This window comes from Mustela erminea, chromosome 9 (assembly GCF_009829155.1).
Source record: "Mustela erminea isolate mMusErm1 chromosome 9, mMusErm1.Pri, whole genome shotgun sequence".
Classification (NCBI taxonomy): domain Eukaryota; kingdom Metazoa; phylum Chordata; class Mammalia; order Carnivora; family Mustelidae; genus Mustela; species Mustela erminea.
The window spans coordinates 60,385,941-60,458,029 of record NC_045622.1 but is presented as its reverse complement, the minus strand read 5'-3'; the positions used below and the strand labels follow the sequence as shown (position 1 = coordinate 60,458,029).

The following is a 72,089-nucleotide window of genomic DNA, read 5'->3' as shown; positions in this document are numbered from 1 at the left end:
CCAAGCTAATAAAATACAATTTTAATATTACCTGCTCTCTATCCTCATTCCTCACTGCTATAGATAAGAAAACATGTTTTTGCATTAGACCGTCTTCAATTCTTTACACCCATATTTTTCTTTTCATATGAGTATTGTTTTCTCCATTTTGTTTTTGCTACCCAAAGTCAAGGAAATAAAGTCACAGCTCAGTATCTATGGAAAATAATCAAGACAATTTCACAATGATTTGGAGGACCACCAGGGAAGGACAGGAAAGAAGCAAGAGGAATCTGGTCATTGATCTAATGGTGGAGAACAATTTTCTAACTATACTCTCATTCCTCCTTGTCATGGGAGTGATTCATTTCCAACTTCCACCACTACTGAATAAGGATTCCCAGTTAGACAGAGAAATAATACAGATGATCATAATCATAATAACGTTATCCTGAAGTTTAATGCCATATTTGGATGCACACTTTTAAGGAGAACACCCAATGCCACACAATATTTCTGCCTTCAGGTTGTGTGAATGAAATTCAAGCTTTATTTCTGGAAAAAAAATAATAAGTAATTGATACATACCCAAAGCTCCTCTCCACTCTATCTTACTGCCTACCAAAAAGAGAAAGAAAAAAGAAATCCTGCCACTATCCCCTCTTTTGCACATCTTTATACACCTTTAATACCTTACTTCCTGGATAGCAAGAGTAAGCTGAATGCAGTCTGGTCCAGGTATTTAGGATCTCGTTCAAGGAAAATCTCAATCCAAGAATAAATGTGTATGTGCAGAGCCAACCTCCAAAACTTCCCTGATATCTGTATTATTGCACTGAGCCTTTAAGGGAAAATTTGTGTCATGTGCCCCAAGGGAACATTCCAGAGTACTGGAGACTCTCCACAGGGGTTGGTGTAGGGATCCTGATAACCTCAACTGGGAGGAGGAAAAAAGCAAGAAATTTCCATTCTTAGTGTCCAAATATGGATATATGAATAAGTGAAAAATCTCACATGTGTGTTTGTGTGTAAACATGTGTGTGCGGGAGGTTAGAGAATGAAAGTGAACACCTGTTGTTTCTTAATTAAAACTAGGAATTTATATTTATCACAGATTTATATTTCCTTTTTTCCCCACTGCACTGGGGAGAAAAAGATCAAAAGCTCTTCAGCAGAGAATTTCTTTGATTCACACACTGATTAATTTTCTAATTTCTTCTTTAATTCAGGTATTGTCTCATCTCTTCATTCGATTACTGTTTATTGACAACCTTCTAGTCACCAAGCTATGCGAGGAAATATGGAGGCATGACCCTTGGTTTAAAAGCTTAGGTTTAAGGGAGGAAAATGGTGACTATTAATGGCAATCTAAAAAAAAAAAAAAAAAGTCATGAAATTTAGGCTTATTATAGCTACATAACAAATTAGATCAATATATATCTCGGAGGAGTCAAGATGGCGGAGAAGTAGCAGGCTGAGACTGCTTCAGCTAGCCGGAGATCAGCTAGATAGCTTATCTAAAGATTGCAAACACCTGAAAATCCATCGGCAGATCGAAGAGAAGAACAGCAGCAATTCTGGAAACAGAAAAACAACCACTTTCTGAAAGGTAGGACCGGCGGAGAAGTGAATCCAAAGCGACGGGAAGATAGACCCCAGGGGGAGGGGCCGACTCCCGGCAAGCGGCGGAGCAACGGCGCACAAAATCAGGACTTTTAAAAGTCTGTTCTGCTGAGGGACATCGCTCCAGAGGCTAAACCGGGGCGAAGCCCACGCGGGGTCAGCGTGGCCTCAGGTCCCGCAGGGTCACAGAAGGATCAGGGGTGTCTGAGTGTCGCAGACCTTGCGGGGATTGGAACGGGAAAGCCGGCTACAGAGACAGAGCCGACAGTAAGCTCACAGCTCGGTGTTACCTTGAACTGGTCGCAGGCTCTGTGAGCTCGGAGCGCGGCCGGAGGTCAGGCAGACGGGAGTAACTGGGCGCTGCTCTCTGAGGGCGCACTGAGGAGTGCGGCCCTGGGCTCTAGGCTCCTCCGGGCCGGAGACCAGGAGGCCGCCATTTGTATTCCCGTTCTCCGGAACTCTACGGAAAGCGCTCAGGGAACAAAAGCTTCTGAAAGCAAACCCGAGCGGATTACTCACCCCGGCCCCGGGTAAGGGCGGTGTCATTCCGCCTGGGGCAGAGACACTTGAGAATCACTACAACAGGCCCCTCCCCCAGAAGATCAACAAGAAATCCAGCCGAGACCAAGTTCACCTACCAAGGAGTGCGGTTTCAATACCAAGGAGAGCAGCAGAATTCCAGAGGAGGAGAAAGCCAAGGAAGGAACTCATGGCTTTTTCCCTGTGATTTTTTTTTTAGTCTTGCAGTTAATATAATTTTTTTCTTTTTCATTTTTTGTTTTTTTTTTTTTTTTTGTTCCTCGCCTTCGGGTAAAATTTTTTTTTTTTAACTGTTACCTTTTTCTTTTTTAACGATTTTTTACTAGTTTATCTAATATATATATTTTTTCTTTTTTACATTTTTCTTAGGTGTTTTCCTTTTTTTTAAATTCTTTTCTTTTCTTTTTTTTTTTCTTTTTTCTTTTTTTTTTCTTTCTTCCTTTTTGAACCTCTTTTTATCCCCTTTCTCCCCCCTCACGATTTTGGATCTCTTCTAATTTGGTTAAAGCATTTTTTCCTGGGGTTGTTGCCACCCTTTTAGTATTTTACTTGCCCCTTCATATACTCTTATCTGGACAAAATGACAAGATGGAAAAATTCAACACAAAAAAAAGAACAAGAGGCAGTACCGAAGGCTAGGGACCTAATCAATACAGACATTGGTAATATGTCAGATCTAGAGTTCAGAATGACAATTCTCAAGGTTCTAGCCGGGCTCGAAAAAGGCATGGAAGATATTAGAGAAACCTTCTCGAGAGATATAAAAGCCCTTTCTGGAGAAATAAAAGAACTAAAATCTAACCAAGTTGAAATAAAAAAAGCTATTAATGAAGTGCAATCAAAAATGGAGGCTCTCACTGCTAGGATAAATGAGGCAGAAGAAAGAATTAGTGATATAGAAGACCAAATGACAGAGAATAAAGAAGCTGAGCAAAAGAGGGACAAACAGCTACTGGACCACGAGGGGAGAATTCGAGAGATAAGTGACACCATAAGACGAAACAACATTAGAATAATTGGGATTCCAGAAGAAGAAGAAAGAGAGAGGGGAGCAGAAGGTATACTGGAGAGAATTATTGGGGAGAATTTTCCCAATATGGCAAAGGGAACGAGCATCAAAATTCAGGAGGTTCAGAGAACGCCCCTCAAAATAAATAAGAATAGGCCCACACCCCGTCACCTAATAGTAAAATTTACAAGTCTCAGTGACAAAGAGAAAATCCTGAAAGCAGCCCGGGAAAAGAAGTCTGTAACATACAATGGTAAAAATATTAGATTGGCAGCTGACTTATCCACAGAGACCTGGCAGGCCAGAAAGAGCTGGCATGATATTTTCAGAGCACTAAACGAGAAAAACATGCAGCCAAGAATACTATATCCAGCTAGGCTATCATTGAAAATAGAAGGAGAGATTAAAAGCTTCCAGGACAAACAAAAACTGAAAGAATTTGCAAATACCAAACCAGCTCTACAGGAAATCTTGAAAGGGGTCCTCTAAGCAAAGAGAGAGCCTACAAGTGGTAGATAAGAAAGGAACAGAGACCATATACAGTAACAGTCACCTTACAGGCAATACAATGGCACTAAATTCATATCTCTCAATAGTTACCCTGAATGTTAATGGGCTAAATGCCCCTGTCAAAAGACACAGGGTATCAGAATGGATAAAAAAACAAAACCCATCTATATGTTGCCTCCAAGAAACTCATTTTAAGCCCGAAGACACCTCCAGATTTAAAGTGAGGGGGTGGAAAAGAATTTACCATGCTAATGGACATCAGAAGAAAGCAGGAGTGGCAATCCTTATATCAGATCAATTAGATTTTAAGCCAAAGACTATAATAAGAAATGAGGAAGGACACTATATCATACTCAATGGGTCTGTCCAACAAGAAGATTTAACAATTTTAAATATCTATGCCCCCAACGTGGGAGCAGCCAACTATATAAACCAATTAATAACAAAATCAAAGAAACACATCAACAATAATACAATAATAGTAGGGGACTTTAACACTCCCCTCACTGAAATGGACAGATCATCCAAGCAAAAGATCAGCAAGGAAATAAAGGCCTTAAACGACACACTGGACCAGATGGACATCACAGATATATTCAGAATATTTCATCCCAAAGCAACAGAATACACATTCTTCTCTAGTGCACATGGAACATTCTCCAGAATAGATCACATCCTCGGTCCTAAATCAGGACTCAACCAGTATCAAAAGATTTGGATCATTCCCTGCATATTTTCAGACCACAATGCTCTAAAGCTAGAACTCAACCACAAAAGGAAGTTTGGAAAGAACCCAAATACATGGAGACTAAACAGCATCCTTCTAAAGAATGAATGGGTCAACCAGGAAATTAAAGAAGAATTGAAAAAAATCATGGAAACAAATGATAATGAAAATACAACGGATCAAAATCTGTGGGACACAACAAAGGCAGTCCTGAGAGGAAAATATATAGCGGTACAAGCCTTTCTCAAGAAACAAGAAAGGTCTCAGGTACACAACCTAACCCTACACCTAAAGGAGCTGGAGAAAGAACAAGAAAGAAACCCTAAGCCCAGCAGGAGGAGAGAAATCATAAAGATCAGAGCAGAAATCAATGAAATAGAAACCAAAAAAACAATAGAACAAATCAACGAAACTAGGAGCTGGTTCTTTGAAAGAATTAATAAAATTGATAAACCCCTGGCCCGATTTATCAAAAAGAAAAGAGAAAGGACCCAAATAAATAAAATCATGAATGAAAGAGGAGAGATCACAACTAACACCAAAGAAATACAAACTATTATAAGAACATACTATGAGCAACTCTACGCCAATAAATTTGACAATCTGGAAGAAATGGATGCATTCCTAGAAACATATAAACTACCACAACTGAACCAGGAAGAAATAGAAAGCCTGAACAGACCCATAACCAGTAAGGAGATTGAAACAGTCATTAAAAATCTCCAAACAAACAAAAGCCCAGGGCCAGACGGCTTCCCGGGGGAATTCTACCAAACATTTAAAGAAGAACTAATTCCTATTCTCCTGAAACTGTTCCAAAAAATAGAAATGGAAGGAAAACTTCCAAACTCATTTTATGAGGCCAGCATCACCTTGATCCCAAAACTAGACATGGATCCCATCAAAAAAGAGAGCTATAGACCAATATCCTTGATGAACACAGATGCGAAAATACTCAACAAAATACTAGCCAATAGGATTCAACAGTACATTAAAAGGATTATTCACCACGACCAAGTGGGATTTATTCCAGGGCTGCAAGGTTGGTTCAACATCCGCAAATCAGTCAATGTGATACAACACATCAATAAAAGAAAGAACAAGAACCATATGATACTCTCAATAGATGCTGAAAAAGCATTTGACAAAGTACAGCATCCCTTCCTGATCAAAACTCTTCAAAGTGTAGGGATAGAGGGCACATACCTCAATATCATCAAAGCCATCTATGAAAAACCCACCGCAAATATCATTCTCAATGGAGAAAAACTGAAAGCTTTTCCGCTAAGGTCAGGAACACGGCAGGGATGTCCATTATCACCACTGCTATTCAACATAGTACTAGAGGTCCTAGCCTCAGCAATCAGACAACAAAAGGAAATTAAAGGCATCCAAATCGGCAAAGAAGAAGTCAAATTATCACTCTTCGCAGATGATATGATACTATATGTGGAAAACCCAAAAGACTCCACTCCAAAACTGCTAGAACTTATACAGGAATTCAGTAAAGTGTCAGGATATAAAATCAATGCACAGAAATCAGTTGCATTTCTCTACACCAACAGCAAGACAGAAGAAAGAGAAATTAAGGAGTCCATCCCATTTACAATTGCACCCAAAACCATAAGATACCTAGGAATAAACCTAACCAAAGAGACACAGAATCTATACTCAGAAAACTATAAAGTACTCATGAAAGAAATTGAGGAAGACACAAAGAAATGGAAAAATGTTCCATGCTCCTGGATTGGAAGAATAAATATTGTGAAAATGTCTATGCTACCTAAAGCAATCTACACATTTAATGCAATTCCTATCAAAGTACCATCCATCTTTTTTAAAGAGATGGAACAAATAATGCTAAAATTTATATGGAACCAGAAAAGACCTCGAATAGCCAAAGGGATATTGAAAAAGAAAGCCAACGTTGGTGGCATCACAATTCCGGACTTCAAGCTCTATTACAAAGCTGTCGTCATCAAGACAGCATGGTACTGGCACAAAAACAGACACATAGATCAATGGAACAGAATAGAGAGCCCAGAAATAGACCCTCAACTCTATGGTCAACTAATCTTTGACAAAGCAGGAAAGAATGTCCAATGGAAAAAAGACAGCCTCTTCAATAAATGGTGCTGGGAAAATTGGACAGCCACATGCAGAAAAATGAAATTGGACCATTTCCTTACACCACACACAAAAATAGACTCAAAATGGATGAAGGACCTCAATGTGCGAAAGGAATCCATCAAAATCCTTGAGGAGAACACAGGCAGCAACCTCTTTGACCTCTGCCGCAGCAACATCTTTCTAGGAACAACGCAAAAGGCAAGGGAAGCAAGGGCAAAAATGAACTATTGGGATTTCATCAAGATCAAAAGCTTTTGCACAGCAAAGGAAACAGTTAACAAAATCAAAAGACAACTGACAGAATGGGAGAAGATATTTGCAAATGACATATCAGATAAAGGACTAGTGTCCAGAATCTATAAAGAACTTAGCAAACTCAACACCCAAAGAACAAATAATCCAATCAAGAAATGGGCAGAGGACATGAACAGACATTTCTGCAAAGAAGACATCCAGATGGCCAACAAACACATGAAAAAGTGCTCCATATCACTCGGCATCAGGGAAATACAAATCAAAACCACAATGAGATATCAACTCACACCAGTCAGAATGGCTAAAATCAACAGTCAGGAAATGACAGATGCTGGCGAGGATGCGGAGAAAGGGGAACCCTCCTACACTGTTGGTGGGAATGCAAGCTGGTGCAGCCACTCTGGAAAACAGCATGGAGGTTCCTCAAAATGTTGAAAATAGAACTGTCCTATGACCCAGCAATTGCACTATTGGGTATTTACCCTAAGGATACAAACGTAGGGATCCAAAGGGGCACATGCACCCGAATGTTTATAGCAGCAATGTCCACAATAGCCAAACTATGGAAAGAACCTAGATGTCCATCAACAGATGAATGGATCAAGAAGATGTGGTATATATACACAATGGAATACTATGCAGCCATCAAAAGAAATGAAATCTTGCCATTTGCGACAACATGGATGGAACTAGAGCGTATCATGCTTAGCGAAATAAGTCAAGCAGAGAAAGACAACTATCATATGATCTCCCTGATATGAGGAAGTGGTGATGCAACATGGGGGCTTAAGTGGGTAGGAGAAGAATCAATGAAACAAGATGGGATTGGGAGGGAGACAAACCATAAGTGACTTTTAATCTCACAAAACAAACTGAGGGTTGCTGGGGGGAGGGGGTTTGGGAGAAGGGGGTGGGATTATGGACATTGGGGAGGGTATGTGCTTTGGTGAGTGCTGTGAAGTGTGTAAACCTGGTGATTCACAGACCTGTACCCCTGGGGATAGAGTATTATGCCTCCATCAGAAAGGATGAATACCCAACTTTTGTAGCAACATGGACGGGACTGGAAGAGATTATGCTGAGTGAAATAAGTCAAGCAGAGAGAGTCAATTATCATATGGTTTCACTTATTTGTGGAGCATAACAAATAGCATGGAGGACATGGGGACTTAGAGTGGAGAAGGGAGTTGGGGGAAATTGGAAGGGAAGGTGAGCCATGAGAGACTATGGACTCTGAAAAACAATCTGAGGGTTTTGAAGGGACGGGGGGTGGGAGGTTGGGGTACCAGGTGGTGGGTATTATAGAGGGCACGGATTGCATGGAGCACAGGGTGTGGTGCAAAAATAATGAATACTGTTATGCTGGAAATAAAAAATAAAAAAAAAATAAAAAAATATATATATCTCAACATTTTAGTGATTCTGGTGTCCCCTCACCAGGGTGTTCCTTGGTAAATGTTGTGCATTCCAGGCTTGCCCATAGAACACAATTCCCTGGTTACATCTGGCTTTACATAATTGATCAACTACAGCATGCCCACCTCCTTTACCTTGTCATTGTTTTCTTTGCCTGCTGCAAGGGCATCTCAGGCATTTCCACGTTCTCCAGGTTTCAAAAATGCACTTTGTGTGTGAGTTTGTTTTATCTACCAGAATTCCTAATAGTGCCTACAGAAAGCCCCCCAAGTCAATGAATTCTTGTTTATCCTCTATGTTCTTCTCTCTTACCTTCTGGTCTCCTTGATCAATTACCCTTAAATTCCAATGCCCTGTTTCCTGTAAATACACACTATCTTTCTCTCACAACTCATTCGTAATGTAATCATACTGAGATTTAACCTTAGTTACCAGGGTGTTAACCTGGAGAGTACGATGACCGTATTCTTGTATGAGCGAGACCTCTTTATTGACTTCCTCCATTAGGAACCTTTAACTCTTACAAGTAAAGGGTAGACCATACTCTGAGGGTTCAGAGTTATGCAGAGCCAAATCCTTGGAAGGCATCCATCCAGATACCCACATGCAATGGTTTAGGATCCCACGCTTTCTGAACCAGGAAGAAGCCCTTAATATAACAGATCTGTCTTGCTAAGTTTTAAATGACAATTGGGTATTTTTGTGTTTTTTTTAATTTTTTATTTTTTTATTAACATATAATATATTATTGCCCCCAGGAGTACAGGTCTGTGAATTTCCAGGTTTACACACTTCACAGCACTCAGCATAGCACAGATGGTGCTCCCCTATGTCCATAACCCCACCACCCTCTCCCTAGTCCCCTCCTCCTGGCAACCCTCAGTTTGTTTTGTGAGATTAAAAGTTTCTTATGGTTTGTCTCCCTCCCGATCCCATCTTGTTTCATTTCATCCTTTCCTACCCCTCAAGCCCCCCACATTGCCTCTCAACTTCCTCATATCAGGGAGATCATATGATAATTGCCTTTTTCTGATTGACCTATTTCGCTCAGCATAATATCCTCTATTCCATCTACGTCATCACAAATGGTAAGATTTCATTTATTTGATGACTGCATAGTATTCAATTGTATATATATACCACTTCTTCTTTATCCATTCATCTGTTGATGGACATCTAGTTTCTTTCCATAGTTTGACTATTATGGACATTGCTGCTATAAATATTCAGGTGCACGAGCCCCTTCTGATCACTACATTTGTATCTTTAGGGTAAATACCCAGTAGTGTGATTGCTGGGTTGTAGGGTAGCTCTATTTTCAACTTTTTGAGAAACCTCTATGCTGTTTTCCAGAGTGGTTACACCAGCTTGCATTTCCACCAACAGGGTAGGAGGGTTCCCCTTACTGGCCCAGTCAGCCATTCTGACTGGTGTGAGGTAGTATCTCGTTGTGCTTTTGATTTGTATTTCCCTGATGCCGAGTGATGTGGAGCACTTTTTCATGTGTCTGTTGGCCATCTAAATGTCTTCTTTGCAGAAATGTCTGTTCATGTTCTCTGCCCATTTCTTGATTGGATTATTTGGTTTTTGGGTGTTGAGCTTGATACGTTCTTTATAGATTTTGGATACTAGCCCTTATCTGATATGTCATTTGCAAATATATTCTCCCATTCTGTCAGTTGTCTTTTGTTTTGCTAACTGTTTCTTTTGTTGTGCAAAAGCTCTTGATCTTAATGAAGTCTCAATAATTCATTTTTGCCCTTACTTTCATTGCCGATGGTGATGTTTCTAGAAAAAAGTTGCTGTGGCTGAGGTCAAAGAGGTTGTTGTCTGTGTTCTCCTCAAGGATTTTCATGGATTTCTTTCTCACATTGAGGTCTTTCATCCATTTGGAGTCTATTTTTGAGTGTGGTGTAAAGAAATGGTCCAGTTTCATTTTTTGGCATATGGCTGTCCAATTTTCCCAACACCATATGTTGAAGAGGCTGTCTTTTTTCCATTGGACATTCCTTCCTGCTTTGTTGAAGAGTAGTTGACCATAGAGTTGAAGGTCTATTTCTGGGCTTTCTATTCTGTTCCATTGATCTATGTGTCTGTTTTTGTGCCAATACCATACTGAATGACAAATGGGTTTTGCAACTCAATTTTCAAGGTTAAATTTACTCTTCAGCTGTGTTCTTTTTAAATCAGGCTGAGTCTCTGCAATCTCTTTGAAATCCATCACACTTAAATTTAATGTTGGTTAATAGCCTTTGCTTTCTCATTATTACTTAGCATGGTCTCAGTACAACATAGTAATAACCAGTAAACTCCCTGGTTCTAGCCATTGTTCTCCTCTCCCAACCCCCACCATTTCTTTCAAATACTGGACAGGGCATGTACCTCCATAGAGACATTCTCCCACTGCACCACTGGTGAACTCTTCAGCAAGTACACCATCACCTTGTGCTAAGAAATAACTGTGCCCCATTCTTCTCTCAGATGGGAGATCTTCTTGCCACTGTGAAGAGGGAGATCAATTTCAGAACATTTCTAACCACCTGTTTTCTTGAATCATTCAATGGTTATATACTTCTAAGAAACAGACTATAAGATAAGATTAGACATTGAATAGATGTATTAGGGAAAACAGCCTGAGGTATGAAGCTGAGGGAAGCAAGAGAAGATGAAGAGAGGTTTTTAGCCTTAGATACAGTTCTGACACTTATGGAAAGAGAGCAGTAAGGAAGGATTGCACAAGCCCCTAGTGCAACTCTGACAATGCCTCAGCCAGGCTGGTAGAGAATCTTTGAGCAAAGCTGGACCATTAAAGGCATCCCATTTTTGGTCAGGAAAGGCCCAGCTCAAGTTCCCCTGCTGTGTACAGTGATTATCTGGGAACACCCAAGGGAAGCATGATCTAGGTGTGAGTATCATGGCACACCCAAAGGCCCAGCAAGTGAGGCCTTCAGTCAGTGGAGCTCCATGTCAGCTTCTCTGGAAGTACTGCATGAAAGGGACACACTCATGACCTCCACACTAAATTATAATGAAATCCGAGACAATTCCAGATTGAGAGATATTTTGTAAAATACCTGCCTTGTACTCTTAAAAAATGTGAAGGTCAAAGAAGTATGAGGAAATGTTTCATATAAAGTGAAATCATGGCAATGAAATGAAATGTCTGATCTTGGACTGGATCCCAAACCTGAAAATAATTGCTACAAAGGACCTTATAAAGATCTTTGACAAAATTTGAATATGGACTATAGGTGAGATTATAGTAAAATATCAATGAAATTTTTTTGTCTGTTTTATGGTTATATAAATCAATGTTTTCATTTTTAGAAAATATACTCTGAAATGTTTAAGAGTAAACAGCGAAATTCTCTTCAAATTGTTGAGAAAAAAATAGTATGCAAAGATACATACCTACAAAAAGAAAGAAAGAAAAACGATACAGTAAATGGAGCAAAATTAAACTACTGGTGGATCTGTGTAAAGAGTATACAAAATTTCTTGTTGCTCTCTCACAACTATTCTATCAGCTTCAAATTATATCAGAATAAAAGCTTCTTTAAATTTTGTTAGAGGTATTTACCAAGAAGTATATTATTTGAAAAGTTATTTATTTATTTTGTAATACATATGTAATTTGTCATTTAAAATTATGTTATTAATTCTTCATTCATTCCAAATAAGTATTTTGTAGGTAATATTATGTTTTAAGTGAACTCCTAAATTTGCATGTGTTTCAGGTTCTAGAAAACTTGAATGCACACCTGACCACACGCATAGAGGAGTAGAGAACACTGACCTAAATAAAGAGAAAAGTTATGTCAATCTCCTCCATCCCTGTCTCTCTGTGTTTTGTTCTCTCTGTCTCTCTCTCACACGCTCACACACATGCACACACTCACAGATACACATAGGAGATAAGAAACCACGTAGCTAAGAGGAACAGGGAATACTTAGTTCATTATGAAATTCAAATTTCTGAATCAGGAAGGCCAGTTTCACATTCTCCTTAGCTTTTATAAGCCTTTGTCCTTGTATTAAATCACATACTTTTGGTTGGTACTCGTTTAACGATATTATGCTTCTTTTTTTTTTTTTAACGGATATTATGCTTCTTTTTTTTTTTAAGATTTTATTTGTTTATTTGACAGACAGAGATCACAAGTAGGCATAGAGGCAGGCAGAGAGAGAGAGAGGGAAGCAGGCTCCCTGCTGAGCAGAGAGCCCAATGCGGGACTCGATCCCAGGACCCTGAGATCATGACCTGAGCCGAAGGCAACGGCTTAACCCACTGAGCCACCCAGGCGCCCGGATATTATGCTTCTTAAAACCAGGAGAAGTCCTCTTGATTCCCACACTCAAGATTATATTTGTACAGAACAAGTACTGTTATTTTTTTTTAAAAGATTCATTTATTGCTTTTAGAGAAAGAGAGAGAACATGAGTGGGTGGGGCAGAGAGAGAGGGAGAGGAAATCAGAAGCAGACTCCACATACCTTGGGGACTGATCTTAAGACCCTGATAATAACCTGGGCTGAAACCAGGAGTCAGACACAACAGACTGGGCCATGTGGCAATCCTGTCAAATAAATACTCTTTCATTTATATCTTTATACATTCTTCTATTTCTCTTGCTATATATATATATATATATATATATATATATATGCTATAAATATATATATTTAGGGCTCAAATCTCCTTTCTTAAGTGTAAAATTAAAAATATATTTGTATTGTACATGTGTCATATTTGTCTCCTGTATGCTTTTTGAGTTCTAAGCACACTATCTACTAATGAGTGTAAAATTCAACATCATTTTAATTTTGAGAGGTTTTGATGATACAAGTTTTAAAATAAACACACATGTATCAAATCAAGTGGGTTTTGTTTTTATTGTTTTTTATCATTTTAATTCAATTAGTTAACATAATTTATTTTTAATTTCAGAAGTAGAGTTTAGTGATTCATCAGCTGCATGTAACACCCATTGTTCATTACATCACATGTCCTGTCAGCCAGTTAGTCCATGCCCCAAGCCCCCTCCCCTCCATCAACCTTCAGTTTGTTTCCTATGATTAAGAGTATCTTTTGGTTTGTCTCCCTCTCTGACTTAGTCTGGTTTTATATTACCCTCACTTCTCCTATGCACTTTTGTTTTCTTTCTTAAATTCAACAAATGGGTTAAATTGTATGATAATTGTCTTTCTCTGATTGACTTATTTCACTCAGGCTAATACCCTTAGTTCCATCCATGTCAATGTAAATGGTAAGATTTCATCCCTTTTGAAGTCTGAGTAATATTCCATTGCATATATATACTACATCTTCTTTATCCATTCATCCATTGATGGACACCTGGGCTCCTTCCACAGTTTAGCTATTGTGGATATTGCTGCTATAAATATTGGGGTTGGGGTACAGATGCCCCTACGGATCACTACTTTTGTATCTTTGGGGTTAATACCTAACAATGCAATTGCTGGGTCATGTGGTGGCACTATTTTTAACGGTTTGAGGAATCTCTATACTGTTTTACAGAGTGGCTATATCAGGTTGTGTTCCCACCAGCAGTGTAAGAATGTTCTCCTTTCTCCAAAACCTTGTCCGTATTTATTGTTTCCTGATTTCTTAATTTTGGCCATTTTGACTGGTTTGATGAGGTATCTCATTGTTGCTTTGATTTGTATTTCCCTGATGCTGAGTGATGTTGAGCAATTTTTCATGTGTCTGTTGGCCATTTGTATGTCTTCTTTGGAGACATGTCTGTACATGTCTTCTGCCCATTTCTTGTTCTTTGGGTGTTGAGTGTGATAAGTTCTTAGTAGATTTTGGATACTAGTCCTTTACCTGACAAGACATTAAAACTAGTGTTTAAGACAACTTGTATCAATTGTTTACATCTTTGGTGTGAGAAAGAAATTCAAAGATAAGGTATTTTTCCACTCTCCCTGTAATACATGTTTTTTACTTACTTTTTACGTAACTCTTATATGTTTTTACATATTTTTACTCACCCCTTTTAAAAAGTGTTAAAATCTCTGTAGTCTTGTTTAATGTAATCAAAATACTGTTACATGCACAAAAAGGATCAGGTAGAAAGACTAGTGTAAAAATATACTGATTGTAAGGATTAAAGAACATGAAAAGCTTTTAATATATTCCACATAGTGACTTTCATGAATTCCTAGTACTATAAAGATAAGCAAGGACATTCATAACCAATTGCCCTCTGATTCTCAAAGAAAAACTAGCACACTGAATGGAAAGTATAGTTATTGTCTCATAACATTCATATTCCAATTTTCTAAGCAAGTTCCAGGTGGTGGGCATTTAGCACAGAAACAAGATACATAGAACATACAGGCACAGAGAAGACAATGGTTACTTCACTTGACAGCTCTGAAGCCCCCTCCAAACACATTGTAGAGTGGAATTCCCTTCTTTCCTGCTGACTGCTTTGTGGGAGGTTTGGCAATATCTTTTTACCTCTTGGAAATTATAAACAAATTTGTTAAATTTGATCTTCCTGTATTTATTCCTGTCACAATCCACCATTGGTTTTTGAGTAATCTCTCTCACTCTATATCTGGCTAATGACATGTTAGCTTTTTTGAGAAGCTTAGGACGTTCAATTACACATTAATCCATTGTTGTTGGGATCAACTTTTGCCAACGTCTCTTTGAGTTAATTAGACTCCTCTTCAGAAATCTCAGTGGGAACCATGCCATCCATTGAAAGAACTAAAATGCCAGGAGACATGGACAACTTCTCTGAAGATAAGCTGGCTAAACACCACTTTCAGAGCTTCTCAGGATGAAATGTCATAGGGGACATAATCTGGCCCAAGAGTAGTGTGTGCAGTGGACCCAGACAAATTCTGCCCTAAGAACCTTGGCATTTGTTGTGGTTTTCTTTACAGTGACAAAGCAGAATGGCTTGTTTTGAAAATCTGTGGTCTATAACAGAAACTTAAATTAATTAATGAATTTATTTTCATTTAAAGGATGATAAAGAAAAAATACAGAATGTCCTATGGACTTATAAAACTACTTGCTTTAATCATGACATATTTCAGGACAAATATATATATATATATATATATATATTTTTTTCTGCTTTTTGTGTGGGAAGCCAGACTAATAAGAAAGATTCTTCACATTATTTTTATTATACCTGAGAACTGATAGAATTTACCTTCTATATCTAACTGGAAGGTGAGTGACAGCATACAGTGTGCAATAGAGCTGTTAGAATGTGGTAGGCCTATCCCCCAAATTAATTCTCTTTTTTCGAAAGATAATCTGTAGATTATGGCAAATACTTAATGAAATACTCTAATCATGGGTTCAGTGGAAGCCAGCAAGATCATAATGAAATTCACGACACTATTAGGGTAAGCCTTATTTCTGCTATTCATTGGTTTTAGCATTGTGGAAAAGACACTAACATGTTCAGGGCAAGATTTTTCAATGGAATAAATATCCTGCATCCTCCTAACCTAGGGTTAGGGTTAGAGTCTATAGGCATGGCAGGCCGATTCTGCCAGCACTGAGGTGGGCTTCCCAGGGGGCTGAGTAGAGGGCAGGTGGCTGGCTTTCTGAAGCAATTCAGGCCCCCACACATCTAGCATTTAGAGAACTTTCTCACAGGGTTTGGGCTGTGAACACTTGGGACTACAAGCCAGGCCCAAGCAAATCCCCTGAGGGCCCCTGTTGCTGGAAACGAATTGGCTGGGGATTTCTAGCCAATTACCACAAAGTTTCTGCCCAAAGGCCAGCATTGTGGGGTGATTCGGGCCATGCATCCACCCAACATTTGGTGCAATTTCTCACTAGGTTTGTGTTATGACCATCCGTGCTCATGGGCCGGGCCCACTTGGCTCCCCTGAGGGCCCCGGGTGAGGTCAGCTCCCCAGGGCTAGTGTAGGGTGGGGGTCAGGCTCCAGGTTTCTGGCCTGAGGGGTACTAACTGTAAGAGTAGCCTCAAGGGGTCCTGCAGATTTTTCCCACTCTGAGGGTTTTACACAACTCCAAACAGCACAGTTTCCTCCTGGGTGGCAGGCAAAGCTGGGTTGTTGCTCAGGGCTTGGGGGCCAGGCCTCTGGATATAGAAGCCTATAAATACCACCTAGTGTTAGGATTAGAGCCTAGGGTCATGGCAGGCCCAAACTGACAGCACTTAGATGGCTACCAGGGGATTGAGTAGAGCCAGGTGTTGCTGGTATTTTGTGGCAATTCTGGCCATACAGGTACCTGATATTTAGAGCCCTTTTTCATGAGGTTCTGGCTGTGACCACAGGCCAGGCCCAGGTGGCTCCCTTTCAGTCCCCATCACTGGAAGCAAGTTTGCTGGGGTTTTCTGGCCAATTCTCATGAGCTTTCTGCCCAAATCAATGCGATTGATTTGGGCAGAAAGCTCATGAGAATTGGCTGGTGTTGTGTGGCAATTCGGGCCATGCTCATGCCAGTGTTGGAGTGCTTTCTCACTAGGTTTGTGTTGGAACCAACCAGGATCAAGGGCAGGGCCCATGAGGCTCCCCTGAGGGCCTCCTGAGCCAGGCTCCCCAGGGACAGAGTTGAAGTTGGGGGTCAGCCTAAGCATCAGGCTCTGGGTTTGTGGTTGGGGGACGGGGAAGCTGAAGGTGTGGGTGGCCTCGGGGGGCATCAGGTTTCTCCCACTCTGAGGGTTTTGCACAGGTCCAGAAGGCTTGGTTTCCTCCAAGGTGGCAGGCAGAATCCTGATCTGCCAGTGCTGTTGCGGGCTCCCCAGGGGACTGAGTAGAGGACATGGTTTGCCCACATTATGGAGCAATTCAGGCCACAGGATTGCCTGGCATTTAGAGCGCTTTCTTGCATCATTCAGGCCACGACTGCTCAGGACCATGGACCAGGACATGCAGCTCCCTGAAATCTGGCATTGTGTTTAGCATCTCTTTTTTGGGGAACCACTACAGAGGCAGTGTGCAACCCAACCAGCTCCTTCCTGAACACTGCTCTCCAGGTCCAGTCACAGGCACTTTGAATTGCATCTGTGAACATCTGCTGTGGTTTATCTCCATTTATTTTGGGCATCCATTAGGATGTTTTGTCCTGAGGCCTAAGAAGAGCCAAAGAGACGGAACTTTTGGTGTCTGAGCATGCTCACTCATTTTTCTGTAGAAATGAGTGATAATTGCTTTTTCCATTTACATCATTTCTGCTGTGAAAGGTTTCTTAGGAACACTGTACTTTCAAGTAGTGGGGGAGCCTGTACCCCATCCTGCAGGGTTATCTTTCATTTCCATGCTGCACAGAACATTCCATGACTTGCGGATTTTATCACTCAAACATGGCACCTTTGACTACCTTCACCCATTTTCTGCCACCATCCCTGAATCTGGCCACCACCAACCTGTTCTCATTATCTATGCACTCAGTATTTTTTTTGCATGTGGAATGTCCATGAGAACCTCTGGTGTTTATCTTTCTGTGTCTGAATTACTTGGCATAATGCTCCCAAGGTCAATGTTTCCATGTCTGGTTATTGTGAATAATGCTGCCATGAATATGGGAGTGAATCTCTCTTTTGAAGGGAGCGTTTTTGTGTTCTCCAAAGCAATACTCAGTAGATCAATTACCGGGTCATGTGGTACTTGTATTAATTTTTTTCAGAACCTCCACAGCATTTGTCACAGTGGTTGCACTAACTTCCATTCCCACCAACAGTGCATAGGGTCCCCTTGTGTACCCACCCTTGACCACACCTGTTGTCTGTCTCTGGGAAGATAGCCATTCCCACAGTTGTGAGGTGATGGTTGATTGCAGCTTTGACCTATGTTTCCCTGATGACAATTAATGATGTTGAACAGCTTTTTTTGTGTCTGTTGGCCACCTGTATGTCATCTTTGGAAAGTGTCTCTTCACATATTCTCCCCAGTTTGTATTCAGTTTTTGTTTGGATTTCAGGAGTGTTTTGTGTATTTTGGATATTAACCTCTTCTCACACATAGGATGTGGAGATATTTTTTCTCATTGGGGAGATTGCCTTTTAAGGGTCTGATGGTTTCTTTTGTCATGCAGAAATTTCAGTTTGATGTCCTTCCACTTGTTTATTTTTGTTTTTGTTGCCTTTGCCTTTGGTGTCTGGTGTAAAAACCTCTTCCCCAACATAATATCCAGAAACTTACTACCTGTGTTTTCTTTCTGGAGGTTTATGGATTCATTCCTTATATCCAAGTCATTCATCCATTCATAATTTTTTTAAATTTATTTTTTATTTATTTTCAGCATAACAGTATTCATTATTTTTTCAACACACCCAGTGCTCCATGCAATCTCTGCCCTCTCTAATACCCACCACCTGGTACCCCAACCTCCCACCCCCCACCGCCACTTTTTATGAGTGGTATAAGCTAGTGACCCAGTCACACTCTTCTGCATTTAGTATCCAGTTTTCCCAGTACCTTTCACAGAAGGGACAGTCCTTTCTTTCCCTGTGCTTGGTATTCCAATTAGCAGTGCATTACGACACTGTCTGCGTTTTACTTGTGTGTTGATGAGGATTTGAGAAAGGAAAATGTTGTCAGTGCTTCCACAAATTATACACTGGAACAGTCAAATAATAAATTTTTATTTTTAATAGGAAGTATCCTGCTGCAATTCTTAGTTTAAATCAGGAAAGGGGCCCTCTTTCAGTTCTGGTAATGAGTACCATAGACCTTCCTAGGGAACATTATCAGATTCTATTGGAAACTTGGTCTTTGTTATTGTGGAAGAATAAGAAGTCAACCAGTTATTTGTCTCCTGTTTTATTTTCCATGAACAGTTCCACAATGTTTGGTTTCATACCTCTACCATTGTGAAGTAATCCCAACTTCAGCAGCAGCTCTCTCTTCTCTGCCAAGGGTATGTTTCAGCCAAGACAAAAGTGAATTCTGGGGTGACTGTGAGACCCTAGGATCATAATGCTATTGGTAGGGAGTTATTGAGATCTTAAATTCTAAACCAGCTCCTGACATCCAGATAAAATACATTTCAGATTTAGGTTTAGAAACTTCCAATAGAAATTTTGTGTCCATGATGACAACTGAAGAAAATGTGTTATCCCTAAACCTAACCTTAATCCCTAACTTTAACGCTAAAACCTAACCTGACCTAATAGCCCAACCTGGAACCCTGAATTCCAAACCTGAAATTGTACCCAAAGCCTGGACTGTGAACCCCAGCCCTGATCCAAGTCCTGAGCCATGAACCCACACCCTAAACCAGAACTCTGAGCCATGAACCCTGAACCCAAATCCCAGCATGAACCCTAACCCCAAATTTGACCTTGAACTTTATCCCATAAGCCTTAAGTCTTAAACCCTAAATCATAAACCTAAAGCCCTAAACTCTAACTGTTCCCTTGCCCCTCACTCTAATCCTCACTCTGACCCTTAATGATGTAGAACTCTGAAACCTGAACCTGAACCCAAATTCAAATCCTTCACCATACTTTGTTTATGCATTCACCATTGATGGGTATTTGCAGTTTCTACCTTTTGATTCTTGTGAACACTGTTTGGATTGGGGGCTAGGGTTAGGGTCTTGGATTGGGGTCAGGGCCAGGCGAGTGCAAGTGGAGGTCAGAGTGTGGGTCTGTGTCAGAGTTAGGGTCATGTTTGGTTGCCACAGTTTGGATCAGGGACTGTTGTCAATCCATATTGTTTCCAATTAATTTTTCCTTAGCTATTTTTGGAGAAGTTGGGGAATATTGGGCTCCATGCAGCTTGAATTTCCAGAATGAAAAGACTTCAGCTGGACCCAGGGAGGGAGCAGGTGTTTTCATTGAAGGGTGAGCTCCCCCAGTCCTGCACTGCCTCCACCACCTGCGGAGGGTGCAGGACCCTGGATCCAGCTCTGAGCCTGGCCTGCACAGCCACAGCTGGGACAGGAGCCTGGCTTCCTCAGAACCCACTGTGGAGATGTGGGGCCACTCCCACACCAACAAAACAAGCTGGGGGAGAATGTGGGTACACATCCACACTGACAGGATGCACTGTGGAGGACATGGGGCCGTGTTCACACTGACAGTAGTCCAGTGCCCTCAGGACCAGCCACTGGAGGAGAAGGTGAGGAGAAGCCACCTGAGGAGGGAATGGGGAGGGGGTGCATGGTCTCAGGACCCCACGGAGGAAGGGCAAGCAGTGTAGACACTGGGGCTTCCATGGTTTTATGTGGTATTGCATGGTGATGTGGCATCCTGCAGTACCGTGCATGAGGCTGTGGGTTCTCTCCTTTCTGATCTGGGATGCACAACCCTGGTCACATGTCTGTGTTTGTGCACAGGTGGATTCAGTTCCTGGGGCCCCTCAGACAGTCTGCAGTCAGAGAGCAGATGCTGCCTCGGTGCTCGTGCTCCCCCTACCTTGGCCCTGCAGGGTCTTTCCCATGTCCACACCCGCTTCAGGATTGGTCTGGAGTATGGAAGTTTGGGAGCAACAGCACGGACTCTGAGGATGGCTTTGGGGAGAGTAGGTATTTTCCCAGTGTTGGTTCTTCCCTGAGCATAGAGTGTCTTCCCATCTCCGTGTGTCTCCCTCCATGTCTGTCTTCAGTGTCTCACAGTTGTCAGAGGACAGGTGTGTCACCTACTTGGTTCAGGGCACTCCCAGGTATCTTGTTCTTTTGGATGCAGTAGTAAATGAGATTGTTCTCCATAGTATCTTTCTGATGGTTCCTTCAGAGCACATAGAAATGCAATTGATTTGTGTATTGATTTTGTTCCTTGCAAGTTTCTTGAATTTATTAGTTCTGTTTTCCTTAAACTCAAACTGCCGGTTATTTGAGCAACAAAATGTGTTTATTTGGGAATAGCAGAGAATGGCAATCTGGGATGAGCAAGCTACGTTCACATCATGGGCAAGTGCAAGAAACAAAAGAGAGGAACACTATTTCACAGAGAAGGAGGAAGAAGGTGGGAGTGTTACTTGGAAGGAAAGTCCACTAAAGAAAGGCAGGGGTCTGGGGTGATGGAGGATTCTCACTGGCTGAGCTGCAGGGATGGTGGGTTTCTTGTAGGAGATGAACCCTCCAGCTTCCCCTGTGGGGCCTGGAATGGATGAATCTCTCCTGTGGGGGATTCTAATGTGGGGTCTGTAATGGGCACTTAGCACCAGACGCCCCCTTCCAGCCTCCCCTTCTGGCATCCCAAGACCACTTTACTGAGGCTTCCCTTCATGCTTTTTCACAGTTCTAACGAGGTTGTGGTGGGGCACTGTGGAGAATTGGAATTCTAAACCCCACTGCTCTACTGCACCCAAGACACAGGGTGCCCGATTTAATCCTCTCAGGAGTCTCTTGCTAACATGCGGCCTTCTACAAGGGTGAGTGACCTCTCCACGGTAGGTGAACTGGATCTGGGAAGGCTTGGCCTCCATCCTGAAGTCTGATGTCCTCTCTGTTTCTGTGAAGAGGTGCTAATGTGAATGTCTGGAAGAATCATTTACTCTGTGGTGATTTAAAATCTATAGTAACTTGTGACAGTAGCACAAATGTGCTTTATCTCCACATTCAGACTCCCCAGCTGTCATTTCTTTACCACATTTGCCAGTTCATATTGGCTACTTTGGTGCATTTTACCCCAAACAGAGACACTGTCTCTCAGAACCACCATGTAACCCCAAGTGAGGAAATCATGATGGTTTCCACATTTGAACCCTACCTTATTTGGGTAACCATGATGGACTTAAGGAGCACAGACAGCTCCAATGTGAGTGGTATTTCCATATGGCTTATGTCACGGGCTACTTTCAGTGTCATCCACGTTGTGATATGCATAGGTCCTTCATTCATTCTTTCACAGTGACTAAACATAAGAACATTGACCCCTTAAAACATTTCAGGTACACAGTTCTCTGACATTAACTGAGTTCCCACAGTTGTACATCATTCTCCAGAAGTTTCTCATTCTCCCCAAGGGAGCCTGTATGTATGAAACACCAACTCCCCATTATCCTTTCTCCTCAGTGCCCTCCAGCCACATACAGTTTTGTGTCCCAGGCACCTCATCCAAGTCAAATCATACAGTATCTGTCCTTCTGTGACTGGCTGATTTCACCCAGCATAATGACTTCCAGGTTCAATCCATGTTGTAGTGTGTGTCAGAACTCACTTCCTTTTTAAGGCTGAATCATGTTACATGGTGTATTAATAACATTTTATTTACCCATTCATCTGTCAGTGGACACTCGGGTGGCTTCTACATTTTGGCTGTTGTGAGAAGTGCTGCTCTGAATATGGATACTTCTACTTTCAATTTTGGGGGTCATATAGACAGCAGTGGAATTCTGTGTTTAACATTTTAAGGAACCACCATATTTTTTTCCCTACAAATGAACCATTTTACTTCGTTCCTTCATAGAGCAGAACAAGATAGCCATGTATGGATCTATCTCACTTCGTTTATCCTTTTCCCCATGGATGGACGTTTGCATAGTTTCTGGTTTTGCCTATTATGAACACTACTGCTATGAATATTCCTGTACACTTTTGCTTGTTTGTTTGAACCAGTGTTTTCAATTTGGGGGGTATATATCTAGAGGTATAATTGTTGAATCATATGGTAATTCTGCTTTGATCTATTTGAGTAAATGACAAATGTTTTACATGTAGAAAGCACCATTTTCACAAACGAGGTTTAAGGGTTGGTTTCTCAACATCCTTTTGTTATTTTTAGTTTTCTTGATCATAGTGATTCTACTTGTGTAAAAGGACATCTAACTGGTTTAAATCTTCATTTCCATAAAAAATAATGATGTTTGGGGCCCCTGGGTGGCTCAGTGGGTTAAAACCTCTGCCTTTGGCTCAGGTCATGATCCCAGGGTCCTGGCATCGAGCCCCGCATCGGGCTCTCTGCTCAGCAGGGAGCCTGCTTCCTCTTCTCTCTCTCTCTGCCTTTCTGTGATCTCTATCTGTCAAATAAATAAATAAAATCTTAAAAAAAAAGAATAATGATGTTTAACATCTGCTTATGTGCTATTCACCATTTGTATGATTTCTCTGGAGAAGGGTCTATCCAAGTCTTTCATCCATTTTAAAAATGGGGTTGTCTTTTTGTTGAGTTGTAAAAGCTCTTTACATATTCTGGGCAACAGACTCTTATTAGAAAAATAATGTACAAATATTTCCTTCCATTATGGGGGCTATCATTTCACTTTCTGGATAGTATCTTCTAATGTACAAATACATATATTTTTACATTTATATATTATATTTATATAAATATATATATACACATATATACGTGTGTGTGTGTGTGTGTGTGTGTGTGTTTACATTTCTTTTTTAAGAGTGAGATAGAGTGTATGAATGGACAGGGGCAGAGGGAGAAGGAAAGAGAATCTTAAGCAGATCCTACAATCAGTGTCGAGCCTGAGCTGGGGCTCAGTCTCATCACCCTGAGATCATGATCTGAGCCCAAATTGAGAGTCAGATGGTTAACCAACTGAGTCACCCAGACGCCCAGGACAGATTTTTAATTTTGAGGATATTATTTTGTCCATGTTTTTCTTTTCTTCTCATGCTTTGCTATCAGCTCTAAAAGCACTGCTAAATCCAAGGTTATGAAGACTTATCACCATTCGTTTCTTCTAGAGTTTATAATTTTACCTCTTACATTTAAGCTTTTAACTTATTTTGAGTTAATGTTTATATGTGGTGTGAGGTAAGGGTCCAGTTCCATTCCTCTGTACATGGATAGTTGATTGTCTAGCACCCTTTGTTGAAAAGACCATTCTGTCCCTCCAGGGTAATGTTGTCCACACTTGTCAAAATTCAGTGGACCACAGATAGATTTGACAGAGAGAGAGACAGCCAGAGAGGAAACATAAGCAGGAAGAGTGGGAGAGAAAGAAGCATGCTCCCCGCTGAGCATGTCCATAGATAGTGGACATAGATAGATTTATTTCTGGGGTCTTGGTTAAATCCCACTGATCTGTATGCACACATTTTTTTTTTATTTTTTTATTTCCAGCATAACAGTATTCATTATTTTTGCACCACACCCTGTGCTCCATGCAATCCGTGCCCTCTATAATACCCACCACCTGGTACCCCAACCTCCCACCCCCCGTCCCTTCAAAACCCTCACACATTTTTTTAATTAACATATATGTACACATACTTTTAAAAAATTTAAAAATTTTTAAAAATTATTTTATTTATTTGAAATATTTTTTTAAAGATTTTATTTATTTATTTGACAGACAGAGATCACATGTAGGCAGAGAAGTAGGCAGAGAGAGAGAGGAGGAAGCAGGCTCCCTGCTGAGCAGAGAGCCCTTTAAGGGGCTCCATCCCAGGACTCTGGGATCATGACCTGAGCTGAAGGCAGAGGCTTTAACCCACTGAGCCACCCAGGCGCCCCTATTTAAAATATTTTTAAATTTAAATGTATTATTTATTTCAGGGTGTACAACAGTGTCACAATGTTTTGTTCACTGTTGCTTTGTACTAAGATTTGAATTTTGGAAGTATGAACTTTCACCTTCAATTTTCTTTTTCAAGATGGTTTTAGCTATCTTGTGGTCCCTTAAAATTACATATGACAGTTATGATTAGCTTGTACATTTCTTCCCAAAGGCTTTTGTGAAATTTCCTGAGAACACATTGAATTTCCACATTGCTTTGTGTACTGTTGCCATCTTATCAATAATATGTCTTTTCATCACCATGGGGTATCCTCAGATTTATTTAAGTTTCCTCTACTTCCTTTCAGCAATGTTTTGTAATTTTCAGTGTACAAGATATACATCTTCATTACATCTATTCCTAAGTATTTCCTCAATGTTGATGTTCCCTAAAATAGAATTGTTTTCTTGAATTCCTTTTCGGATGATTAATTGCTAGTGTGTATAAATAAGAGAGATTTTTTTGTATTGACATTTTGTCCTGGAGCTTTGCAGAATTAGGGAACTGGCTGTAATCTTTTTTGTTGTTGGTGGTGATTCTTTAGGAAGCTCTCTGTATAAGATGATGCCATCTCTGGCCTCTGAATACACATAGTTCTACTGTTTCCTTTCTCATGTGGATTTCTTATTACTTGCCTTATTGTTCTGGGTAGAACTTTCAATACAATACTGAGCAAGGAGTGAAAGCCAGCATGATGGACTTGTTTGTGATTTCAGAGTAGAGCTATCAATCCTTAAAATTGAGCATGATGTTTGATTAGGGTTAGGGTGGGGTTAGGGTTAGGGCTTAGGGTTAGGGTCTCCCCATCTTCCACTGTACAGAACCCTTTCTTCTCCAGTAACCAGCAGAGTGATCTTTTCAGAACATAACCTTTGAGCCTCTCTGTGATCCACTCCCTGGCTGCCTGTCCTCTCCAGCCTTCCCTCTCCCACCGTATCCCCCCCATCCCCATGGGCCTCCCAGGGTGTGGTTGTCTCGCATGTGCCTTGGGCCAGACCCCAGGCCTTTGCCTTCCCTCTGCCCTCTGCCAGGAGTACTCTTCTCTCCCTTTCCTTCCATGTCTGGCTTGTTCCCCTGTTGACTGGACCTGGACCTGCCCCCTCGACCTGACTCATGTCTGCCAGCTACGTGTGGCCTTGTCCCCCATTTAAATGTAATGCCTGCTTTCCCTTTGTGAGCGATTTACTAAGTGACCAAGTATTGAGCAAGCACAGGGAAGTAACCTTAGTGCCTGTGTGAAAAAAATCAGTCTCATGGCACCTGGGTGGCTCAGTCATTAAGCATCTGCCTTCAGCTCAGGTTGTGATCCTGGGGTCCTGAGATCAAACCCCACCATGTTGGGGGTCCCTGCTCAGCGGGGAGCATGCTTCTTCTTCTCCCACTCTCCCTGCTTGTGTTTCCTCTCTGGCTATCTCTCTCTCTGTCAAATAAGTAAAACCTTAAAAAAAAAAAAAATCAGTGTCAGAGGGGCTCACCACCCTTGCTGACAATGGGGAAGCTGTTATTCCCGCAGATAGTCCCTTAGAGAGACAAGACTTCCAACTTCTTGGGGCCCAGGAGATGTGGACTTAGACCTGGAAGCTTACACTCTTGGATTCATGGCTGGGGCCTAAGTAAGCCTCCCCTTCTTCCAGTGGTCCTCTTTCCCCTTCCCTGCCCATGAGCTGGACCTGATTCCTGATCTGGGGGTGTTCAAGGGTGATGGCTCCTGGGAATAGAGTGGTTGACTGATGGACCTTGTCAGCAAGAAACCCAGTAGCCTTCAAGGGAGGACCCTACGGGAGTGGAGACAGCTGTGGGGGCCAGCAACAACCCTATCAAAGCAAAGTGGGGCAGGAAGCCAGCCCTGCTGATTCTAGCCAGTCTGTAGGCCATAGAAAGGAGGGCTGTGCCCAAAGGTGCTCCACTCCTGGCAGGTGGGGACAGGATCTGCAGGGGGTCAGCCAGGGGAGGGCACCTGCACAGAGGGAGTGGGACCTTGGCACAGAGGGAGTGTTCCTGGCTCCAGCATGCTGACTGTGGGGTTGGTTTCCCAACTCTGAAGCCTCAGGCTCCCCTTTGTATGATGGGGTGCTGATGGCCCCCATCTCTGGGAACCAGAAAGTAGAGAGGCCCTACAAGCAGTCTTGCTCAGGACAGGCTGGGGGAGTGGCTGTTGCTTAAAGCAGCCCCAGGCCTGCCCCCTTGTAGAAGGTGCACAAGTTCATGGATCCTAGGTCTGGGGTTCTGCTGCCAGCCTCTGACACTGACCCTCCTCCCACCTTGTCCCTTGTCCCTGTAGATTGGTGATCTTCCTGGAGCTGTTCCTGAAGAGGGCAGAGAAGCCCATCGTGGTGCGACACAGGGTCACCTACTAGGTTATCACCGACTAGCAGGCTGACAGGCCTGTGTGCCCCCCTGGGAGGTCTGGAGGGTGGTGGTCCTCGATGCCCCCAGCACCCCACACTGACAGGATGTGTCCATGCAGCACATGGTGATGGTCAGCCACTTCTGTGAGCAGTGCTTCCTCCATGAGGTGGAAGACCTGATATGTGCAAATATGAACTTGAAGTTCTGTGACCATGTGGGCATGGAACTCCTGTCCCCCTTTTTGGCACCCCACACCCCAGTTTCTATTCGGTGTCCTATGAGCACTTCAGCTACCAGCACTGGCCACAGTCCCAGGCCCACATCCCCAGGGATCAGGGTGATGTCTACTACATGGGGTCCTTTTTGGGGGGATTGGTGGAGGTTCATTGACTGACCTTGGCCTGTCACCACGTGATGGGGCTTGACGTGGCCAATGGGATTGAGGTTGTGTGGAATGGCGAGAGCCACTTGAACAGGTACCTGCTGGACCACAAGCCCACCAAGGTGCTATCCCCAGGGGACTTATGGGACCCACAAGGGCTGGGCTGCCCTCCCCGCCCTTCATGAAGAAGCTGAGATTCGGGCTGTGCCCAAGAATCACTAGGGCATCTGGGACTCATGAAGGGCTGTCCCAGGAGGACCTGTGGGGCCCATGGTGGCTGGGATGCCCTCCCCCCTCTTCATGAAGAAGCTGAGATTCAGGCCATGCTCCAGAATCACCAGGACGTCTCATGAGGGTCTGTCCCCATCTCCATCAGGGGGTGCTGTCCTGAGCAAAGCTGTCAGAGCAGGTTCCTACTTCTGTCCCCTTGAGGGAGACCATGGAACCAATCCCTGCCCACACAGGCATGTCCATAGCCCACAGCTACACCCACACACAGAAGGCCTGTCTAGGGACACAGGGTCCTCTCTTTGTGGTCATTATATTTTTATAACTTCTGGGTCATTCACAGACATGAATGGTTCCAGTTTTATGCCAGATGTTTTTTTCTGTGTCAATGCTGAGCAACCATCTTTAAAAAGAACAATCAAGGAAAAGGCTTTCTTCCTGGTTCTAGAAAGACACCACCTGGTGGGGATGGAAGTGGTCCTGCAGTGGCCTTGGAGAAAGGATGGCCTCTGGTCAGGTCTTCCTTCCCAATGCCTGCACGTAGCCACAGCCATGGGGCTTCAGGGTTACAGAAGGGGGGTGGGTGGAGGGATAGGGTAGTGCACTGAGCCACCTCTCAGACCTTCAGTCCCCTGACCGCCAGAGGCCTTGGCTGTGGCTCCTAGCTCAGACTCCAGAGGAGCATGGAGCCCTCTGATTTATTCATGGTTTCTGCCTTCGTCTTATTTTTTTATTTTTAATTTAATTTTTTAAATTTTAAATTCATTATCTGTACTGACGTACTGATAGCATATCAGTAGATTTTAATATAGTGTTCAGTAATTCATTAGCTGCCTGTAACACCCAGTGCTCATCACAACTTGTGCCCTCCTTAATACCTGTCACCCAGCTACCCTATGCCTCTACCCCCCCCTTCTGTAACCCTCAGTTTTGTTCCCAGAGTCCAGAGTGTCTCATGGTTTGTCTCCCTCTCTGATTTCTTCCCATTGAGTTTTCCCCTCCCTTCCCCTGTGGTCTTTCCTTATATTCCATATATGAGTGAAACCATATAATTATTATCTCTCTTTGCTTGACTTATTTCACTCAGCATAATCTCCTCCAGTTCCATCCATGTTGATGCAAATGGTGGGTATTCATCCTTTCTGATGGCTGATGAATATTCCCTTGTATATATGGACCAAAGCTTCTTATCCATTCACCTGCTGAAGGACATCTAGGCTCTTTCCACAATTTGACTATTGTGGACATTGCTGCTATGAATATTGGGGTACCAGTGGACCTTCTTTTCACTACATCTGTATCATCAGGGTAAATATTTAGGAGTTCAATTGCTGGGTCATAGGGTAGCTCTATTTTCAACTTCTGGAGGAACCTCCATACTGTTTTCCTGGAGTGACTGCACCAGCTTGCATTCCCCAGACAGAGTAAAAAATTTCCCTTTTCTCCACAACCTCGCCAACACTTGTTTCCTGTCTTGTTAATTTTAGCCATTCTAACTGCTGTAAGGTGGTATCTCATTATAGTTTTGATTTGTATTTCCCTCACATTGAGGGATGTTGAGCAATTTTTTTAATGTGTCTGGTATGAGGCTTCTCAGTCTCCTCTGCTCCTCTCATTTTCCTCCTCAGCCTAAAGATAATCTCAACCAGTCTGCAGCTTTGAAGACAAGTTCAGCCCAGATGTCAGAAACATACCTTGGGGATCTCAGCCTAACCTACCCAATCTGTCCTGTCCACGTCAGGTGCCTACACCACCCACCCAACCCCCAACAGCTGGACATCTACTCCTCTCACAGATGTCCCCATCTCAGGGGAGGGAAACACTATGTCCAGACCCATGAATTCTTCTGTGACTTGTTGCTTTCCACCAACTCTCCCAGTAGTGAGGTGGCTAATGGAGGACATGTGATGTCTAAACCATAAAGTCATACGTGAGTCTCTACCGCCTAATGTGTGTCATGAAATGTAAGAGTTGGGGCAAATGGAAACCAAGCAGAATCACTGAAAGAAAGGCTGAGTGATGAGGAGCTTTAGGGAAGAAGGTCCTGGAAGCTCTGACCTATTCCCAACCCCCTGGGACACTGCATTCATGGGCTGGGTGCCTGCTCTGGGCCGACCCGAGAAGGCCCTAGGCTCTGCTCTCTGGTGATTGTCAGACGTGGCAACTAGGAAGTGAAGGCTGAGGCAGAGTTCTAAGGTGGTGCTGGAGGTGTATCCCGACACCCACACACCCAGAGCCCTCCTTCTCATCTGCAAAGACTGGAAGTTGTTTTGTTTCATTTTGTTTGTTTCCAGAAGGAGGGAAGTTTCCAGATGTTTAAGGAAATCTCACCCAGTTGACAGCTGACCACCACATTCACAGACCAGACACTTCTATGGCCACACATGACAAGGGATACAGATTTGACAAAATCAGTTCAGAAATGCCACTAAGCCAACAGCAGAACTGCAGTGAGAGGAGCAGCATCAGTGAACCCTGGGGAGGGGAAGAACTGGTATTTGATTTGCTGCATTACACTATTCACAGTGTCCCAGATCCAAAGGAGAGAGACAAGTGGTGGTGACACAGGAAAGGAATGTATTTCAGTGCCGCTGACATTGGACGACTGATGCCTGGAACGGTCTCAAGGTGTTGAAAAGGCCTCTTTCACTCCAAAAGCGAGGGAGCTCCAAGCCTTTGCTATACATCTTGCCCTGCACATCACTTCCAGCTGCCTGGTCCTGAGTTCTGTCCTTTTAATGAAATGGTCATCTAGTAAGTAACATGTTTCTCTGAGTTCCATGAGCCACTTGAGCAGACTATTCAAACCTGAGGAGGAGGTTGTGGGGCCCTCCAATCTGTAGCCATAGCTCAGAAACATGGGTGATCTCTCTGCCCAGCCACTGGCTGACTGCTATGTTAACAACACAGGGATTCAGTGGCCACACATGGCAAAGAACACAAGCTTGACAAAGTTAATTCAGAAAATTCACTAAGCTAACAGTAGCAACCACAATGAGGAGCAATAATGAAGCCTGGGGTGGAGAGCATCTGATATTCGGATGCTTCCATTATAATATTCATCATCACATCCCGAAGTTGTCAATGGGTCCAAGTCCCCGGCTGGGGGTAAGGTAGCTTCTAACATCTTCCACCTCCCTCTCCCTGGCTCTCCCAGCCATGCACAGCTCTTTGCTGCTTCCCAGCAGAGGATGGTTTTAAACAAGGTCAGGAAGAAAGGATGGGTTTCCCTGACTCCCCCTGCCACCACCCCTCCCCAAGGGCTGCAAGAGAGAAAAGTTTTCTGCAACTCCTCTTAAGGTCCCTGGCTGGGTCTGGAAATTGACAAAGACAGATGAACAGGAGAAAAGCTGGCAAAGTGTATTGATTTTTTTGGTGGGAGCTTCACAAAAACATAGAGACCAGCAGAGACAATTGGAATAGACAGTTATACATTTTAGGCAAAGAAACAATAAACGTGTGAAGAATTGAGAGACACAGGGGTTTGATGTAGGGCTGGTAAACGGTAAACAAATAACCAGGAAGATAAAGGCTAGTTTAACCAGATTTGTTCCTTTACCCTTTGTGGCCCTAAATTCCTTGACTCTGGTGATAAGCATGTCGTCCCTGCAGTCTGGGGAGAGAAAGTGTAATGTGGGAGTACTCTGACCTGCTTCAGGGAAGAAGGGCTGATGGCTGGGAATCAGAGGGACCTTCTTGATTCTGCTCTATGCAAAATTCTTTCAGTTTCTATATTTAATTTGCCAACGTGCCATATTTGGGGCAGTGTTGCCTATGACTTCCCACATGGTTGCCCTGTTGCTAAGGGTGGTCACCTCTCCTTGGGGAGATTGGATGAGAGTGTGCAGATCTTACGTCAAGAAACTAACTTCATTTCCTGCAAATCTCTGTGCAGTAGTGGGATCATAGAATCACATGTCTCTCTGTGCCCAACACCACCTAAACAATTGGCCATTTCTTGCACTTGAGCTGAGTACAAAGGACTAGGAGTAGGGGCTTGAGGGGAGGTCCTGGGCCAGACTTTGTGTTTGGGGACACAGGCCATCCAGCCAAGCTTGTGCTGAGCTCAGGAGGGGAACTGTATGGAGACCCCAGCTGTAGACACTGCTGTCTGCTGATGCCCCTTCAGTCTGCTCCAGTATACCTGCTGCTAGGGAAGCACCTGCCCCTCCTCTCTATCTGAGGGCTCTCTTCTGCACCAATCATTCTATTCCCCTGCCAGTCACTGTCAGCCTGCAGCCTTGGAGGGTGGATACCCCAACGACCTTCAGACCTGGGGACAGATCCAATGGGGTGGGACATGGTCTCCCAGCAGGCCTGAGCACCAAGCCCCCATGGTGCTCACTCTCCTCCTGGGGGTTCACTGTGCCACATCCTCCGTTAGGCTCCCTGGACCCAACTCCTCTCCTGCTCAGGGACCACTCTTGGCCCAGGATCCACACGCTGGGACTGGGGGCAGGTCATCTGGACCTTCTGGACTTGTACTTCCTTGCCCGTGACATGGGCACAGCCTGGCCTCACAGACTCGTCAAAGAAAACCCAGTGCAAAAAGATGCAGGTCACTTCAAGGGAGATGCCAGGTGACCCCAGAAGGAATGCACAGGTCTTCCACAAAACACGGGGCTCATGGAGCCCAGTGTGGGATGTGGGCACCCATCCAAGAGACATGGGGAATCCTGGTGAGGGTGGCCCTGGTGGGGGGAGGGGAGATCACAGAAGGGTCGCAGAAAAGGCAGGAGACAAGAAAGATGACAGGAAAGAGCTTCCCAAGAGGTTGATGGAAGAGTGAGAGGATCCCAGAGACCCTTGGGAAAACTCGGAGGCCCTGGGGATGTTGGTTGAAACTCTGTCATTTGGTCAGAAAAGTTGTGCCACAAACCCCCAATCAACACTGGCTGATTTACTCTTTGTTGTTTCTAGGAATCAGAGCATATGGGCCATTAGCACTCACATTGCATGAAGTCTAGGATATATTTACTTTTCATCACTTTTCAGGACTAGATTTTTCTAGAGGAACTGCTAAGCATGGGCCTCTCCATTCTTTTCTTTGTGCAACTGGCTTCTGTTTTCAGGAGCAGATCCTGGTGCTCATCACCACTGCTAATCCGGTCACCTGCCACAGTGGATATGACCAAATGGGTTCAGGGGGATGCTCACTGATGAAGCCACAGTGCTCAGTACAGAGCAGGGACCCCAGGTCTTCTGCTGAATGGAGGAGGGAAGTGGAGGAAGGGTAAGGAGGGAGGGAGGGAAAAGAGGGAAGGAAGGAAAGGTGGGAGGGAGGGGAAGGAAGGGAGGGAGAGAGTGAGGGAGAGAGGGAGAATGGCAGGGTGGGATGAGGGAGGATGAGAGTGGGGGGTGGGAGGGAAGGCAGGAGGATGGAAATTAGGGAGGAAGGAGGGAGGGAGGATGAGAAGGAGGGAGGGAGCAGAGTCAGGTGAAACTTTTCTCTGGCCTTGGATTGTGAGCAAAGCATTTGCTCTCTGTGGTGTATCTTCCAGCTTTTTGCATTTCCCTGGTTTCTGTGTGGGCCACAGGAGGAACCAGCTGTGTCCTGTCTTGGGTCAGTCTGTGGTGTCCCAGAAGGAATAAAGGTCTTAACCCCAAGATTATGCCCATAATTCCTAAAGGGGCTTCTATGATTACATCTCATCTGTAATATCCGTCAGGGGTTTCAATATCAAATAAGGAAAATTGTATGTCACACAAACACAGAAAAAAATGAGTCCCCTTTGAAAATAGGTGGGTAGACGCAAAGGCACATATTGTGTGATCCTACATACAGAACCAACCAGAACAGGTAAAGGAACAGAGAAGGCAGTTTAGGGGTTGCGAGAGGCCAGGCTAAAGGAGAAATGGGCAGGGAGGGCTTTGGGTTCAGGGTCAACTTTGGGGAAGGAGATACCCTGCAGTGATGTTCTGTGGTGTGGTGGCACAGCGTTGGGAATGTACTTAACACTCGTGACTTGTTCTAGTGAAAACAAGTAATTTTATTTAAAACAAATAATAAACAGCATGCAGAACATGGAAAGACAAAATAACAGTTAATGTGTACCATAGAGAAATAATACACAAGTAGGGGACAAAACATTCCTGTGGGCCATTATGGTCGGGGGATAGAACAAGGGATAATTGTACAATGAGCAGGGCTGTGGGCTCTGGATGTGGCTCTGGGAGCCCCAAAGGAGCAGGTGTAGGGGTAGGGGTTGAGACAGGGGCAGGGACAGGAGCCAGGACAGATGCAAGAGCAGGAGCACAGGCTGGAATAGGAGAAAGGTGAGCGGCTCTGGCAGGGGCAAGGGCAGGGCAGGAACTGGAGCAGGGGCTGGGGCAGAGGAAGGGGCAGGGACAGGAGGAGGAACTGTAGCAAGAGCAGAGGCTGGGGCAGGGACAGGCGCCAGCTTTTCTGGGAGAGTGTCAGGCTCTCTATGGGCAGATGGCTGGTCACCTGCTGGCTCCTAGTCTCCTGCTGAAGTCTCTCCAGGCACCATCCCCCCACCCCCCGGAGCGGTGGAGGAAGTTGGGGTTAGCTCTAGCTCTTCAAAGCAAGAATCAGGTATCCAGGCACCCACACTTCAGAGATAGCCCCCTGCCCACCTCATTTTGTTGGAGATCCTGGAATGGAGAACATGTTTTTATGCCTTTGCAGAGATAGAGCTCAGCCCAGGGCCTCCCAGGGAAGCTACAGCCAGGAAGGAACCCTCACCGGACATCTCCCCAACAGCAGTCCACCCACTGGATTGTGTAAGCCCAGTCCTTGCTCCTGGCCCCACACCAGCCTCTGAGGTCTCTGCTCTGTGGGGCCTAGCACTGACCCATCCCCAGACACCCACATACACCAAGCTCTGGCCTTCTCACCCTTGGACTCAGCCTTTGTGGGCTCCAGGTCCTGGGCCACAGTCTGGTGTTGTACCACCAGGGACAGTGATGTGGGCAGTGTCAGAGGCCCTTCCAGGCAGTCCCCCGTCCCTGCTCCTGGAGAGCCCCCTGTGATCACTCCCTGTGTCAGGGAGATGGAACGTGTGTCCGCCAGCCTCCTCCCTGTTTCATCGCCTCTGGTGTTCTGCAAAGACAGGGACCAGTAGCCCTGCCCAGGCATTCTCAGTGCCCCTGCTGCTCCCAGATCAGACACAGACCTGTGCATGCACAGCCCCACACCTGGGACAGGAACCTATACCTGCAGGACATGGGATAAACCCTGGGGAGAAGCTTACAGCACCCTATACCCCATCCCACCCAGCCAGCCTTGACCTGGGGTGTGAACATGACCTGCCCACTGGGCATCTGACCCCTCATCATCCTGCTCTTGAATGGGGTGAGCACACCCTATATGAGCCTTCTTTACAAATACACACACATGCACACACACATGCATGCATGAGGAGGGGACCTGGAGCTGCACAGATCGGATCAGAGCATATACAGCTAGAGGCTGGTTCTGGGCCTCATGGTGTCACCTTTCTGTACTTCCTGCCAAATGATCAGAGATGTCAGGGAGCCCTGATGTGACATCCCCAGCTAGGAAAATTGTTTGCAGGGTGTGCTTTCCTCTGCCTATGGCCTCTGGACTTTGAGATGCAACATGCAGACATGTTCTTCTTTCAAGGATCGCCAACAAAATGAGCTGGGCAGGGGGCTGTCTCTGGAATGTGGGTGCCAGGTTACCCAATTCTGTTGGGTTCTGTTGTCAGGGAATTTAGGTCACCACTTTCTAGGGACCCCTTACCTGACACCCACACAGCTACCCACAGACCCTGTAAGGCCTGGGTGCTGTATCCCTGCTGTGAGGACAGAGCTGAGGCGGTGTCCCAGCTGTGAGGAAGGTGTCCCTGCTGTGAGGACACAGAGTTGGGTTCACACCAGGCTCCTGCTTATTCCCAGGACTGTGACCCTCAACAGACCCCCTGCCTGTCAGGGCCTCCCTATGCTCCCCATCTGCACAGTTGGCTCTTCTGCCTTCTACTCCTAGGGACACCATCAGGGGTAGGACCTCTACCTACATTTCTGCTATCACAGGAGGCTGGGGCATGCATGTAGCAATGCAAGAATGAGTGGGGTCTGGTTGGGGCATAGAACACAGCTCAGAGGGGCCTGGGTATGCTCTGGGGTCCAGGCAAAGCCACCCTCCTCCTGCCTGTCTCCAAGACCCCATGGGAAGGTTGCAGTGAACGGATTCTGACCTTGTCTTCTCATGACACAGACTTCCAGGGGATCCCATTAGGTTTAGGCCCAGGCCCCAGGGCCTCATCTGAACCCATGTGCTGGTCAGTCCCCACAGTGGTTCCTGGCATTCCTGAATCCTTGCACACACCCCTGTAGAATTCTCTCCCCTCTAGGGTGGATGGCCTGTGTGATTGCGCTCTAAAGAATAGAATGGAGCAAAATGAGAGGATGTTGTTCCCAACCTGAATGAAGAAAGTCTGTTCTTCTCCTGGTTCCATCTCTTGTGTTCACTCTCTGTCTCTGTCTTCTCTTTGTGTCTCTGTGTCTCTTCCATGAGCAAGTCCTGGGGGCTCTGCAGGCGATGTGAGAAACCTCAGAAGCCTACCTTCTCCCCATTTCTCTCTCCTGTCCTGGTGGTTGGTTCATTCCTAAGGCCTCCTCACCCTGACCAGAGCACTGACTCTGGAACCTCTTCCAAATGGGGTCCCTGAGGCTGCAAAAAGGAGGGTCCTGATCTTGGTCCCCAGACCAGTGGTGCAGTGCTCTGTCATGTTCTGGAAACCCAAGTCACCAGGGCCCCAAGCCCACAGGCTGTTCTCTGCTCAGAAGGACCTCGAGGGAGTACAAAGCATTTTCCCAGGACTGTGAGCACAGTGGGTCAGGAATGAAGATCCAAGGCCAACAGAATTTTCTACAAGCCTGTGGGATCCGAGGGACCCCCCCGTCTCTACAGCCGAATTGACAGAAGAGTAAGTTGAGGCCTTTTGTGCTACAGCCCCATCTGGACTTGGGCGGTGTGTGTGGGGGGCCGGTCTCTTCCTACTTCCAGTAGCCCAGGATGGTGATCGATACCAGATCCCAGACCCTCTCCTCTCTCAGTGTCCTGGCAAGCCCCGGGGCCCCTTGGGGACCCTTGACCATCATCCTGGCCTGTCTCCCATCCCCATGCTATGGATCTGTGTTCTTGCCAGGGATTCTGATGTCACTGCCCCATGGTCCAGCTATCTCCAACCTCTTTCTTCTTTCCCCTTTGTAACCCACCTTGCTCCCAGGGTGTCCGCCTCTTCTGACCCTGAACTGGACAGTCAGAATGGCATGTATGTGTGTGTGTGTGTGTGTGCGTGCACGCACGCGCATGTGTGCCCAGGTGCACATGCCTCTACTTGTCTGGGGATGCCCAAGGTCATGTCCCCACATGGGACAGTGTGAGTAGCTATCCCTGAGGATCTGAAGGTCTCTCATCCCCAAAGTGAACCTCATGGGAGGGTTAGGGCTGAACTAGGTCTGGAGAGCAGCCCCACTCCTTGGACTCTGTACCCCTTATTTTTCCTGGGCCAGTCCCTGTTTCTCTTGACCCCAGGTTCCCAACTGTCCCTGAGGGCTGAACATGGAAATGCTTGAACTTGGCCACTCCTCCAGGGATAGATGGAGGACAGGTACACCAAGCACACAGGCCTCCCTCCTGAGAGGGCCAGGTGTGCACAGGGGACCTGCACACAACACTTGTACCATCACCCAGTCCCACTGCACGAGACCCATGGCTCTGCACCTGACCTGTCCCCTGTGTTTCCTCACCACCACCAAGAGCTCTGTGGCCCCAAAGTCTGCTTGGTCCCGAAACCATACCCATCCTAAGCAGCAAGCCTCGGGGTGCAAGGCCATGTGGGTTGGACATCTGGGGACACAAAGGTCACTGAATACCCCCACTCCCAGCTGGCCGGGAATGCAGAATGCCTCGAGGATCCAGCTAAGTGCAAGCCTGGGCCAGAGGACCTGGAGGCAGCAGTGAAGGCTGACTCAGGGCAGGGAGAAGAGCAGTCCACTCCATTCCCCTTCTCTTCTCCTTCTTCCTTGTCTTCCGGGTAGGATGCTGGGACAGAGGTCCAGTCTGTCCCTGGCTGCAGCCCTGGCTGGAGTCAGAGGTATGGGAAGGAAGCCGGGGGGGGAGGGGCCTTCCACGAGGATGGCCGAGTGTGAGAGTTACTGTAATGCTCAGTTGTTACTGTAATGAGGGACCCAGGGGCATTCAGGGATTTCAGCCCTTTTTAGACATGAGCAGTGGCCCCAGGACTCAACCCCTGCCCCATCCTTCACCCTCCATGAGGCCCCACACTCCTGCAGCCCGTTCATTGTCTGTAGCCAGCCCTCCCTCCAGCCCCAGGAAATCCAGCTGCTCCAGGGGCTACAAACTCATAACAAGCTGAGGCAATGTCAGCGCTGTGGAGCCTGGTTCTGGGTCCTGGAGGCCCACAGTGAAGAGAGGTGATGTGGCACAAGAACTAGGAGAGGGCAGAGTGGACTCTCCCTGGAGACCATGGGTCCCTGGTCAGCGCAGACCCTGTTGTGTGCTGGCCCCTAGGGCACCCAGACTCCAGCTCCCAGGCAGGCTCTGGGAGGGAGACCAGAGTGTGGCTCCTGCTAGCTCAGACATGTCACTCCGTCCTGTAGCTACAGACTATCCCACCAGCTGCACTCTCCCTCCTGGCTGGCCAGCAATATCCTCAGGGCCAAAAAGAACAGTCCATCATCCAGCTCAGGGTGTTACTGGGAAGGCAGGGGAGGGCTCATTCTGGATTCAGGGAGACTCTGGCTGGGCTAATGGGGGCTTGGGAGGGCTGGCCTTCCAGCCCCTCTGCTGACCTATCCTGTGGCTGGAGCCATTTGCCTCCCTTCTCTGGGCCTCGCTCTCCACTTCTGTGCAGTACAGTGATGCTGAATGATTGCTTCCATGGCAGGAGCATGTGGGGTGCTGGTGGTTGACCTAAGCTGGGCACAGAGCCTGGATTGCAGAGTGCAGTGAGGATGGTGAATGTGCCATCCCAAGGGGAAGCACCCCTTCCCCCAAAAGCAATTCAATCTTTCCATGCAGCCACCTGGCACCTGGGAGACCACACTCCTGACACCAGGTCAGGGTATGTGGCTCTTCCTCAGCAGTGGGACAGGGTGGGGACCCCAGGACATGGGACCCGTGCTTGCCTCTGAGGGCACGAGAACAAGGAAGACATTCCCTGGGGTCCCCCAAGGCCACATAAAAGGGGAGGTGGATGCCCCCAAACAGGACATTGAAATTCTGCTTCTGTTAGAAACTGAGCATTGGGGTTTTGTTCTTTCACTTGCTGGGCCGATGAGACACACAAGCTCTCCATGAGTCCTCCTTGAATGAAGAGCTCTTGCAGGCTCTTGGGCATCCTGGACCTGGGGAGGGGAGAGGGGCCTGTCCCCTCCCTGGGTCCTGAAGGAGTTCTGTCCTCCCAAAGACATGATCATTTCAGGTCATGGTCCTGGGCCAGGATGGGAGACAGCCCCTCACAGCTCCTGACCCTGGGGCTGAGAGGGCCTTTCTCAGGCACAGCAATGCCCCATGAACACAGGGACTTCAGAAAGAACACACAGGTAGCCCAGGTTCTGTCCCAGGATGGTGGCTGCCTTCCCCAGCTCTGGAGGAAGAGGAACATCCTCTGGGTGGGGGTCCTCTGATCCACAAGCAGGCCCTGGAAGGGTTCTAGTCCATCCCTGAAAGTGCACCAGCACTGAGTGGGTCAATCACTGTCCACACATGAACAAGGACAATGTACTAAGGAAGCACCAGAAGAGATCCTGTGCAAATAGCCTGTGGCCGGTGGGGCTGGCAGCTTCAGTACCCTCCAGCAGGCCCCCTTTCCCTGGATGGGAATCCTCTTGGAGTCTCTGTCCTTGGAGCTTCCTTCCTGATGGTTTCTGTACCAAGGGAGAGACTTTGGTATGACATCAAAGGCTCCACCCAGCCTCCCTCCTTCTGCACACACCACTGCTCCCCAAGAAGCAGAGGCTGCTGCTCCTATATGCCCCATGTAAGGCTGGTTTAAGGCACTCATTCCCTCCAAGGCCCAGCCGCTCTGGCTCTGTCACATACACAGTGGCCATGGCTGCCTGGCTGGGCCAGGAGTCCCAGGGGGCTCTCCTTTCCCAGGATCAGGGTTCATAGTCCTGGCCAGAGAAAGAAGTCCCATCTATCCTCTGCTAGAGAAGGTGAATTCCTGGGCCAGGGGGTCTTCAGGTGCCTGAGGACATGAAGGTACCCTGGAGAGATGGATGATGGGCACACCTGTCTGAGAAAACAGTGAGCAGCACCCCTCCCAGGCCACAGATGCATCCATCACCTAGCAGTGCTCAGACTCAGACTCACCCCAGGAAACTCGGGCATGATTTTTTATAGATGTATTTTCAAGAGTGTTCAGAACAGCGGTGGTGGAGATAGCAAGGAATGCCCAATACTAATGCCCAAGGAAATGGATAGTGGGTCAATCGGTTAAGCCACCAACTCGATTTTGGCTCAGAATGTGATCTCATGGTGTGGGATCGAGCCCCATGTAGGGTCTGTGTTCAGTGCAGTGTGGGTTCACAATTTGCTCTTCTGCCTCCTGCCTCTCCCACCACTCAAGTGCCTCTCTCTCTCTCTCTCCCTAAAATAAATTAATAAAATCTTTATAAAAATGGAATCATACAGAATGTATTTTAAAAAATTGTAAAAAATCCTAACATTGATTTTTCCATTTTAAACATTTTTAGTATAAAGTCCAGTAGTATTAAGTGTATTTACACTGCTATGAAACAGATCTTGAAAATATTTCATCATACGGATCTGAAATTATGTTCCCATTATTGTTTTTCACGTAGAAACCATATTCATTCATTCATTCATTCATTTATTCATTCATTCATTCTATGTTTAGTTAGCCAGCATATAGTACATTACTTTTTTATGTAGTGTTCAAGGATTCATTAGTTGTGTGTAACATCCAGTACTCATCACAACACATGCTCTACCTTAACACCCTGTTACCCCCTCCCCCTCCCCTCTGTAACCCTCAGTTTGGTTCCGAGTCCCAAGTCTCTCATGGTTTGTCTCCCTCTCTAATTTCTTCCCATTAGTTTTTCCCTTTCTTCCCCTATGGTCTTCCACACTATTCCTTACATTTTACATAAGAGTAAAACTATATGGTAATTGCCCTCTGCCTGACTCATTTCATTCAGCATAATCCCCTCCAGGCCCATCCATGCCGATGGAAATGATAGGTAATCATCCTTTCTAATGGCTGAGAAATATTCCATTGTATATATGAACCACATCTTCTTTATCCATTCATCTGTTGAAGGTCATCTTCGCTCCTTCTACAGTTTGGCAATTGTGGATATTGCTGCTATGAACATTGGGGCACAGGTGTCCCTTCTTTTCACTATGTCTGTATCTTTGGTGTAAATAACCTGTTATGAAATTTCTAGGTGGTAGGGTAGTTCTATTTTTAACATCTTGAGGAACCTCCATACTGTTTTTCAGAATGGTTGCACCAGCTTTCTTCCTCACCAAGAGTGTAGGAGGGTTCCCCTTTCTCCACATCCTTGCCAGCATCTGTTATTTCCTGACTTGTTAATTCTGGCCATCCTAACTGGTAAAAGATGGTATCTCGTTGTGTTTTTGATTTGTATTTCCCTGATGGCAAGTGATGTTGAACAAGTTGCCATGTGTCTGTTAGTCATTTGCATGTCTTTGGAGAAATATCTGTTCATGTCTTCCCATTTCTTGATTGGATTATTTCTTTTTTGGGTGTTAAGTTTGAGAAGTTCTTTATGGATCTTGGATATCAGCCCTTTATATGACATGTCATTTCCAAACATCTCCCATTCCATCTGTTGCCACTTTGATTTGTTCACTGCTTCTTTTGATGTGCAGAGGCATTTTATCTTGATGAAGTGCCAATAGTTCATTTTTGCTTTTTTTTCCCTTGTCTTTGGTGATGTGTCTTGGAAGAAGTTGCTGTGGCTGATGTCGAAGAGGTGACTGCCTATATTCTCCTCTAGGATTTTGAATAATTCCTGTCTCATATTGAGGTCTTCCATCCATTTTGAGTTTATTTTTGTGTGTGATGTAAGAGAATGGTTGAGTTTCAATCTTCTGGATGTGGCTGTCCAATTTTCCCAGCATCATTAATTGGAGAGACTTTTTTTTCCATTGGATATTCATTCATGCTTTGTCAAAGATGAGTTGACCATAGAGTTGAGGGTCCATTTCTGGGGTATCTATTCTGTTCCATTGATCTATACATCTGTTTTTGTGTGAATACCAGGCTGTCACAGCTTTATAACATAACTTAAAGTCAGGCATTGTGATGCCCGCAGCTTTGGTTTTCTTTTTCAACATTTCCCTGGCTCTGTGGGGTCTTTTCTGGTTCCATACAAGTTTTAGGATTGTTTGTTCCAGCTCCATGAAAAATGCCAATGTTATTTTAATAGGGATGGTGTTGAAAGTGTAAATTGCTCTGGGCAACATAGACATTTTAGCCATATTTATTCTTTCAATCCATGAGCATGAAATGGTTTTCCATCTTTTTGTGTCTTCCTCCATTTCTTTCCTAAGTGTTATTTAGTTTAGTTTCTTTGCCTCTTTGGTTAGATTTATTCCAAGGTGTCTTACAGTTTTGGGTGCTATTAGAAATGGAATCAACTCCCTAATTCTCTTTCTACCATTACATTGTTAGTGTATAGGAAAGCAACAGATTTCTGTGCATTATTTTTTTATCCTGCCACATTACTGAATTGCTGAATTCTACTGAATACTGAATTCTAGTAATTTGGGAGTGAGCCTTTTGGGTTTTCCACGTAAAGTATCATGTCATCTGTGAAGAGAGACTTTGACTTCATTGCCAATTTGAATGCCTTTTACTTCTTTTTGTAGTCTGATTGCTGAGGCTAGGACTTCTAGTATTATGTTGAACAATAGTGGTGAGAGTGGTTATCCCTGTTTTGTTCCTACTCTTAAAGAAAAAGCCCTCAGCTTTTCCCCATTGATAATGGTATTCACTGTGGACTTTTCATAGATGGTTTTTATGAAACTCAGGAATGTCCCCTCTATCCCTACACTCTGAAGAGCTTTAATCAGGAAAGGGTGCTGTATTTTGTCAAATGTTTTTTCTGCATTAATTGAGAAGATCCTATTGTTCTTGTGTTTTCTTTTATTAATGTGCTCTACCACGCTGATTGATTTGCAAATATTGAGCCAGGCTTGCATCCCAGGAATAAATTCCAGCTTCTCATGGTGGATAATCCTTTTAATGTACTCTTGAATCCTATTGGCTAGGATCTTCTTGAGTATTTTGGCATCCTCATTCATCAGGGATATTGGTCTGTAATTCTTCTTTTTATGGGGTCTTTGCCTGGTTTTGGAATCAAGGTAATGTTGGCCTCAAATAATAAAATTGGAAGTTTTCCTCCTATTTCTATTTTCTGAAACAGCTTCAGAAGAATAGGTATTATTTCTTCTTTGAATGACAGTCTTGCTGGATAAGATATCCTTGGCTGCATGTTCTTCTCATTGAGTATCCTGAATATGTCTTGCCAGCCCTTTCTGGCTTGTCAGGTCTCTGTGGACAGGTCTGACATTATTCTGATGTTCCTCCCTCCATACATAAGAGTTCTTTTCTCCCGGGCTGCTTTCTAGATTCCTTTCTTGGTTCTAAGATTAAGTTCTAAGATTTGCAAGTTTTCCATTTTTAATTCTAATAGTGTATTTATAGACTATTTTATATTTTCTATGTACACCCTTATATTATCTGTGAATAGTCACAGTTATCGCCTCACTTCTTATTCTTTTTTTTTTCTCTTGCCTTATAACACGTGGTAGATTCTCTGATGCAATGTTGACTAGAGTAGTGTTGTTGATTTTAATACATCTTTCTCAATATCTGTAGAAAAATCAGATGAAACATTGGTAACAAAGTGGCCTAATTGACATATACAGAACATTACACATGAAGTACAGAATACATTATTTTCAGGTGGTTCTAGGATATGTACCAAAGTAGACAAAATTTTGGGCCATGAAGCAAGTCTACACATTTTAAAGCCCGAAATTAACTAGATTATATTCTTAGACCACAGGGGAATTGAGCCATAGTCATAACAGAAAAACAAACCAAAACAAAACACAACACTAAAAACAAACAAACAAACAAACAAACAAACAAAAAAACCAGGGAGTCCCTCAATGTTTAAAAATCAAATAAAACTTTGGTACATATCCTAAGGGTCAGAGAGGGAATCACAAGGGAAATTCAAGCTTTCCTACATCAAAGCTTCCAGACAATGTCACTCAATCTGTGAAGAGCAATATAATTAGCTAGACAGGAGTTGAACCTTAAGTCAGAGTTCTGCCTACCTCAGCTACACATGGCAGCCTTGGCCTGTGGTCCCCCCACAGCGGCCCTTTTTCGTAGCCCTGAGCTAAGAGGGACAACATGACCATATGGAAATGGGGAGCTCCCCACTCCTAGTGATGATTGTGCCCCCCACCCCAGATGCCCTTTCTGGTGGCCCTGAGCTAAGGGGGACAACATGGGCTGATGGAAACGGGAAGCTCCACACCCATAGTGATGACAGTGCTATTGTATTGTCCTTACCAGTCCTACAGCATGCTTTCTGAGTGAAATATGACACAATAACAATAACAGGTTCTTGACCTTCCTTAAGGTTTGAAAATAATCTTGTGAGTCATCTATCAGAAATATGGATTCAACATGTGCTCTTTCTTCTGGAAAAGAGCACCTGATCTTGAGAGCCATCACACCGGCTCTTTGTGGAGTTCTCCCTCTTAAACTTCCAAACTATGAAGTAGATATTATTATTCACATTTTCTAGATGGGTAGACAGGGGCTCAGAGATTATTTGAGTCACAGAGGATTTTAGTGTCAGAAACCTAAATGGATCCCCAAACTGACTCCAAATCCCTTGTTATTCCATACACAGTACTGTTTCCCTCTTATATCTGGTCTTTGCGATCTGGAAACATCTTGAGTCTTGGGATTTTCTTGTTCTGTTATCAACTGAAATGAATTCAGCTGGCCTTTTTACCTCTCTCCATCATGATCATTAAGAGTAGAGAAACTCGGGAGCGCCTGGGTGGCTCAGTGGGTTGAGCCACTGCCTTCAGCTTGGGTCATGGTCTCAGGGTCCTGGGATCAAGCCCCGCATCAGGCTCTCTGCTCAACGGGGAGCTTGCTTCCTCCTCTCGCTCTGCCTGCCTCTCTGCCTGCTTGTGATCTCTCTCTGTCAAATAAATAAATAAATAAATCTTTTTAAAAAAAGAGTAGAGAAACTCTGAGTAAGATACTCAAAGATCCCTAAGAATAAATACATTATAATATTTTTCTGATATTAAAGTTACTGAAAGAACTATCTTTTTTTTAATTAATATAGGTTCTGGTATGTTCAGAGTGTGCTATAAGACAGGTCTGAAATAGTATTTAAAGACACTCAGCTCAGCCTCTTCTAAAAAGTGAGACAATGCTTGTAAACATTACTAAACTGTTCCTTTACCCACAATTACTTACTTCCGAACCATCATAGTGTTTATGTAGTATGACTATGAATTATATTAGTCAAAATCTGCAGGGAAAGAACTAAGACAGTGTACCCAAGCTTTAGTGGGACTCCATATTTAAATTAGTGTTGTAACAATGAGCTATTCAGCTTTATTCTGTAGATTAAGGGAATGGTACTAGACATCTGTTAAGATGTCAGGAGGTTCTAAAATTCTGACTTTAAATTATCTGTGTGCTTCAGAGATTTGGGCAGAAGAAAGGGGAGATCCCAGCTTCTGTGCACACCACTGTTACCTGTGTTGACCATGGAACAGGTAACCTTCTGTAAGCATCATTTTGATTTCTTAGTAGTATTTTTTTATTTCACTTTTTTCAGTGTTCCAAGATTCAATGCCCTCCTTAATACCCATCACCAGGCTCACCCAACACCCCAGCCTTCTCCCCTTCAAAACCCTCAGTTTGGGACAGTGTTCAGGATGGTGGAGAGGTAGCGGACTGGGGCTGTGTTGGGTGTCAGGGGATCTGCTGGGTGGCTTGTCTGAAAGTTGCTGGCGCCTGCAGGTCCAGAGGGGGCATTGAGGAGGGGGGCAGCGATTCAAGGGGCAGGGGGTCAGCCACTTTCTGGGGGGTGGAACTGGTGGAGGGGTGGGTCCGGGGTCGGGGGGCGGCTCCCCACAGGCCGCAGGGCAATGGAGCACAGGGTTGGGACTTTTGAGGGTCTGTTCCACTGGGGGACATCTCTCTGGGGGCTGGACCAGGGTGGGGCCTGCATGGGGGTCGGGGTGGCCCCGGGTCCCACAGGGTCACAGGGGTGTCGGGGGTGTCTGGCTGTCACAGAGCTTGCGCGTATGGAGCTGGGGGACTGTCTGTGGAGACTAGGCTGAGGGGTGGGCTCTTGGGGTTGCCTTGGGCCAGTTGCGGCCTGGGTGGGCTCAGGATGGGGCCAGGACTGGGGAGGAGGGAGTTGTTGGGTGCTATTCTCTGGGGACGCACTGGGGGTGGGGCAACGGGCTCTCAGCTCCTCTGGGCCGGGGAATGGGAGGCTGCCATTTTCATTCCCACCCTCCAGAACTCTACAAAAGTGTTCAGGTAACAAAAGCTCCTGAAAGCGAACCCAAGTGGATTACTCAGCCCGGCTCCTGGTAAGGGCGGTGCAATTCCGCCTGGGGCAAAGACATTTGTGAATCACTACAACAGGCCCCTCCCCGAGAAGATCAACAAGAAATCCAGCCAGGACCAAGTTCACCTACCAAGGAGTGCAGGTTCAACACCAAGGAGAGCAACGGAATTCCAGAGGAGGAGAAAGCAAAGCACTGAACTCATGGCTTTCTCCCCATGATTCATTAGTCTTGCAGTTAATTTAATTTTGTGGGGTTTTTTCTTTTTTCTTTTTATTTCCTTCTTCTGCTAATTTTTTTTTAACTTTTACCCTTTTCTTTTTTAACATTTATTAGCTAGTTTATCTAATATATATATATATTTTTTTCTTTTTTTATATTTTTTCCTTATTCGTTTTCTTTTTTTAATTGTTTCTTTTTTTTTTTTCTGAACCTCTTTTTATCCCCTTCACCCCCCCATGATTTGGGCTCTCTTCTGATTTGGTTAAAGAATATTTTCCTGGAGTCTTTGCCACCCATTTAGTATTTTACTTGCTCCTTCATATACTCTTATCTGGACAAAATGACAAGGCAGAAAAATTCACGACAAAAAAAAAAAAAAAAAAAGAACAAGAGGCAGTACCAGAGGCTAGGGACCTAATCAATACAGATATTGGTAATATGTCAGATATAGAGTTCAGAATGACGATTCTCAAGGTACTATATGGGCTCGAAAAAGGCATGGAAGATATTAGAGAAACCCTCTCGGGAGATATAAAAGCCCTTTCTGGAGAAATAAAAGAACTAAAATCTAACCAAGTTGAAATCAAGGGAGCTATTCATGAGGTGCAGTCGGGGATGGAGGCTCTAACTGGTAGGATAAATGAGGCAGAAGAAAGAATTAGTGATAATAGAAGACCAAATGAAAGGGAATAAAGAAGCTAAGCAAAAGAGGTGCAAATAGCTACTGAACCATGAGGGGAGAATTTGAGAGATGGGTGACACCATAGGACGAAACAACATTGGAATAGTTGGGATTCCAGAAGAGAAGGGAAGAGAGAGGGGAGCAGAGGGTATATTGGAGAGAATTATTGTAAAGAATTTCCCTGGTATGGCAAAGGGAACAAGCATCAAGATCCAGGAGGTGCAGAGAAACCCCCCCAAAATCGTCAAGAATAGGTCCACACCCCGTCACCTAATAGTAAAATTTACAAGTCTTAGTGACAGAGAAAATCCTGAAAGCAGCCCAGAAAAAGAAGTCTGTAACATACAATGGTAAAAATATTAGATTGGCAGCAGACATCCACAGAGATCTGGCAGGCCAGAAATAACTGGCATGATATACTCAGAAGACTAAACAAGAAAAATATGCAGCCAAGAATACTGTATTCAGCTGGGCTATAATTGAAAATAGAGGGAGAGATAAAAGGCTTCCAGGACAAACAAAAACTGAAAGAATTTGTGAACACCAGACCAGCTCTACAGGAAATATTGAAAGGGGTCCTCTAAGCAAAGAGAGAGCCTAGGGGTGGTAGATCAGAAAGGAACAGAGACAATATACAGTAACACTCACCTTATAGGCAGTACAATGGCACTAAATTCATGTCTCTCAATAGTTACCCTGAATGTTAATGGGCTAAATGCCCTAGTCAGAGGACACAGGGTATCAGAATGGATAAAAAAACAAAACCCAACTATGTGTTGCCTACAATAAACTCATTTCAGACCCGAAGACACCTCCAGATTTAAAGTGAAGGTGTGGAAACAATTTACCATGCTAATGGACATCAGAAGAGAGCAGGGAAGGCAATCCTTATATAAGATCAATTAGATTTTAAGCCAGAGACTATAATAAGAGATGAGGAAGGACACTATATCATACTCAAGGGATCTGTCCAACAAGAAGATCTAACAATTTTAAATATCTGTGCCCCTAATGTGGGAGCAGCCAACTATATAAACAAATTAGTAACAAAATCAAAGAAACACATCAACAATAATACAATAATAGTAGGGGACTTTAACACTCCCCTCACTGAAATGGAAAGATCATCCAAGCAAAAGATCAACAAGGAAATAAAGGCCCTAAATAACACACTGGACCAGATGGACATCACAGATATATTCAGAACATTTCATCCCAAAGCAAGAGAATACACATTCTTCTCTAGTGCACATGGTACATTCTCCAAAAAAGATCACATCCTGGGTCCTAAATCAGGTCTCAACTGGCATCAAAATATTGGGATCATTCCCTGCATATTTTCAGACCACAACGCTCTAAAGCTAGAACTCAATCACAAGAGGAAATTTGGAAAGAACGCAAATACAAGGAGACTAAACAGCATCCTTCTAAAGAATGAATGGGTCAACCAGGAAATTAAAGAATTAAAAAAATTCATGGGAACAGATGATAATAAAAACACAACAGTTCAATATCTGTGGGACAAGGCAAAGGCAGTTCTGAGAGGAAAATATATAGTGATATAAGTTTTTTTTTCCAAGAAACAAGAAAGGTCTCAAATACACAACCTAACCCTACACCTAAAGGAGCTGGAGAAAGAACAAGAAAGAAAGCCTAAACCCAACAGGAGAAGAGAAATCATAAAGATCAGAGCAGAAATCAATGAAATAGAAACAAACAAACAAACAAAAAATAGAACAAATTAATGAAACTAGGAGCTGGTTCTATGAAAGAATTAATAAGATTGACAAACCCCTGGCCAGACTTATCAAAAAGAAAAGAGAAAGTACCCAAATAAATGAAATCATGAATGAAAGAGGAGAGATCACAACTAACACCAAAGAAATACCGACAATTATAAGAACATACTATGAGCACCAAAGAAATACAGACAATTATAAGAACGTACTATGAGCAACTCGATGCCAACAAACTTGACAATCTGGAAGAAATGGATGCATTCCTAGAGACATATAAACTACCACAACTGAACCAGGAAGAAATAGAAAACCTGAACGGACCCATAACCAGTAAGGAGATTGAAACAGTCATCAAAAATCTCCAAACAAACAAAAGCCCAGGGCCAGACGGCTTCCCGGGGGAATTCTACCAAACGTTTAAAGAAGAACTAATTCCTATTCTCCTGAAACTGTTCCAAAAAATAGAAATGGAAGGAAAACTTCCAAACTCATTTTATGAGGCCAGCATCACCTTGATCCCAAAACCAGACAAGGATCCCATCAAAAAAGAGAACTACAGACCATTATCCTTGATGAACACAGATGCGAAAATTCTTACCAAAATACTAGCCAATAGGATTCAACAGTACATTAAAAGGATTATTCACCTCTTTATCTTGATTAACAGTTTTCTTATGTAATTGGCTGCTCCCAAATTGGGGGCATAGATATTTACAATTGTTAGATCATCTTTGTGGATAGGCCCTTTAAGAATGATGTAGTGTCCTTCTGTATCTCTGACTACAGTCTTTAGTTTAAAATCTAATTTATCTGGGGTGCCTGGGTGGCTCAGTGGGTTAAGCCGCTGCCTTCGGCTCAGGTCATGATCTCAGGGTCCTGGGATCGAGTCCCGCATCGGGCTCTCTGCTCAGCAGGGGGCCTGCTTCCCTTCCTCTCTCTCTGCCTGCCTCTCTGCCTACTTGTGATCTCTCTGTGTTAAATAAATAAATAAAATCTTTAAAAAAAAATAAAAAATAAAATAAAATCTAATTTATCTGATATGAAAATCGCTACCACAGCCTTCTTTTGAGGCCCATTGGCATGAAAGATGCTTCTCCATCCCTTCATTTTCAGTCTGGGTGTATCTTTAGGTTCAAAATGGGTCTCTTGTAGACAACATATGGATGGGTCCTGTCGTTTTATCCAATCTCCAACCCTGTGCCATTTTATGGGCGCATTTAGGCCATTCACATTGATAGATATGTTTTTACTGACATCGTGTTACCTTTGAAGTCTTTTCTTTCTGTAGATTGTCTCTTTATTTCTGTTCAATGCTATTCTTAGTATTTTTCCTCTTTTATAGAACCCCCCTTAATATTTCCTGCAGTGTCAGCTTGGTGGTTGCATAGTCTTTTAAGCCTTGCCAGTCTTGGAAACTCTTTATCTCTCCATCCATTTTGAATGTCAGTCTTGCTGGATAAAATATTCATGGCTGCATGTTCTTCTCATTTAGTGCCTGAATATATCTTGCCAGCCCTTTCTGGCTTGCCAGGTCTCTGTGGACAGGTCTGATGTTATTCTGATGGGCTTCCCTCTGTAGGTAAGGAGCCTCTTTGTCCTAGCGGCTTTTAAGAGATTATACCTACAATTATGATTCCTCAATTTGACTACCCGGTGCCTTGATTTTTTTTTTTTTTTGGAATGTAGAATATTGGGTGAAGACCTTTCAGCCTCTAGTACATGAACGCTGGTTCCATTCGCAAGATTGGGAAAATTTTCATGAAGAACTTGTTCCACTATACCTTTTAGACTTCTTTCTTTCTCCTCCCTTCAGGGATTCCAATAATTCTGATGTTGGAATGTTTCATGGCATCATTTATTTCTCTGATTCTGTTTTTGTGGTTTCTAAGCTGTTTGTTCCAGGTTTCCTCCTGATCCTTTCTCTCTATCTGTTTGTCTTCCAGATCACTAATTCTATCTTCTGTCTCAGTTACCTTAGCTTTGAGAGAATTCAGATTAGATTGGAACTCATTGAGAGCATTGGGAACCTCAGCCCTGGTAGCTTTTAACTCTGCCCTAACATTTTGAATATCCTCTCTGGCTGCTTTCAGCTCAGCCTTAATCAATTCCGTTTGGTCATCCATGGCTTTCTCCAAACTACCTATTGCCTGGATAATTGTTAGCCTGAATTCTCTTTCCAACATATTGTCTATATTGATAGCCTTTAGCTCTGTTGCTGAAGGTCCATCCTCTGTATTTTTCTTCTGTTGGGCATTTCTTCTCCTAGTCATTTTGGTGGGAGATGACTGAACAGATGTAGCTGGGTGTATCAACCATGGTGCAGTCAAGGTGCACCCTGGAACACTTCTGAGTAATCAGGATTCTCCACCCATATGAGAGACAAAAGAAAAGAAAAAAAAAAGAGAAAGAGAGAGAGAGAGACAGGAAAGAAAGGGAAGATGAAAGAGAAGGTTCAGCCCAAATGTGCCCCAAGTTAAGATTTATGAAGTATACACACAAAAACAAACACAAAGACTGATAAAAGTATATGACAAGAGAAATATAAATATATGCAAATAAAGGAAGAACCTCATCAAAAAGAACCCCAGTGTAAGATTTATATACTATCAAGACAAACACAGAAACAATGGTGGAAGAAAAAGATGGGAAAGTGGTTATAAATTCTCAGGGTGGGTGAGGAAGGTTATTTTGATTCTTCCTGGATGTATCTTGATATCTTTGTTAAATGACTCAACTTTCCTAAGATAAAGGGGGATTAAAAATTGGTTTACCTATAGGGGTAGTATTGATTGGGGAAAGGGGATTACTTTGAAGTTTAACTCTATATGAATATTAGAAAATAAAAATAAAAAAGGAATAAACTACACTAAACTAAACTAAAATTAAAAAAAAAGAAATTCAAAAAATAGAAATGCAAAAGAAAAACACAGGTGTATGTATCAAAAAGTTCAAGTTAGAAAACTATTATGGAATTTGATGTACTGGACAGCTTACTGTGATGGTAAATAGGTTAAAAAATTATCTATATTAAAAAAATGAGTGAGAATAGTGGGAACAAATTAAAAATAAAAGTTGTCCTATGAAGTAGTGGTGGTGGTTCTCTCATAGTCTTTTTTTTTTTTTTTTCTTTCCTGGTTGGTTTTCTGGGGGAGGGGCCTGCCACATGGGTGGCACATCAATGATGTTCCCTGAGTTAAGTCCTCCAGTCCCCCTCAAGGGAGTGGGCTCTGAGGAAACTGTTTTTTTCGGCTTTTGTTCTCTGGAGGTTTTTATGTTTGTTCACTTTTTTTTTTTTTTCCTCTCACCTTGACCGCTTTTGATGGTTTTTGTAGGTTTAAAGGAAGCAAACTGCACCCTGACCTCCCTCTCAGAGAGAAGCCTCAGTCTGTTCTTCTTTGGGTGTTGCAGACCCCATATAAATTTCCCCTTGGCCTCTGGTAGAGCAGGTTCTGAGTCGCGGTCCCTGGGGATGCAGGATCTTCTGCTTGTACCCAAAACCAGGGCAGCGGCAGCTGTCTGGGCAGCTCCAGACTGCCAGAGAGGTTCCAAGCAGTGATTGCACACTGAGATTTTCCCGCTGGCCTGGTCTTTCTGGGTCTAAGAGCGCCCGGCTTGAGCACACCTCTTTCAGGGGAGGCTGTGGGTCGCAGGCGCATCTCAGGCTCTGAGAATGGGCTCAGGTTTGAAAGCACCAGGCTGGGCCTTCATGCACCTCTCTCAGGGGGAGAGTTTGGGGCGTGCGTCTTAGGCTTTGAAACAATGGCATGGGTCAAAGAGCGCCAGCTGGGCCTTTGTACCTCTCTCAGGGGAGGATGAGGGACATGTGCATCTCAGGCTCTGTAGCATGGCTCGCACGTTTTGCTGTCTGGCATGGCTCACAGCCCCTCACAGGAGCCAGATGCCATGCAATCTCGTGCATGCTGGTGGCTTAGGGACCAAGACCTGGTTTCTCCACCGCACTCTCTCTGGCTCAGCACCAGGGGACGCTGTCCTGGGACCGGGGACTTAAGCCCCTGTCCCTAGCTGCCCCAATTCCCACAATTTCCCCCCGCGATCCTTTGTTCTTTTGGAGTGCTTTCAACCAGTCTCCAAGTTAATGCTGGTCCCCAGACGCAGGGCACTCTCGCTCATATTAGGGGTATTACTTTCCAACCAGTCACCTCTGGTGGCTCCCTCCCCCTTTTGTTTATCTTCCAATATCATTCTGCCATTCCCACTCTGCTTTACCTGCCCACTGGCGTCTTCTGCCCCTGTAGAGATCCAGATGTGTATAATTCTTATCTCAGGCTAATTTCATAGGTGATCGGAGTTCTTTGGTAAATAATCAGCTCACTTTAGGGTAGGCCTCCTCCTACTTCCCTGCCATCTTGTCCCCAGGGCATGAGAAGTTTTGATAATAATCCAAACATTTCTGGAAGTCTAGAAGGCTGTCTGTGTGCTTGGGAGAGTCAAGAGAAGGTCCTAGTGGAGCACCTGGTTGGTTTAGTTGGTTAAGCATCTGACTTCAGCTCATGTTGTGATCTCTGGCTCCTGTGTTGGAGCCCTGGATCAGGCTCCTTGCTCACTGCTTGTCTAGTTCTATCATTTCTTTATCAATGATTTATCATTTTCATTGCACAAATTTTGGTTAAATGTGTTTCTGAGTATATTATTCTTTTAATGTTAGTATAAAGGGAATTGTTTTTTACTTTTTGTATTTCCCATTGAGAGTGTATAGAAATATGGGGCGCCTGGGTGGCTCAGTGGGTTAAGCCTCTGCCTTCAGCTCAGGTCATGATCTCAGGGTACTGGGATTGAGCCCCACATTAGGCTCTATGCTCAGCAGGGAGCCTGTTTCCTCCTCTCTCTCTCTGCCTGCCTCTCTGCCTGCTTGTGAGCTCTCTCTGCCAAATAAATAAATAAAATCTTAAAAAAGAAAAAGAAAAGAAACATATTTATTGGTTTTGTGTGTTTCCTTATTTCTTGCAATTTTGCTGAATATTTTATTATAGATAAATATGAATATGTTAATGTGGCCATTCATTCTAATGGGTTTTTTGTACATATTGGTAATTGCTCTGGCTAGAACTTTCAGTACTATGTTGAATACCAAGAATGAGAACAAGCATTCTTGTCCTGTTCCTAATCTTAGGGGAAAACTATTCAGCTGAATACATTAGTTGTGGAATTTTCATAAATGTCCTTTATGGTCCTTTATGGTCCTAGTTTGCTGAGCATTTTATTATGAAAGGGTGCCCTGTGCTCTTTAAAAAATACTGACACTACACTCATCAAAAAGTGTCTGATTCTTCTCTCTCTGAGTTTGAGGAGGCAGATGGCTGTTTAAAACAATACAGTATGGTGAAGGCAGTGCTATGTAATTTGTCAGAATTGGTTTTAATAGACCATGCAACTTCCATCTTATACTACTGGGAAAACTACTTGTTTGGGCCTTTGAAAGAAAGTTGATCCTTAGACCACCATACTGAAGAAACCACATATAGGTTCTCTGGACAAGAGTCCTAGATGAGCCCTCCAACTATCCTGGCCTAGAAGCCAGAGAGACATGAGAGTTGAAATTACTTGAAAACCCACTAGTTTTAGCTACCAGTCATATGGGTCACTTTCAGAAATCTGAATGATTACATCTGAGGTCCTAAACAGTATGAAGCAGGGAACAGCCCCAGCTTAACCTTTCTCAGTTCCCAGTCAATAAAACTTATGAGATGAGTTAGCTTATTTCTTTTTTTTTTATTTTTTATAAACATATAATATATTTTTATCCCCAGGTGTACAGGTCTGTGAATCGCCAGGTTTACACACTTCACAGCACTCACCATAGCACATACCCTCCCCAATGTCCATAACCCCACCCCCCTTCTCCCAACCACCCTCTCCCCAGCAACATGGGGGGTTAAGGGGGTAAGAGAAGAATAAGTGAAACAAGAGTTAGCTTATTTCATGCCTCTAAACAGAAAGTTGATTAAACAGTAATAAGTAACCAAGCCCCTTTGTCTCATGTGAGACAAGGAAATGGAAAATGATATAGAAGCAGTATTTTAAAGGATTTCTGCTACGTATTTATTTTTATAAAATTATAGAAAGACTAATTTCATTTAAAAAAAAACATAATCTCATTCAAACTACATGGTTTCCTTTACTATGCAAAAGCTTTTTATTTTGATGCAAACTCAATGATTTATTTTCTGGTTTTGTTTCCCTTCTCTTAGGAGACATATCTAGAAAATTGTTGTTATAGCCAATGTCAAAGAAATTACTGCCTATGATCTTGTCTAAGAGTTTTGGGGCTTTAATTTTCACATTTAGGTGTTCATCCACTTTGAGTTTATTTTTGTGTATGGTGTCAGAAAGTGGTCCAGTCTCATTCTTTTGTATTATTTTTTCAAACTTCCCAGCACCATTTATTTAAGCAAGCAAAAGCAACCATCAATAAAACAAAAAGGCAACCTACTGGATGGGATGCAAATGACATATCCCATAAGAGTTTAATATCCAAAATATATAAAAAAGCTATACAACTCAACACATACACACACAAAAATTCAATTTAAAAATGAACAGAAAATACAGACATTTATCCAAAGAAGAACACATACAAATGGACAATAACCACATGAAAAGATACTCACCATAACTAATCATTAGAGACATGCAAATGAAAACCAGAATGAGATATCACCTCACAACCTCCAGAATGGTTAGAATCAACAACACAGGAAACAATAGGTACCACAACTTCTTTATCCATTAATAAATTGATGGACATTTGGGCTCTTTCTATAATTTGGTTACTGTAGATAATGCTGCTATAAACATCAAGGTACCTGTATCACAGAAATAGACTCTTATCTATAGAGAACAAACTAATGGTTACCAAAAGGTAGATGGGTAGGGGAATGGGCTAAATAGGTTATGGGGAGTAAGTAGCAGGGCACAGTTTGTTTTATGGACATGTTAAATCACTATATTGTACACCTGAAACAAATATTACAAGATATATTAAATAATTGGAATTTAAGTAAAAACTTTAAAAAGTAAAAATAAAATTATCAAGAAAAGATATAAGCAAACTAGCATGCTGGGCCCATAAACATTTGTAAACTATGTGTAGTAGCATGTGGGAGTAGCTTTATGCTTAACTCATTAAAACTGCAGTGGAAATTTTTAAAAAGTGCAGACAGAAATATAAAACAAACAGAAACCAGTAAAAAACAAAAACAAAACAAAAACAAAAAAACACAAAGTGAAAATATAAAGCATGAAACAAAAATGTTAAAAATACATTAAAAAAATAAATATCTTTGTCAACTTGTTTCAAATAGCTTCTGAGATAGAGAGTTTCATATAGAAGATACACTGAGAAGTACTCTCAGGAAATACACCTTTAAGTAAGTTTGTATAGGACAGAGAGAGAGGCTGATGTTCAACACTATGGTTTTAATATTCATATCCATAGTGATGAATTATAGAGCATTTTAAGGTACTTACTGACTCGTTATTTATGTTTTTAATGAATTTATGTATTTTTTATTTAAAGCAAGTAATTTGACACTTATAATTGAATTACAAAAGTTATTAGTATATTTTTTTACAAGCCCTTTACCATCCACAAGAGGTGTAAATATTTTCTCCCATCTTATGGCTTCCTTTTTCATTCTATTGCTAGTATCTTTCAAAGAAAAAAATATATATACATATTATTTTAATTTTAGTGAAGTCCAATCAATCATTTAAAAATATTTCTTGCTTTTGGGGGCACCTGGGTGGCTCAGTTGGTTAAAAATATTTCTTGCTTTTGTTGTCAGATCTAAAATTTTATGTTAAGTAGGGATCTAAATTAATCTTTTTGCATGTGGATATCCAATTGTCCCGATATGATATTATCAACCTACATATTATTAACTTTAAATATAAAACCTGCCATTCAATGATAATGATATTGCTCTCAACACCCCTGCTCAATTTTTCCTCTTTACTACTGGGTTAGACATAAGGTAACTCTACTTTTTATAATGCAGGAAACATGAAATCTAACACAGACCTTTCAAGACCTCTGACTGGTTAGCTCTTTGTCTTGTTGAGGAAAACCCTCAGGACTCTCTCCCTAATCTGCTTGGTCCGGACCCCATAGATTACAGGATTCAGGGCCGGTGGAACAACCACATATAGGTTGGCCAAAAAAATGTGGATATATTGAGGAATATTGTGGCCAAATCGGTGTGTCAAGAAAGAGAAAAATGCTGGTGTGAAAAAAGCTAAGATAACACCAATGTGGGAGCCACAGGTGTTGAGAGCTTTGAGTCGAGCCTCTCTGGAAGGCAGGCAGAACACAGCATGGAGAATCCTGACATAGGAGAGAATTATAAGCAGCACATCCAATAATAAGAGCGAAATGTTGCCAAGGCCAAACAGAATGTTCACTTTGATGCTGGCACAGGCCAGACGGGCAATGCCCATGTGTTCACAGTAGGTATGAGGGATGATACGGTGGCCACAGAAGGGTAGCCTCAGGAGGAGAACCACCAGTGGGGCCACCATGTACAGGCTCCGCAGAATAGCAATGGCTCCAATGATGCTGATAATTTTGCTGGTGAGGATCATGGTATACTGAAGGGGTTTACAAATGGCTATGTAGCGGTCAAAGGCCATGGCCACCAACACAATGCTCTCCATGACAGTGAAGAAATGAATGAAGAACATCTGGGAAAGGCAGCCTTCAAAAGATATATCCCTGATCCTGAACCAGAAGATGCCCAGCATTTTGGGGATGGTGGCTGTGGACAAGCCCAGGTCGATGGAGTCCAACATGGCCAGAAAGTAGTACATGGGCTCATGGAGACTGTGTTCAGTCTGGATCACAAACAGGACAGTGACATTCCCCAGGAGTGCAACAAGATATACAAAGAAAAAGGGAAATCCAATCCAAATGTGCACACCTTCCAAACCTGGGATACCCAAGAGGAGGAATGAAGAAGGATGGAACTCGGTGTCATTAAGTATAGCCATTCTTTCTGCCACAATTTTTGCACACTTCTGTTGTGGATGCAATTATTGACTTCACATTAGTGAATTTTTCTCCTCTTCTCCCTAAGTCCAGATTTCTGATAAAATGCAAAAGAACATTTTTTTAAACTTTCTGTTATTATGTTCAATTTTGATTCCTTCATTCTAACTCAGAAAGAAGTAATTATTTTAGTCAACAGTACAATATTATATACTTTGAAATTGCTAAAAGACTATTTCTTTTAGTCTTTTAAAAAAGACTAAAAAAGAAATTGATAATTTGTAATGTGATAGGAAAAAATTATGGTGGCAATCATACTGTAATATATAAATGCATCAAATCAACACACCATATACCTTGAATTTACAGAGTTTTTTATGTCAGTTATAACTACATTTTTTGAAAAAGGAAAGAAGATTAAAGACACTCCTCGCTTTGTGTAATCCTCTCCTGAAAATCAAATGGTACCAAAAGCAGAACCAGCCTTAATCTGCTGCCACTGTCCCTAATAAAAAAACTGACATAAAGACAAGAGGTACAGTTTAAATTCAAACTCTGGAGTGTAACCAGAAATAAATGGGAAAGATTAAATTCCATAGTCTGTGTATCTGATCATGTTTCACATATTTTTACTTAATGTGTATAGTGCTTTGTTTGGTGTTTGTAATCCCAGTCATTCCCCTATTAGGGAATCTAAAAACCCCAAAATGTAGTGTACATAAATCCTCTGTGTTCATATGCATGTTGACGCCATGTTGTGTGTATATTTGTGTTTATACATTTCTATGGGCACTTGTGAATACTAAGTGGTCTGGTTCTTAGAGCAGAAGAAACAATTTATCTTTGTTTATTCATATGCATGAAAAAAACTCCACCACATAAAAGTTGTCAATTTAAGAAATTCTGAAATAGAGGAACTGATTAAAAAGAGACAGGCCAAGAGGCACCTGGGTGACTCAGTTGGTTAAGCAGCTGCTTTTGGTTCAGGTCATGATCTTAGGGTCTTGGGATCAAGCCCAACGTTGGGCTCCCTGCTCAGTTGGGAGTATGCTTCTTCCTCTCTCTCTGTCCCTCTACCCATCCCCTGCGCTTGTATGTCCACACATGCACATGCACTCTACCTGTCTCTCTCAAAAAAAATAAATAAATAAAATCTTAAAGAAGAAGAGACAGGAGAGCAAACAATTCAGTGTCATATTTCAGAAAATAAACAACTCAGTTCCCATCAAAATTTGTTCTTGAAAAAAAATATTACTTACCAGATTTGAAAAATAATGACTAGGAGAGGGAGATAGTTGACAAAAATATTTTACAGTTATGGTTAAACATGACTTGAGAGATTATTTTAAACTAGGTAAATTTATCATCAGGAGAGTAAATATACCCAGTAAACAAAATGTCCAGATATAGGCCACCTGGGGGAGGGGAAACTAAATATTCTGGGCAAAGTTTCAAATATATCTCTGCTTTATACCCACGGGGAGAAGGCAGGAACATCTTAGACATCATCAAATTCAGCTCCTACCAAGAGTCTATCCTAGCTCTAATGTCTTTACTGATGTCTCCTTTAAAGTTACATTGAAAGAGGAAGTATCAAATGATTTAGTTTTATAGCACTTGTTCAGAATATGTGGGAACTCTGAACTTATTTATAATAAATTAAAAATTTAAAACAAAAAAGGAAGAAGTTCATTACTTCACAGTTTATTTGGGAAAAACTAGTCCCACAGAAAATGTAGAGCTGATTGAATGTGATGCGTGCAATTGTGCAGAAAGCTTTGATTCAACCTTAGGAATACTTGGGTTTTGGTGTAAGTCAAAACTGGCAAGCTTCCAGTAGAGAGAAATGCATATGAAGGTCAGTACACTCTATTTTAAACGCATGCCCAAGATAAATGCCTTGCTAACTATGCCATTTGAAACCTATGAAGAATAGCAGAAAATGAGAGATAATTTCATAATTGGGAAGTTTGAGAAATAGATCTCTTTATGTGTATGCATGTGTAAGTAAACTTGGTCTGCTGGGGTTAAGGAGGAGACACTTGACATTCTCCATTTTGTGATGTGAAACTATCAGAGACAGTGTTCTGCCTTTGATTAGTGGAGAACTCTTCACAATTTATTCCATCAAATATTTAGGAGGTCCTCGATGTACCAGCATTGATTAGGAAATATGATTACAAGTTTGAATAAAACTTGTCATAAAGCCTCAAGGAGGCCACTAAGTGGTAAGAGAGATAATATTCCAAAGATGAAATTTAAAAATTGCATTGTAAGTGTGTGTTAGGAGTATACACAGAATGTTGTGAGTGTGGAGGTGGAGCAAGAAAAATTCCATGAAGGAGATTAGTTCTGAAGCTAAGAACTCACAGAACAATTCTTCAGCTCAATAAGGCAATAGATTTTATTCTATATGGAGTGAAGAGCAAGGAGAAATTGAAAATACAAGCAGAGTGGCCAGTGGGGGCACAAAAAAGGACTCTGATGTCATCCTGATGACCGTATCCAGAAATTCAGTACATTGGTGACCAGATTCATAATTGTCTGGTATCTTGGTCACTCTTGGGGCTCCATACAACAGAAACTAAGAGGATAAAATAGGGCTACATCTTCTAGAAAATCAACTTATCCTATGTATTTCTGTAGAATTTTTAGGAAGGCTTAAAAATTGGTGCCTCTGAAAAAGCCTCATTTTCAGTCTGTGAACATGGGTCAAAACAACCAATCACTTACCATTCTGTAATTACACCAACATCTATTCATATCTCTACATCTTCTAGAAAATCAACTTATCCTATGTATTTCTGTAGAATTTTTAGGAAGGCTTAAAAATTGGTGCCTCTGAAAAAGCCTCATTTTCAGTCTGTGAACATGGGTCAAAACAACCAATCACTTACCATTCTGTAATTACACCAACATCTATTCATATCTATTCATATCTATTCATATCTCCTGGATTTAGAAATAAAAGTGGGTCTCAGCCCCTCATTTAACCTCTTAACTCTAAGGTGCTACATGGAATTATAACCACCAATCCAGCAGCCATTTCCTTCATGTGTCATCCCTTTATTCTATGTTATTCCACCAACCTCCACTATTCCCACTGTATCCACGTTCCCATTCCTGAAACTGCTGGCAGAAGGAAGAGAGATGGCGGACACCTACTTTCCCATACTCGCCTAATCTTGCAGTCTCATGGCTATCCTGCTTTCATGTCCCTTATTAATTTTCTCAGATGCTTCACCAATCTAGGTCTCATTTCCAAAAGAAGTATATCCTTCAGGGCCATCCATCAATATTAATTTATTCACAAATTCATTAATTCAGAAACACTGATTAGTCATTCATCTTTTACTATTCCTGACACAGTTCTAGAAATAGAGAAAGCAAGTCCTCACCATTATGATACTCACATTTATGCAGACATATGAAGAGTCAGAAACAATGGGTAAATTGATACACGATGCATTTGTGCATCTCTTTCCACGTCTCACCTTTTAGTTTTACATGTGAGATTTTGCACAGTCATAAGTATAAACACACACAGACAAAAGTGTAGCCTCAGGAAGTTAGGAATATGAGTGTACACTCTCTCTCTATCTTGTTTTCATTTTCATCTTTCCTCCGTCTCTCCATACTATCTTTCCATACTACCTTGCCCTAAGCTCTTTCCCCATCCCTTTTGCTGTTTTTTACAATTTAATAATGATATGACTTACGTTATTCTCTAAATCTCCAAGAAACATTCTGTGGTATTTTCTTGGGACATGTCTTTTATTATGCTGAATAGATGAAGTTTATATTTTTCTTACAGACCCACTTCCCCTGGGATGGGGATAAATAATATCCTGGAGATCCATTCCCATGGACCTGTAACTATTGAACCTGTCTAACAGCTGCCAGGAAATATTGGGGTGTATCTTTATATGACCTGACTCAAATCTCACTTCCTATAAGCAGCCTTTTCCCTGGGCTATTACTCAAAAACAAGTAGAAATTACTTAACATTGCAGCTTCCTGAAGCAGGAATATTAGTTGGACCTAAAGAGAGACTGACTTAAAAGGAAAAATTGGGGAATGCATTGACCATACAGAGTTTTTCAAAGTTCTCAAATACTCCTAAACTATAAAGCCACATACATGCAATGACCATGTACATGTCCAGGAAGGACCTGAGAAATCCCTAATCTGTCATCTCTGCCTGACCTTGAAGAAATGATATTTAAAATACAGAATACAGCTCATTATACTAGAAAATATCTGGTGCATTCAAGAAGCCATTTCCACCCCCCCAATCTCTCTCCTTCTCTATCTCTCTCTCTCTCTCATGCATGCGCACACGCACGCGCGCACACACACACACACGCACACACAAATAAGGGTTGTGTGGGGTTGTCGTTACATTGCAGAATGTAATTTTTTTCACAAAAAAACAACAGAAAAATATCCTGAAGAATATAGATTTTTTAAAAATCAACAAACTACTAGCAAACGAAAGGCAACAGCATAGTAAAAGGATTATATACCATGACTAATTGTAGTTTATCTAGAAATGCAAGGTGGTTCAGGATAATCAATAAATATATTACCTAACATTAATGAAATAAAGGGAAAAGGCACATAAACCTCTCAATTGATGCAGAAAAACAAGTGACAAAACCTAGAAACCTTTCAAATACTCAATAAAATAAGAATAAAAGAAAATTTCCTTAAATGATAAAGAGCATTCATTGGGGGGGGGGACAACAAACTACAGTTTGTATCATACTCAATGATGAAAGACTGAAAACATTCTCCCTAAGATCATACCAAGACAAGAATGCCCGCTTTCAACATTACTATCTAACATTGTACTGGGAGTTCTAGCTAGAGAAATTAGGCAAGAAAAGCTCATTCAAATATGAAAGGAAGGAGTAAACTATGTCTATTTATAAATGATATAATCTTATGTGAAGAATATTGTAAAGAATATACCCCAAAAAATGTATTAGAGATAATAAATAAATTCAACAAAGTTACACAATACAGTTTTAACATACAGAAATCAGATGTATTTCCATATACTAGCAATGAATAATCTAAAAAAGAAATTGAGAACAAAATTCCATTTATAACACCATCAAAAATAATAACATATATAAAGGAATAAATTTAACCAAGGAAGTATGATATTTTTATATTAAAAGCTATGACATACTGCTAAAGGAGAGCAAACTCTATCCCCTTGCTATATCTGGAGTTTAGAAATGGGAATACATATTGGAAATCCACAGGATTAATAAATTATACTGAAACTGTTCTGACCTTGATATCAATACTGCTTTTGTCTTTATCATATAATGATCCTAATTTCCTTCTCGAAATTTTCTAAAATCATGAATGCAAACAGTATAGCAAACGAGGTAAATTTTAGATAGAATTCAATTGGAATTAGACACAGAACATATACAATTATTGACATCTAACATGACTTAGTGTCAAGTGAGAAAATATCATGTATCTTTGATCCTAAGCTGTAGTCTCGCACATTCTCCAAGTCACAGTTACTTAGTTTACTGGAGAAACAGTGACGATGAGATAGAAAGAGATAAAGAGAGAGGGAGAGAAGGCAGGAGGAAGAGGGAGGGAGAAAGAGTAAGGGAGAGAGGGAGGAAGGGATGGAGATGGAAGGAATCAGATTAGAAAGAAGAAAGGGAGCAAGAATGACAGCAAGAACAAGAAAGGGAGCATTAAAATGCAAATGAGTAATGACTCTGGAGAAGGAAGTCAAAGCTTGAGGATTAATATGCAGAATATACATCTATGGAACAGATGTTCTAATTCAAAAAATGGCTCTCAGCCATGGCTTGCACTTTATTTTCTTCATCTACAGAATGACATTGTTGGATCAGTGTCCCTTCAGTGTCTAAGCTTAGCTAAAGAGAAGACACAGAGCAATGGGGAGAGTTCTCACCCTTTCCCATCAGGCATTCTACTCCCAAACCACTGCTGCCTCCAGATCACCTTCCTTTTCCATCAACACTTTCCCTTTGTCCAATTACATGGGGTGGGTGAGCAGAGTGGGCTGCAAAGGTGACTTTGCCTTATCTTCCAACTCTAAAGGAATTCCAGTAACAAATAAAAGTCTGGCTACTACTACCTACTCTAAAGGAAATCTAAAACAGAGGTAAGATTATTAAAATGTGGGTGGTATGTGCCTATGTTTTCCAAGTGTTGTCACAGAACTCTTATTTCTGTACAAATATATTCACAACCCTCTCTCGGATCTGCTTGGTCCTGACTCCATAGATGACTGGGTTCAGGGCAGGTGGGACAACCACATAGAGATTAGCCAAAAGGATGTGGATATAGCGGGGATGTTTCAACCAAAACGATGCATCATAAAAGAAAAAAAATGCTGGTGTGTAAAAGCACAGCATGACACAGACATGAGAACCACAGGTATTGAGAGCCTTTAGGCGGGCGTCCTGAGAAGGAAGGCGGAAAACAGCTTGAAGGATAAGCACATAGGAGGAGGCAATCAGAATCACATCCACAATGATGTTGGAAATCACCATGAGCCCATAGATAATGTTGACCTTGATAGGTGCACAGGCCAACCGGGCAAGACCCATGTGCTCACAGTATGTATGAGGGATGATATGATGCCCACAGAAGGGCAGCCTCAGGATGAGAAACACAAACGGAGTCACCAGAATTAGGTTTCTTCCAACAACAACAGAGGCCAGAATGCCAATGGTTTTATGCGTGAGGATCATGGTGTACTGGAGGGGGTTGCAGATGGAGACAAAGCGGTCATAAGCCATGGCCACCAGGAGAACAGTCTCCATGCCTGTGAACATTTGAGCAAGGCAGCCCCCAAAGCTGATCTCTTGGAGCTTGAACCAGAAGATGCCCAGCATTTTGGGGATGGTGGATGTGGACAGACCCAGATCGATCATAGACAACACGGCCAGGAAGTAGAACATGGGCTGGTGGAGACTGTGTTCGGTCTTGATCACAAAAATAATGGGGATGTTCCCCATGAGGGCAATCAGGTACACGATACAGAATGGGAAAGCAATCCAGATGTGGACAGTTTTCAGTCCTGGGATTCCTAGCAGGTGAAAGAAGGGGGGGATGGAACTGGGTGTCATTGGTGGAAGTCATGCTCTGAGCAAGTGTCACTGAATTCCTGTCAAAGTGTAGGGATCTTATTCTCTTTATGGTCTTTTTCTTATCAAGGTCCTAAGAAATGAAAATAACTTTAATTCATATGCTAGAGGTAAGGGCAGAAGAGGTTGGTTACAAACATTAGACAGTCTCTTCTTTCCAGAGGGTAACTGAATAAAGTAGCACTCTTCATACACATTGTTGTTCTGAGATTTTTTATTGGCAATATTATCTGTGCCTTAAATTAATCATAATATGAGATATTTGTAGGAACTGAAAATACTTCACACTGCAGTACATATCTACTCTCCTTCAATACCAGGTCCTCCATGATAGTCTTCTGTATGAAACATTCAGATATGATCTCTACATCTCTTGTAGTTTCATAAAACATACATATTTTTCCTTTCCATTTTTCCCATTTTTTTTCAATTTTTATTATGATAGACTACACATAACATAAAATTTACTATATTTACCATTTTCATTTTTAAGTCTAAGTTTCAGTCTTTTCATTTTTAAGTCTAAGTTTTCACACATGTGCCAAGGTCTGATAACCACCATTCTTCTTTGTTACTGTTAGTTTTGCCTTTTTTTTTTTTTTTGAGATTCCACATAAAACTGAGATCATGCAATATTTATCTATGTGACTGGCTTATTTTACTTTAGTATGATGTTCCTTAGGTTCATCCATGTTGTTGAAATGGCAGGATTTCCTTCTTTTTTAAGGCTGGATAATATCTTATTGTATGCATAGAGTACATTTTTTAAATTTCTATCCCCAAATAGGAATTTAAGTGGGCAAAAGTAAATGTTAAGCTGTTAAATTTCTTCCCCATAGCTGTTGACTTCTGCAACCAATGAGACATATGAGACAGCAAATCTGATCTGATGCCTGGAGCTGGAAGAATGGGAAGTAATTATTTCATGCACACAGGATTTCATTCTGGAGTGATGACATTTTATACAACTAGATAGTGGTAACAGTTGCACGGTGTTGTAAATGTACTAAGTGCTGCTGAGTTGTAAACTTTAAAATGACTGAAATGCTAACTTTTGTGTATATTTCACAATAAAAAAAGAGTTGCTGGAGATATACATAGATATATCTAAATATCCCTATCTTCCAAAGAATTAGTACAAACATTTCGTAGACTGAAAACAGAACAAGTGTTTCTGGAGATGATATAGATATAGATATAAATATAGATAGATATATTCCAAAGAATTAGTCCAAGCATTTCATAGACTGAAAACAGAATAAGGAAGAAGGAAGGAGAGAAAAAGATAAAATATTAATGATCATAAATATTATGTGAAATAACAAAAACTGGCAATTGACTGAGTAGCGGACAGCAAGGTTCACTGAAATTTCCCTAGAGCTTTCTCTTTGGCTGGTGTAATGACCAAAGGGAATCCCTATTCATTTTCATTTCAATGTCTCAGACTACCTGCCACCTGAAGACTTCATTAAAAATCCCCTCAACACACACAACATTTTGTTAATACTTCTTAGTGTGTATTGAGGTCATATATATGTGTGTGTGTGTGTGTGTGTGTGTGTGTGTGTGTGTGTGTGTGTATATGTAAATTTCAGCATCTGAATTCAGAGTTGTTAAATGACTCCCTAAGACGAAGATACGGAACTTGGTAAGTTTTTCTGATCAGTGAGTCTGCAATATATGCTTAAGATTGCAACTGGTTTCATAGAAATTGAGTTAAGACCGTGAATATTGGGGCAGGGAATGAAATGGTACAGATCACTGGTCTGGGGAGATGTAGGAAGAAGACTAAGTGACTAAGTTGGGAAAAATTTGGAAAGGAAATATCTGCTAGGCACCGACACTTTCAGGCACATAAAACCTCATCCAGCAAGAATAAAATCAGAATCCATTCCATACCACAATGCCAGTGATATTAAATGCTATTACTTTTGCTTCTTTTTCCTATACATATTATCTTCATAGTGAGTGAGATACAAAGAAAAAAAAAAGTCATAGTAGGCAATTAAGGGAGTTCTGGGAGCCCTTCTAGTAGATTACTAAACTTGGGGGTAGTTTGGGAAACTTAGTGAACTGGCAGTTGATGTCAGAAGTGAAGACAGTATCAGGAACTATGCCTTCAAAATTTGCTGTGTAGCCAGCTCCAGAGCGCAGATCAGATTTAATTATCACATTTTCCTCTCAACAGCTATAGAAGTCAACAGGTTCTTCAGAAAGAACTTCATCTGGGAAAGATTATCATTCTTCCTTGACAATTTATCTTAACTTCCTACTTGGGAATATCTTAATTTTGGATATCTGAACCCTAAGAATTTTGTGGGTCTGCTGCTAGTTTCTCAGTTCTGTTCCATTGTCTCTTTTTCTTTTTCTTCTTTTAACAATAACACTGCCATAATCATCACAGATTTGTAGAAAATTTCAATAGATGATATGGCAAATCTTCCCAATTCTTAGCTCTGAGGTAGTTTGGTTATTCTAGGTCCTTTGTTTCCCTACTCCTTATTTTTCCTTCTCCCTCCTTTCACTATTTCAATGAACAAGTTTGCAAAGACAGATCCACATCAGTGTCACCAAATTTCACCAAATTAGTTTGGTGAAGCTTAGTTTCACCAAATTTCACATCTTGATTCTGCTGTGTATTAGTGTAGTAAGTAATGGGAAGTTAATGAACCTGTCAAAATCTCACTCTTCCATAAACCAGACACCAGCAGAACTTGTGCTATGGAACTGTGAGGGAGAACTAAATGAGATAATATTGGAAATAATGACAACAATGTCAAATTAATGATAGCCATGACTATTGTGGCACTGTTTATTATTCTCAATTTTATTATCTCCTAATATTGTTTATTTAGTTCGTTTAATTCCTCTGAATGCATAATTTCAAAAAAGACACAGTGTTAGCCTCTACCTGGCTCATTAACTTCTCACACTTGTGGTGCACATCAGGAGTGATACTGGAATTACTTATGGAGAGCTGAAAAAGGCAAAAGAATCAGAGGTTTTTAGAAAAACTTATTTCCAAAACCAATCTTTTGTTAGGAAATATTTTTATTTTTAATTTTTGTAGATCTCAGTTCAATGTGAATGTATTGTCCAATGGGAAACAGTAATAACTTTTGAAAATCATGCTATCGTCAGCCCACAGAAGAATGTCTTCTTTCAACGTCACTGACTCTCACCCTTCTTCATTCCTATTGCTGGGGATTCCAGGGTTGGAAATTGCACAAATCTGGCTTGGACTTCCCTTCTGTGTTGTGTAGCTAATTGCTTTTGTTGGAAATGTTATCATTCTAGTTGTTATCTGGATTGAACGTAGCCTTCACCAACTTATGTTCTACTTTCTGGCCATGCTGTCAGTGATTGACCTAAGTCTCTCTACTACTATTATCCCCAAGATGCTGGGTATCTTCTGGTTCAACCTTCAGGAGCTGTGCTTTGGGTGCTGTGTCGCTCAAGTCTTTTTATCCACTTTTTACAGTCATGGAGAGCATTGTACTTCTTGCCATGGGTTTTGATCGCTATGTGGCTATTTGCAAGCCCCTCAGGTACAGTATGGTCCTCACTGACAGAGTCATTGGTGTGATTGCTGTGGTGGTGGTTCTAAGAAGCTTATGCATGATTGCGCCCAGCATTTTTCTCTTTCTGAGGCTGCCTTATTGCGGACATAGAATCATCCCTCATACCTATTGTGAGCACGTGGGAGTGGCATGTCTAGCTTGTGCCAGCATTAATGCCAATGTCTACTATGGTCTTGGGAATATTTCTATCTTGTTTCTGGATGTGATTCTCATCATTATTATCTCTTATGCTAAGATTTTATATGCTGTCTTCCACCTCCCCTCCCAAGATGCCCGCCTGAAGGCTCTGAATACCTGTAGCTCCCATATTTGTGTCATCTTTGCCTCCTTTGGTCCAGCTCTCTTCTCCTTTCTCACTCACCGCTTTGGTCATGGCATCCCCCAGTATATCCATATCCTTCTGGCTAATCTCTATGTAGTCATACCCCCTGCCCTCAACCCAGTCATTTATGGCATCAGAACCAAGCAGATCCAGCAGCGGGTACAGAGTCTGTTTGTTGAAAAATGATTGAATGAGGGGTAATTCATTCAGTTTATGAAGGCATAGAGTCTGAAAAGACAAACATTTATGATAAAAATAATATAAATTTCTTTCACCAAAGTTAATTGTGTGTGTGTGTGTGTGTGTGTGCGTGTGTGTATGTATAATCAGAAAAGCATATTGTTTGTAGTTGTAGGAAGCATGTATGTGTCTGTCTAACTGTGTACCTGCAATGATATCCTCTATTGACCCCTGGCATAGAATATTACATACAAGAGTAAATTTGAAGGGGGAGAACTTTGATTCAGTGAAATAAATTTCTGTTAAAACTGTGTGGTGTTCTAGATATCTTACAAGTAATAAGACTTCTTTCATACAGGTGTTCAACTAGAGATCACATAGTCAATGACAGGTATTGAGTGAAATGCAAAAATTTTCTATAAGTAATAAAGTACTGCCTAAAAATAAGTAGTATAATTTTTACTAAAGACTTTGGAAGCAAAAGATGGAAATTAGACTAGACCTTTTGGTATTTATTTTTTCCCTTCCTGTGCTTTCAGGTTCCTGATTCTATGAAGTTCCTTATTAGCTTAATCCCTATATCATACACTCTCATTCTTGAACTGGCAAATTTAATATGTGTCATATGGATAGCCCTTCTTGGAGTTAACAAATACTTATGGAACAAATGAAAATTGTAAAAGGGAATATTTGTCAACAACTAATAACGTAATTTAGTTTAAAACACAGACAATGAAAATAGATAATATTACTTAACAATTAGAGTCATATTTTGGATGAAAAGCATACAGTAATGCAACGGAATGAATGTTACATATCATTTGAAATAGAATTATTGGAAATAACAGACTCCAGAAAATTAATAAACACAATAAATCTATCCTTCTGGATATAGGAAAATATCATTAGCAATAAGACCCAAGAAAACCAGAGCAAAGAGTCAAGTCATGGGAGTTGAGGGAAATTGGAAGGGGAGGTGAACCATGAGAGACTATGAACTCTGAAAAACAATCTCAGGGTTTTGGAGAGGCAGGGGGGTGGGAGGTTGGGGGAGCTAGGTGGTGGGTATTAAGGAGGGCATGTGTTGCATGGAGCACTGGGTATGGAGCAAAAATGATGAATTCTGTTACACTGAAAAGAAATTTTAAAAAAATATTGCATATGAAAAAAAGCATACAGTGGTCTGAAGTTTATTGTATAGAAAATTGAATAGTACTGAAGTTTATGAAGTGGTGAGTAAAATGATTGTGTGGAATTTTAGAAAGTTTTATCTCGCACTAGATTTGGGAAGGATAAGATATCAATAATTAGTGAAGCACAAAGTTAATTTTCAGGTATCTTTGTGATTCAGAAAGAACTAGAATTTGGATAGTGGTAATGCAAGATGAGGTATCTGTTGTGAAATAGGAGAAATAGCATATCCTTTAGCTACAAAGTACCTGGAGACAGCAAGGATAAATACTTATTTACCCTTTTTTTAAAAAAGATTTTATTTATTTGACAGAGATCACAAGTAGGCAGAGAGGCAGAGAGGCTGAGCCAAAGGCAGAGGCTTAACCCTCTGAGCCACCCAGGTGCCCCTTATTTACCCATTTTTAACAGGATGGCTTTTGCTGGGCGTTGAAATATATAAGAAGAAAAAAGAAAATTATTCATGAACATCAAAAATTCAAACATAAGAAATGGGATGGAAAAATAAACTGGACTGTAAAGAACCTTAGAAAATTTGGAATGTTTAAAAGTGAGTATAACAGAGGTTTCTGAAATGGATGAAGGCAGTATAAAAAAATGCAATCTTGGTTCTCAAAAACAGCAACAGAAAAGAAAAAAATGATACATAAGATCAAATACAGTGAAATTTTACTCCAGGAGTTACCATAATAGTCACTTCACCCAATTCTATGTTATTCCCAGTGATTTTTGTTAATTTAATATATAAAACAAATGTTTTTAAAGTATATTACTAATGATGATTCAATCTCAGAGAAATGAGTTAATATTGAGGTAACAGTAGAAGAGAAACAATAAGAACTAACATGTTCACAAGTTTTTGTAATCATCCAATTAATTTTACATGTAGGAGTTAGTTTCATATTTATCCCTTAAAGTAATGAGGTACCAAATACCTCTTGACTTAACCATGGAATCTCTCTGGTCAGTCCCTAGTATGAAACTAAATCAAACATGGAATCTTACCCAGCCTTAAAAAAGAAGGACCTCTTAATTCTACTCCTGAAACAAATATTGCACTGTTTATTAACTAAAATTTAAATTAAAAAAAGAAATTAAAAAAAAAAGAAGGTAATCCTGCCATTGAAAGAGCATGGATGAACCTGAGGACATCATGCTAAAGTGTACTATGACAGTCATATAAAGACAAATGCTGCATGATCTCAGTTTTATATGGAATTTTTTTAAAAAGACCAAACTCACAGTAACAGAAAGTAGAATGGGGTTGGGGTAAAAGGAGAGATAAAAAAATTAAAAGTAGAATGGTAGTTGCCAGGGGAAAGGGTGAGGGGGCTATGGGGGAGTCATTGTTAAATGAATACAGAGTTTTAATCTTTGCAAATGAAAAAGTTCTGGAGATAAATGGTGGTTATGAATGTGCAATGATATAAATGTATTTAATACTACTGAACTGTACACTTAAAAAATGGTTGAGATAGTAAATTTTATGTTACATATATTCTAATACAATAAAAAATTGGAAAAAATTAGGAAAGGTAGGAAACACTAAAACCCAAGGGAAAAATGAGTATTTATAATAGCAGTACACAACGATATAAAAAGAAGAGACCTAGAGATGGTATCTGGATGATTTTTAAAGAAGGTCATCATAGAGGGCATGGGAATTGGGGAGAAAGCCAAAGGAAAGTGGAAATGAGCAGCAGCTTATTTCCTAAGTAGGACTTTTTATCACCAAAGATGGTGTAATGGTTTGGAGAGTCATGAAGTAGAATTAAAGGGTGTGTGGACATTCACTGAAAGACTT

The 72,089-nt window shown here is 42.1% G+C and overlaps 2 protein-coding genes and 2 pseudogenes across 2 annotated transcripts; 2 read left to right on the top strand and 2 right to left on the bottom strand.

The window, feature by feature from the left end:
• The first annotated feature begins 20,200 nt into the window (after positions 1-20,200).
• On the top strand, positions 20,201-27,533 carry LOC116599809 (annotated as a pseudogene).
• Positions 27,534-56,914: 29,381 nt separating this feature from the next.
• Positions 56,915-57,865, bottom strand: LOC116599808 (olfactory receptor 52E8). Its single transcript, XM_032359780.1, has one exon. It carries the CDS (start codon positions 57,857-57,859, stop codon positions 56,915-56,917), a length of 945 nt encoding a protein of 314 aa, XP_032215671.1. The 5' UTR covers positions 57,860-57,865.
• Positions 57,866-64,084: 6,219 nt separating this feature from the next.
• On the bottom strand, positions 64,085-65,012 carry LOC116600045 (olfactory receptor 52E4-like). The gene is given in 2 exon segments (XM_032360030.1): positions 64,085-64,975; positions 64,977-65,012. Coding segments are annotated over 2 exon segments (921 nt in total). The 5' UTR covers positions 65,007-65,012.
• Positions 65,013-68,163: 3,151 nt separating this feature from the next.
• Positions 68,164-69,100, top strand: LOC116600068 (annotated as a pseudogene).
• Positions 69,101-72,089: the final 2,989 nt, after the last annotated feature.

Excerpts from the sequence above, each read along its gene's own strand:
- LOC116599808 (XM_032359780.1), bottom strand. The coding sequence starts at position 57,859 with ATGGCTATACTTAATGACACCGAGTTCCATCCTTCTTCATTCCTCCTC.